Source organism: Dreissena polymorpha, chromosome 9 (assembly GCF_020536995.1).
Source record: "Dreissena polymorpha isolate Duluth1 chromosome 9, UMN_Dpol_1.0, whole genome shotgun sequence".
NCBI classification, from domain to species: domain Eukaryota; kingdom Metazoa; phylum Mollusca; class Bivalvia; order Myida; family Dreissenidae; genus Dreissena; species Dreissena polymorpha.
Window position 1 is genome coordinate 76,493,847 of NC_068363.1, and position 72,089 is coordinate 76,565,935.

General features: G+C 36.7%; 3 protein-coding genes across 3 annotated transcripts; 1 reads left to right on the forward strand and 2 right to left on the reverse strand.

Moving 5' to 3' along the window:
* Positions 1–1,041: 1,041 nt before the first annotated feature.
* Positions 1,042–17,898, forward strand: LOC127845191 (eukaryotic translation initiation factor 2 subunit 2-like). The gene is made up of 9 exons (XM_052375944.1): positions 1,042–1,208; positions 4,149–4,314; positions 4,914–5,002; positions 8,570–8,714; positions 9,621–9,703; positions 14,160–14,308; positions 15,680–15,736; positions 16,383–16,468; positions 17,542–17,898. The coding sequence occupies exons 1-9, from the start codon at positions 1,191–1,193 to the stop codon at positions 17,718–17,720; spliced, it is 972 nt and encodes a 323-aa protein (XP_052231904.1). The 5' UTR covers positions 1,042–1,190; the 3' UTR covers positions 17,721–17,898.
* Positions 17,899–19,610: 1,712 nt separating this feature from the next.
* Positions 19,611–35,510, reverse strand: LOC127845348 (low-density lipoprotein receptor-related protein 1-like). The gene is made up of 14 exons (XM_052376211.1): positions 35,384–35,510; positions 34,731–34,964; positions 33,152–33,323; positions 30,809–30,960; positions 29,829–29,991; positions 28,960–29,075; positions 28,409–28,546; positions 25,449–25,643; positions 24,862–25,029; positions 24,371–24,544; positions 22,755–22,928; positions 22,307–22,448; positions 21,877–22,053; positions 19,611–20,734 (listed from the first exon to the last, which is right to left on the reverse strand). The coding sequence occupies exons 2-14, from the start codon at positions 34,954–34,956 to the stop codon at positions 20,548–20,550; spliced, it is 2,184 nt and encodes a 727-aa protein (XP_052232171.1). The 5' UTR covers positions 34,957–34,964; positions 35,384–35,510; the 3' UTR covers positions 19,611–20,547.
* Positions 35,511–35,946: 436 nt separating this feature from the next.
* On the reverse strand, positions 35,947–53,586 carry LOC127846182 (low-density lipoprotein receptor-related protein 4-like). Its single transcript, XM_052377359.1, has 14 exons — positions 53,395–53,586; positions 52,984–53,182; positions 52,130–52,226; positions 51,209–51,375; positions 50,506–50,743; positions 48,956–49,121; positions 45,785–45,895; positions 42,375–42,496; positions 41,556–41,712; positions 40,717–40,875; positions 39,957–40,104; positions 39,396–39,521; positions 37,493–37,604; positions 35,947–36,117 (listed from the first exon to the last, which is right to left on the reverse strand). Exons 1-14 carry the CDS (start codon positions 53,498–53,500, stop codon positions 35,947–35,949), a joined length of 2,079 nt encoding a protein of 692 aa, XP_052233319.1. The 5' UTR covers positions 53,501–53,586.
* Between the last annotated feature and the right edge of the window lie 18,503 nt (positions 53,587–72,089).

Here is a 72,089-nt window from a genome sequence, read left to right on the forward strand (position 1 = left end):
CAACTGAGACGTTCATGATATGGGCAACGATGTAAATAACCTGAGAGGAAATTAATTTTCAGGAAATTTGTTTTATTTAGAGCAAGCTTTCTAGAGCTTAAAGCACAGCGGTCTAATGCAATTAATTACCCAGGTAAATTAAATTCATGTTCGCTTTTTTCTTGGCTCTAAATGAAATATTATTCAACAGAACATCACAACCTTGATAAGTTTCTGTTAAAAATATAGCGGTCTTGAACTCTTTTTTGCATAAAAAGATTGTGAATATTTTACTTTATCCATTTTTCCCAATTATTTTAGGAAAGGCCATGTGAATTCTGCGTAAGAAAACGTAACGACGAAAGAGGCGAAAACTTATATATAGTAAAATTAGCTAGTTCAATTATTTACGAATCACATCTAAATGTTGGGGGTTTTCACAATCAATACAATGTTAACACTCATGGTTTGTAATACTGCACGAGTAAATTGATTGCTCTGATTGTGTTTCAGAGTTAACATTATTTGCATAATTGTTCCAGATAAGTCTATGATTAACGTGTTTTTAGTTTTAAATAAGGCACATCCACCTTGTAGTCAGCGAACCCAAAGAGCATCTATTATAGTTTAGTGTTGTTTGAGATGTGAATACGCATTAAAGTCCGTGCACACTTTCGTTCTCACTTTATAATATTGTTCGTAATAAAGATCTTGTACAAATAAATACATTAATTTGTAACAAAAAAGTTTCAACAATTTAATATAAATATTCATTGATATCAAAGACCTTTACAATACAAAATGTATTTTATAGGTCTTTGTTGATATTTATTGTAAAGTAGAAGCGAACTAGATTTTAAGGCCTCTTCCAAAATAGACGAATATTGCAGATTATGTTTTTTCATTAATTGATCATACCTTACATATTTTCATGTCACTTGTTACTTCCTGTTTATTTTCGTGGCTCCGACACGAGTCTTCGTCCTCAAAAATGAGTTGACTTGCGCAATACAGACAGACACCAGTCATTCAGCGACATGTTGTCCTGGCCGTTTTTTTTTCAGAACCGTTTCGTATTAAGTGACACGTTATCGTCCTTCACCTTTACAGAAAATACTGATGCAATTCCGTATCAGCTGTTGCGATTATCAATAAATACCATATTTTGACTTGATTTCATTGGGTTTCAAACAACATAATAACTAAACACAATGGCAGACGAAGAAATGGTAAGAGTTTTATAGTATTTAACAGACCGAGCAATGAACAAGCTCGTTTTGTAATTCACCAGCGTGATAATCAATATGGCGGCGCCCATCCGTTTGTACACAACATGCAGCCGGTAATCCGGTATATTCGTATGAACGTTTTTATCCAGGTTTTCCGAAGGAAAAAACTGGTTATTAGATTGGCGAATGCGGGCGGGCTGGCGGGCTGGCTGGCTGGCGGAATAAGCTTGTCCGGGCCATAACTATGTCGTTCATTGTCAGATTTTAAAATCATTTGGCACATTTGTTCACCATCATTGGACCGTGTGTCGCGCGAAATAATTACGTCGATATCTCCAAGGTCAAGGTCCCACTTTGAGTTCAAAGGTCAAAAATGGCCATAAATGAGCTTGTCCGAGCCATAACTATGTCGTTCATCGTCAGATTTTAAAATCATTTGGCACATTTGTTCACCATCATTGGACGGTGTGTCGCGCGAAATAATTACGTCGATATCTCCAAGGTCAAGGTCACACTTTGAGTTCAAAGGTCAAAAATGGCCATAAATGAGCTTGTCCTGGCCATAACTATGTCATTCATTGTGAGATTTTAAAATCATTTGGCACATTTGTTCACCATCATGGGACGGTGTGTCCCACGAAAGAATCACGTCAATATCTCCAATGTCAAGGTCGCCACGACTAAAAATAGATTTTAAAAAAAAGAAAAAACTTACAAAGGGGGTTAATTTTTTTTGGTCATTTCAAAAGTTCAGTTTGAGTTTTCTCCCTTTATCAGATTTTTTTTTCACAATGAAAACCTGGTTTTGTGACAATTTTGTCCCTTGTTAATTATCGCCTGATAATTTCATTAACAATTTGCTCTGATTTTAGACTAAAAGCTATCTCTTTTTTACAAAGCATAGTAATATTTTTTCGCAATTGAATTGGACAATGAAAGTCCGTCCATACTTAAGGCAGAGGTGGTGGAGGCAGTGTGTAGTCGTAAGGCAGAAAAATCTCCAGAAGTGACAAATGTCCCTTCCTTGCTGATGAAGCAAGGAGGAGAGGCAACAACTGCAGCACTGACAGTGATTTTTTTTGCCCTAAATTACCGCCGATATACGGCTGCTTCCCAATTGCAAAAAATGACATTTTCCCCAAAAATCTGACCAAAATTTCCCAAAAAATGACCAAATTTTCCCAGTAAAGCCAATAAGATTACATTGTCATTAAGCGTTAATTTTGTAGAACGAGTGCTGATCGAGCTTGTTGAGTCTTTGCCGAATGACAACTGACTTACGAATGTTCGCGAATGTAGCCGAATACGATTTTACGTTGCTATCCACACATCTCTCTCTATATTGCGGAGGATACAGACGATAGTCGATGTATCCCGATTGTTAACGCCTGTTTTTACACACGTCCAAGATGGCTGCAAGCAGACGAGAAGTTTGCAATGAGTAGCGAAAATGATAAATAACACTAAAATTAACAGCGGATATCACATGGTTATTAGGAGATAATTTAATGTGTGTGTCAATTAACGCAAAATACTACGTTTGAGATGAACAACAACAAATATTTATTAGAAATCTTAACAGTGAATGTGCGTCACGGAAATCTGTGTTGGGAAATTGGAGTTAGTTTACTCACAAAGTTAAAGCATTTAAGATGGGTATCGTTCGAAAATGGAAAGAGACAAACATGATTTGATTTATATGTTAGTGGATCTGTGTATAATCAGATTCATATGCATATTCTGCTTTATTATGTTTGTCACGCTGTATAGTTTGGTGAAATAGCATTGAACTGAGGATCTCAATTGTGCAAGATATTAAAAGGTAAACAAATGAAATGTATTATTTAAGCTCCATTTAATACAACATTAACACAGCAAGAACACTAAAGCGTGTTTGTTAATATTTGTTAATGTTTTCACCATATCATATTTTACTTTAAAAAACATCCTGAATTAAATTCATACTCTTAAAGAGATTATGATTAAATCATAATGGTACATGTATATTGAAGAATCTATAGATTATTGCAAGTTTAATATCCATGTGGAAGGATATTAACTAAACGTTGTAAGAAGACATGAAAGCAACACTTTATAATATAAAAATGCTGTCAAACATGAACTTAGCAATTTTTATTCTGTTTTTATAATCATATTTATAATGTTTCCCAATTTCATGGTTTATCGCGCTCTTTTTCCCAATTTCATGGTTTATCCCGCTAATTTTCCCAATCCAAATGCCACAGGCTGTAACAAAAAAAAGCACTGACTGACGTCACTATGCCAAAAGATCTGGAAGAAGTGGCCAAGTGGCCGAATGAGTGGACACAGTCACTGATCATTTCCCTACAGATAAAGAGCAACCTCAAGTTTTGAAAGAATTTCTGCACCATCACCCTCATCAGTCTTTCCAGAAAAGTCATGCTACTTATTGTCCTTAATCAATTGAAAAGCAAGGCAATTGAACAGCTGGATTTAGAGCTGGACAAGCACAGTGGAACAGATCTTCAACTGCAGAATCATTGAGAAACACCTGCAATACCAACATTAGCTCTTCCAAAACTTTATTGCTTTTAAGAAAGCTTTCCTCAGCGTGTGGCATAATGGCCTATTGTATGTTATGGGAGGATTTAACATTGGAAAAAGGCTGGTGCAAGTCATTCAAGAACTATATGGGAACGCCAGCAGGGCAGTATTTCTTCAGGACATTAGTGGGTGTCCATCAAGGAGAAGTGACCAGACGTTTTTATGACCAATTTTCTAAAACATTTGCATTTAGTGACGAATTTGAATGGCAGCAGGAGCCCTGTATATATTTAAACAGAAGTCAACAATGCCCATTGTCAAATGTTAACTAAAAAAAAACAATGACATTGTAAAAATGTGTTCTCCTGTTTGATAGATAAGTACAGTACTAGAGTTTCATTCTTTTTTTTCCAGGTGCCATTTGATCCCTTAATGAAGAAAAAAAAGAAGAAAAAGAAGACCGGCTTTGACCCGGATGCAGCAGAAGCAGGTGACACACCCACAGAAATGCCAGCAGAGGAACCAGTGAAGGAGGAGGCACAGGAACCGGAACCAGCACAGGAAAAGGCCTTTGATGATGGTAAGAAGTGTTATTATTTATAAATAATTACAGGAATTTCAATACAAACAGAATCTTGCTTTTTGATGCAAGCATTTTGCAATTTTGTCAATTTTGACTCCTCCAAAGTATTTTCCTTGCATCATTTTCATTAAAATTTTATTATGAAACTAACATAAAATGTTCTTATAGTAAAGCAAGTCAAAATATACTAAAAGTTATACAAATTAATATTTGTAGAGCAATCAACAAATATCAAGAAACAAAATAACTAGATTTCAGTATTTTAACCCTTCAAAAATTAATGTGACCCCTGAAAATTTTAAGCACAGGGTAATTTGACTCCTGGTTTTCAAAAACTTTTGAAATCCCTGTTACAAGTCTAACATCATTATGTAAAAGTTTGTGTGGAAGTTGAAATTCAGGTAATAGTTTTCATGCAGCAAGTTCATAGCTCAGTTACTATTACTGATATTCATATGATACTTCAGACCTGTCTTTGGGTCTAGGAATCATATTGTGGGGTCATTGACCATGGCCCACAACTGTGACCTGCAATGGGGGAGAATAATACTTGTTATTGTACTTTTTACAAGTCATACATTTTTATCCATTTTCAGAACTCTCTTTGGAATTTGGTGGTCAGAAGAAGAAAAAAAAGAAAAAGAAAGTAGAAATTGATATGGCAGACGTCAAAGAGGCATTACCGGTAAGGAGTTAGATTCTTACTCAAAACTATCATGGGAGTATTAATATATCAAGTACCGTAAATTTGCAGCCATAAGTCGACCTAAAAACGCTGCCAAAATTGACTTTATAAGTCAACTCGACTTATGGATGAGGTACTAAATAAAAAAAATAAAAAAACATATTTCTGTACCGTTTTTTTTAAAGTAATAAATCTCTGAAGCGGAGGAATGATGACTGTTTACGGAAAGGCCGACTCGTCTTTTACTTATATGTCCGCCGATAACAAAATATTCATGTTTACATTGGTTTTTAATTCATTAATCTTCGTAATAAGTCCAAATAAAAACATGTAAAAATAACTTCGAAAATATTAAACATTTGTGACATACGGTAAAGTGGTGAAAATTATACATGGCAATTTGTCTATTGATACATCGCCCGCTGTCTGCTAAGAACAATAGTAAATCGACTGCTGACACTTGTACCCATTTAAAGTTAATCCGTGTAAATACAAGCTGTCAACAGTTGCAGGTGTCTTCATGCCACCAATTATCGCTTCTCGGCCTTTGACTAAGATCAAAGTGTAAAAAAGTGTTAGCATCCTTTCGATCATTTGTCTTTATTGCGTCACGCCTAAAATAGTTATCCGTTAATGATATGCACAACGGTTCTGCTACAAACTACTTCTGACCAATCAAAATAATTACTTGATCGTTGGATACGCCTTTAACCAATCGCTATTGTTCAACTTCACATGGTATATTTTTTTATTGGATGAAGGTGCGGTTTCGTTGATTTATTCACAACTGTCCAACAATTTATGCATAATCGTTTCGTAAATAAATAGATCTTATCTGATTGAAGATTTCATTCATTGAATGATTATAATAAAACGCACTCACCCTGAATTATTAAAAAGTGTAATTGGACATATCAAATACACAATTACTTTGGATCATCTGCTTAGTATTATCAGATGAGACGTTTTTCCAGAATGCAAAAAATATTCCTCGGGTATCTCGTGATTTACGAATATGTATATACTCAGTAACAGTCGAATAGCGAGCGATGCGAGTGTTGGTAAATTCACGTGTTTCACGCATAATGGCGAAAGCGTTGTTGATTATTTGAGAGCATGTTACAATTATTTTGACCATATAATGAATTTCTGCGTTCAAGATTTTACCGAATTTTCACATCAATAGCACTAACATTTGAATACAAAAATATCTGCTCATAATATAAACACTGAAAGTTATTACGTTAAATGGGATACTAATTTTGATTTGTGAAATATATATTAAGTTCGAAATAATCAATGATATGTTATTATGATTTTGAACAATAAAATATATTTTTCGTGATAATAAATCATTGAAACGTTGAATGTTTCGTTTTAAATATATTCTAATTATTAATATCCCAAAAAATGTCAACTGCCGGTACAAAAGCCCTCAGAACCATGACTAAAACGTCACTTAAACATGTCCGAGATAAAGGAAATTTACCCCCCGACTTATGGCAGAGTCAAGGCAAAAAACCAAGTTTTTCTAGCCACATTATACCCCTCGACTTATGGCCGAGGTAGACTTATGGCCGCAAATGTACGGTAATTGGTAAAAATATGTATTACACTAATAACACATTAAAGTTATTATCTATGATTGAATATATTGAAAATTTTGAAATAATATATTTTTTACTCACAATATCTAAGTGTTTGCACTCTAAGCCTGCATTTAATAATCCCCGCCTAAATTTCTGAGGGGATATAGTAATAGTCTCCGTCTGTCCATCCGTCCTTCCTGTCGAAACTTTGTCCAGAGTATAACTTAAAATCTATTCAATGGATTTACTTTAAACTTAAAATATTAACAGATAGCAACAGGAAGAAGTGCATTGACCAAGAACCATGACTGTATCTACATGTACCTCAGTTTTTAGCGAGGCTGTTTTCGGAGAAAACTCGAGCTATTGTCATAGCCAGCTCGTCCGCCATAGGCGTCGTGCTAAAACCTTAACATTGGCTCTAAAATCAAAGTGCTTCCACCTACAACTTTGAAACTTCATATGTAGTTGCACCTTGATGAGTTCTACATGCCACACCCATTTTTGGGTCACTAGGTCAAAGGTCAAGGTCACTGTGACCTCTAATATAAGACTAACAAAAACCTTAACATTGCCTCTAAAATCAAAGTGCTTCCACCTACAACTTTGAAACTTCATATGTAGATGCACCTTGATGAGTTCTACACGCCACACCCATTTTGGGTCACTAAGTCAAAGGTCAAGGTCACTGTGACCTCTTAAAAAAATAAAAAATTCTGACAAGCTTTTGCAGCCGAGCGTGGCACCCGTTATGCGGTGCTCTTCTTTAATTATCTCCCTTTTTATAAATTCAAAGTAATTTTTTGTCAGGAGCACTCTAAATCTACCGAAGGGATTTACTTGAAACTCCAAATATAAACAGATGGCAAGTAGGAGAAGTGCAGCGACTTAGAACCATATCTCTATTTCTTTAGTTTTTGAATTATCTCCCTTTATTAAATTTCAAAGTAAATTTTTGTCCGGAGCATAACCTACTGAAGGAATTTACTTAAAACTAGAAATATAAACAGATGGCAACTAGGAGAAGTGCAGTGAACATGAACCATAACTCTATCAGCTATAGTTTTTGAATTGTCTTCCTTTATTTAATTTCATAGTAATTTGTATTCGTTTCGTCCAGAGCATAACTCTAAATCTACTGAAAGGATTTTCTTGAAACTAGAAATATAAACAGATGGCAACTAGGAGAAGTGCAATGAACATAAACCATAACTCTATTGGCCGTTTTGTTTTAATAACCTCCCTTTCTTTCATTTTCATATACTTTATTCTCTACAGCATAACTCAAACACTATATTACTAATTGATCATTGAAATATAATAGATGACAGAGGTGCCATGTTTAACAAATATGATTCTACTCTCTTGTTGTAACTAAGCCTTCATTGGTATGTAGTTATGACATGTAGTATAGAGAATGGACAAAAACAGCAAAATCACAACTAAATAGAATGCAACTTTAATCTCTGTGAAGAGTTAAGATGGAAGTTGAGTGCATAACTGCCCTGTACTTGTCCTGTATTGACCAAGCTTCAAATAGAAATCTGAAGGAAAGTTGTTGTAATGGAAAAATATAAGATAACTGTGTTAAAAACACAAATTCTCTTACAAAAGCTTGCACTATTTATTAACCTTTACTTGGGGCATAATGGGACACTTTTTTGACTTTCAATCTTTTTCAATTCCACTACATTTACTTTAAACATCACTTTTTTACATCACTGCATTTGCTCGACACATCAATACATGTACTTGACACATTGCTTCATTGACTAAAAACATTAATACATTGACTCGACACATCATTACATTGATTGCAATACATTTACTCGACACTAATACATTTACTCGACACATCACTAGATTGGCTTGACACATCACAACATTGACTCAACACATCACTACATTGACTTGACACATAACTACATTGACTCCACACATTACTACATTGACTTGGGACACCTTAAAACTTTTTCAGGATAACGAAGATTCCACAGAATTTGTTGTGGATGGTGGATCAGCCCCCGACGCAGACAGCATAGATCTCTCATTTGGAACGAAGAAGAAAAAGAAGTCTAAGGTGGTTGACCTCGAAGAGATCCCAGATGCCGTTGACGATGCATGTAGGTTATTTTAGAGGCCTTGTTAACACTTGACCCCTTGGATACACATTTGTAGTTGCTTAGAAAATCAAATTAATTTAAAGACCTTTCTGGATAGATTCATCTTTTTAGGCTACCTTTTCAACCATAAGATACTGATAGCAGTAAACAGCTTAAAACCTGCTATAACTGTTCTGGTTTTAAGCAAGTTGCATATAGACATTTTCACTTTGATCTGAGCGAGAAATAGTTTTACCTTTTTTATTTGACCCCCTCTATGTGTATGTGTATTGCAAAGTTTATAATGTCCTTCTGGTTTACAAGTGAACCAAAATTATCATTTTTGCTAAAGCATGTTATGCCATTGTTGAAGTTCATCTGCAGTGATTTTTTTTGCTTTAATTTGTTACAGCCTGTGCCATTTGAATTGGAAAAATTAGCGCGATTAACCGTGAAATTGTGAAAAATAGGGTGATAAACCATGACATTGGGAAAAATTAAGCATTATAAATAGGATTACAAGTAACAGAATTGATATTGTGTGTAAGTGCATGTTCAGGAGGTTTTCTAGAAAAGGAGTCTGGTCAAATTGGGAGTTTTTTTATCAATAAAAGTGGCAAATTTAGGAATGATTTATGGACAAAAAGGACTAAATTAAAGTTATATATTTTGTAGGATGTTGAAAAAATAAAGTTGAGATCTAGAGTTACGAAATCATAATTAAGTTATAACAGACTTCTTTCTTAAAAAAAAAAAAAAATTTTTTGGGGGGGGGGGGGGGTAAAATTGGGCTTTTTTGGGGAAATTTCGGTAAGATTTTTAGGAAAAAACGTGGATTTTTGCGATTGGGAAGCAGCCGAAAATCGGCTGTAATTTTGAGCAAAAAAAATCACTGATCTGAGGTTGCCTACTTTATCTGTAATACAGATGATGCAGTTGACAGTGCAAAGAAGCCAGGCATGAAGGGGAAAGCTTGGGTCGGATCTGATCGGGATTATTCATATGATGAGGTAAGGAACTTATTGGAATCATGTGGGGATTGTTGTGCAAGGTTTTTTTCCATTTTAAAGCCCCATAAACACTCTAACCAACGAATATTCGTAAATATTTTGTGAAATAAAGTTAACCCATAACCTCTTGAAAATTCACTTCAAAAACATAGTCACACAAAATATGAAAACGAGCATTTTGTATCTCGTTTAATCTATGTTACCATGCTACATCTAGGTTTGAAATTTTGGCTATTAGGAATACTGATTTTTATGGTCCCGAAGGTGGCATATAGTTTTTAACTGTCCGTCAGTCCGTCCAAATTTTTTTTAATTTGGTCATAACTTTTGCAATATTGAAGATAGCAACTTGATATTTGGCATGCATGTGTATCTCATGGAGCTGCACATTTTGAGTGGTGAAGGTGAAGGTCATTCTTCAAGGTCAAAGGTCAATTATATGGTCCCAATAATATCTTGGACGAGTTTGAAAATGGTTCCGGTTGGTTGAAAAACATGGCCGCCAGGGGGCGTGGCAGTTTACCTTATATGACTAGAGTAAAACCTTGTTAACACTCTAGAAGTCAAATTTTTAACTCATCTGAGCACAACGTGCTCATGGTGAGCTATTGTGATCGCCTTTTGTCCGTCATGCGTCGTCAACATTTACCTTGTTAACACTCTAGAGGCCACATTTATTGTCCAATCTTCATGAAACTTACTCAGAACATGTGTCCCAATAATATCTTGGACGAGATCGAAAATGGTTCCGGTTGATTGGAAAACATGGCCGCCAGGGGGCGTGGCAGTTTGCTATAATAAAACCTTGTTAACTCTCTAGAAGTCACATTTATTGTCCCATCTTCATGAAACTTTTTCAGAACATGTGTCCCAATAATATCTTGGACGAGTTCGAAAATGGTTCCAGTTGGTTGAAAAACATGGCCGCCAGGGGGCGTGGCAGTTTTCCTTATATGGCTTTAGTAAAACCTTGTTAACACTCTAGAAGTCACATTTTTAGTCCAATCTTCATGAAACTTTGTCAGAACATGTGTGCCAATAATATCTTGGACGAGTTCGAAAATGGTTCTGGTTGGTTGAAAACCATGGCCGCCAGGGGGCGTGGCAGTTTTCCTTATATGGCTATAGTAAAACCTTGTTAACACTCTAGAAGTCACATTTTTAGTCCAATCTTCATGAAACTTGGTCAAAACATGTGTCCCAATAATATCTTGGACGAGTTCGAAAATGGTACCAGTTGAATGAAAAACATGGCCGCCATGGGGCGGGGGCAGTTTTCCTTATATGGTTTACTGTATGGTAAAACCTTGTTAACACTCTAGAAGTCACATTTGTGGTCCAATGCTCATGAAACGTGGTCAGAATATTTGAACTAATAATATCTGGGCTAAGTACAAAACTGGTTGAGATCAGTTAAAAAACATGGCTGCAAGAGGGCGTTGCATTTTTCCTTAAATGGCTATTTACTACAACACCTTGTTAACACTCTAGAAGTCACATTTATTATCCAATCTTTATGAAACTTTATCTGAACATTTGTTCTAACACAATAGCTTGAGTGAGTTTGAAAATGGTTATGGTTTGTTGAGAAACATGGCCGCCGGGGGGGGGGGGGCAGTTGTCCTTATATGGCTTTAGTGAAAACTTGTTGACACTATATTAGCCACATTTATTGACCAATCTTCATTAAACTTGGTCAGAACATTTGTCCCAATGAAATTTTGCCAGAGATTGAAGCTGAGTCATATGAGCTCAAAAGCTAGGTCACAAGGTCAAATATAAAAAAACATGTTAAAAGTCACTTTTTTGGTCCAAAATAATCTTCATGAATCAGCTTGCATTTTTTTTCAGAAAAGTCTAGTTCCTTAGGCTTTCAGGTGAGTGCCTTAGGGCCTGATGGCCCTCTTGTTAGTCCAATCTTCAAGGAACTTTGTCAGAACATGTTTGCCAATCATATCTTGGACGAGTTCGAAAATGGTTCCGGTTGGTTGAAAAACATGGCCGCCAGGGGGCGTGGCAGTTTTCCTTATATGGCTATAGTAAAACCTTGTTAACACTCTAGAAGTCACATTTTTAGTCCAATCTTCATGAAACTTGGTCAAAACATGTGTCCCAATAATATCTTGGATGAGTTTGAAAATGGTTCCAGTTGAATGAAAAACATGGCCGCCATGGGGCGGGGCAGTTTTCCTTATATGGTTTACTGTATGGTAAAACCTTGTTAACACTCTAGAAGTCACATTTGTGGTCCAATGCTCATGAAACGTGGTCAGAATATTTGAACTAATAATATCTGGGCTAAGTACAAAACTGGTTGAGATCAGTTAAAAAACATGGCTGCAAGAGGGCGTTGCATTTTTCCTTAAATGGCTATTTACTACAACACCTTGTTAACACTCTAGAAGTCACATTTATTATCCAATCTTTATGAAACTTGATCTGAACATTTGTTCTAACACAATAGCTTGAGTGAGTTTGAAAATGGTTATGGTTTGTTGAGAAACATGGCCGCCGGGGGGGGGGGGGGGCAGTTGTCCTTATATGGCTTTAGTGAAAACTTGTTGACACTATATTAGCCACATTTATTGACCAATCTTCATTAAACTTGGTCAGAACATTTGTCCCAATGAAATTTTGCCAGAGATTGAAGCTGAGTCATATGAGCTCAAAAACTAGGTCACAAGGTCAAATATAAAAAAACATGTTAAAAGTCACTTTTTTGGTCCAAAATAATCTTCATGAATCAGCTTGCATTTTTTTTCAGAAAAGTCTAGTTCCTTAGGCTTTCAGGTGAGTGCCTTAGGGCCTGATGGCCCTCTTGTAAGTCCAATCTTCATGGAACTTTGTCAGAACATGTTTGCCAATAATATCTTGGACGAGTTCGAAAATGGTTCCGGTTGGTTGAAAAACATGGCCGCCAGGGGGCGTGGCAGTTTTCCTTATATGGCTATAGTAAAACCTTGTTAACACTCTAGAAGTCACATTTTTAGTCCAATCTTCATGAAACTTGGTCAAAACATGTGTCCCAATAATATCTTGGATGAGTTTGAAAATGGTTCCAGTTGAATGAAAAACATGGCCGCCATGGAGCGGGGCAGTTTTCCTTATATGGCTTTACTGTATGGTAAAACCTTGTTAACACTCTAGAAGTCACATATGTGGCCCAATGCTCATGAAACTTGGTCAGAATATTTGAACTAATAATATCTGGGCTAAGTTCAAAAATGGTTGAGATCTGTTAAAAAACATGGCCGCAGGGGGGCGTGGCATTTTTCCTAAAATGGCTATTTACTACAAAACCTTGTTAACACTCTAGAAGTCACATTTATTATCCAATCTTTATGAAACTTGATCAGAACATTTGTTCTAACAATAGCTCCAGTGAGTTTGAAAATGGTTATGGTTCGTTGAAAAACATGGCCGCCAGGGGGGGGGGCAGTTGTCCTTATATGGCTTTAGTGAAAACTTGTTAACACTATATTAGCCACATTTATTGGCCAATCTTCATGAAACTTGGTCAGAACATTTTTCCCAATTAAATTTTGCCAGAGATTGAAGCTGGGTCATATGAGCTCAAAAACTAGGTTACAAGGTCAAATATAAAAAAACATGTTAAACTTTGTTGGTCCAAAATAATCTTCATGAATCAGCTTGCATTTTTTTCAGAATAGTCTAGTTCCTTTGGCTTTCAGGTGAGCGCGTTAGGGCCTGATGGCCCTCTTGTTTTATTGCCATAGCAACCAGAATTCTTGACGTAGGATCAAAATGAAATGACGTGCATAATCTCCATATTGCCATCAGTCCATGCTTCAAGTTTCATGAAAAATATGAAGAATGTTTTAAGTTATCGCAGGATCCAGAAAAGTGTGACAGACTCACAGACTGACTGACACACAGAGCCTAAACCATAAGTCCCCTCCGGTTTCATCGGTAGGGTACTAATAACACTTTGAATCTGACTGATTGTACATATGAAGCAATTTAGTCCAGAGGATCTGTTCGGATGTCATTGATCCCAATCCTGTTTTTGAACAGCAATTTCTGCCATTACAAGTGCAATCCTGCTAGCCATTACAAGTGCAATCCTGCTAGCCATTACAAATGCAATCCTGCTAGATCTTATTTACTGAAAATCAAAGCAAACTTCCACATATTTAAAATAAATGAATCAGACTTTTAATCAATTATTTACAGTTTACAATTAAGAAATAATGGAAAAGAAGTGTAGAAAAAAAAATCATTAAAAAAACTTTGATAAGCGTCATGTGGTTCATTAAAATGGCATTCATCTTATAAGAATTGTGGAATTAATCAAAATCTGTTTGGATGTAGACTTATGAAGTGTTTTTTGTGTACAAATATGGATGCTGCAGTTTGTTGAAAAAAAAACATAAAAAGCAATGGTAGCCTAGGGCACTGCTGAAGCTATTTGTAGTATTATATCTTCCTGTTACAGTTGCTCACACGGGTTTTTGACATTATTCGAGAGAAAAATCCAGAAATGGCCACTGGTGAAAAGAAGAAGATTGTGATGAGACCCCCACAAGTGCTCCGGGCTGGTGCTAAAAGAACGTCCTTTGCAAATTTTGCAGAAATTAGTCGAATGTAAGAATTCCCCATAGATTTTCTTTGAAGTAGATTTAGAGCAGTGTTTTCTTGGTCAAATTTTGGGCTGTTATTGGGCCCCAATCCCTATGTCGAAATGTATGTATTTTTCTAAAAAGACTGCCTTAAATTCACAAATGCAGGTTTCACAAAAAAATATTGTAAATGAAATGAAACATTGAGTTATTTTCCCAGTGCAGCTCTATTGGTTTAACCCTTTGCATGCTGGGAAATTTGTCTTCTGCTAAAATGTCGTCTGCTGAATTTCTAAAATTAGCATTTTCTTCGATTTTTTTTCCAAGAATACTATCAGAATAGCAAACAGTTTGGATCCTGATGAGACGCCACGTTCTGTGGCGTCTCATCTGGATCCAAACTGTTTGCAAAGGCCTTCAAAATTCAGTTCCCGCACTGAAAGGATTAACCTAAGTTAATATAATATTTAAAACACTTATTCTTATTTTAAAGTATTTGGAGTCAAAAATTAAGAACAACTATTTCCCAATTTTAGTCAAAACAGCATGATTTTTCTCAATCCAAAGGGCAACGGTCCCTTTCGCCAAATGGTAAACAAAACACTGGATAGATCTAGAGAGAAATACATGTAGCTGGTGCTGCTGCACCCTTCTCATTTTGTGTTACCCGTTGGTGCTTTTTTGAATTGGAAAACAGAAAAAGTGGATAAACCATGTGAATAATAATAATAAATGGGAATCAAATTCAAATTTCGTCATTTAACTGCTTTAAATCCTTAGTTGTTAACAATATATTATTTTGTTTACTGTACTAAGTTCGAAAGTATATAATACCAATTATTTCTGAAAAGATATGTCCAGTATTGTTTTTCTGAGCATGAAACTGTGTTGTTTGTTTTTTAACTCCATGGAAAAGGTGTCTGTGCCCTTCAGATGGGGAATTTATAGACGTAAGGAGAATGATATTTTTGTTGATAAGCTTGATGACATTTTTATAAAACAATTATCAAATACTGACAGCCCATATGGGGGGCATGCATGTTTTACAAACAGCCCTTGTTTCATTTACTATATCAAGTTTGAATGTATACAATACCAATTATATCTGAATAGATATATCCAAAGAATTAAATTTTTGTTGACAAGCATGTTGACATTGTTATAAAACAATTATCAAATGCTGTGCTACAAATGCTTTATTATATTATGTTCATAACTTGGTCTGATGAAAATAGCTGGGAACATATGCAAAAATGCTTTTGGCTTTGTCTGTTTTTGTCCAAGTTAAGTCTTTTTCCAAATAAAGCTTACATTGAAAGGGAAATTTCAAATACATGTGTTTCAGAATAATAAAAAAACACACTCTGTATCTTTGTATTTATTTATTTATTTGCAGGTTACATAGACAGTCAAAACATGTGTTAGCATTTTTATTGGCAGAATTGGGAACAAGGTATGAACCTTTTGTCAAATGGCAATGTTGATTTTTTAAGCCACTTTACAACTTTATTACAGTTTCATATTGGACTTGGTAATTGGCTTACTGGTTTATCCCTTTGCATGCTGGGAAATTTGTCGTCTGCTAAAATGTCTTCTGCTGAATTTCTAAAATTAGAATTTTCTTTGATTTTTTTTTCAAGGAATACTATCAGAATAGCAAACAGTTTGGATCCTGATGGGACACAACGTTCTGTGGTGTCTCATCTGGATCCAAACTGTTTGCAAAGGCCTTCAAAATTCGGTTCCAGCACTGAAAGGGTTAATAATGTTTTAGGAACTTTTTACCATTGCTGTTTCATCTAAATAGTTGTGTGGAATGAATGATTTTGCAGCAAATTGAAACTACCACATTGATTGACCTAGTGTTTATATGGAGTCAGTTTGATACATTTTACAAATTTATGTTAAAACATGATTTTTTTTAGGCTATTTTTTTCAACCTCAATAATCCCTGTATATATCTAATTTATATCAAGTTGTCTCTTTACACGTTAAAAAACATGTTTTTGCTTTAAATGTTCTTAAAGATCAAGTTGTTGCTTTAATTGTTCATAAACATCAAGTTGTCACTTTAAATGTTCATACCATGTTTATTGCAGTGGTTCCGTTGACGGCAATAATCAGCTGATCATCAGAGGCAGATTCAACCAGAAACAGATAGAAAATGTCTTACGTCGATATATCAGTGAGTATTTGTAACCATAATCACCTGATTTGCTAATTTTCAAGATGTTAATCATCAGAATCTCTTCGAGTGCATGCGTATATTAATAGTTACCAATGCAGTTTGTAAATGGTGAGTTAAACTATAAACATAATTATTTCACTGTGGTTTAAATATTAAATAAAAATACACAATAATTTTCCCCAATATAGTATTTGGGTTGTCTGTCCGTCAGTGTGTCACTAACTTTTCAAAACCAGCTCAAAAACTATTTTAGATTTTAACATGAAACTTCATGGGTGTGTAGATATCAATGAAAAGAAGTGTACTGCATAACCCTACACTTACGTAAATATAAGTAATTGCCTTTGATGTTTTATATGATGTAATATAACTTTTCAGGGCTATATCTGAAATACTTCGCAAAATTTCAAAACGTCATGGGTGTTGAGCTATCAATGAGAAGAACTTCAATGCATAACCCTACATTTTGTTATTTTACAGTTTTTGCCCTCTTTGTCCATCTGCACCCATCAATAAACATTTATTTTACGAGGGATATCAATTCAACAAATTTGAATGTGTTCACTGTTATAACTTTGTCTAGATTTCATAATAAATACAGTTCATGAAAAGATCAGTGACGATGTGGAATCCATCATTTCTGAAAAGACATAATTATTTTGTTGGAATGTTATTTTTCATTAGTGATTCTCCTGTTTAATCCCTTTAAAATGTAATCAAATAATGAAAAAAAAAGAAATACAATTTGTGGGCAAAAAGAAACATTTCCATAATATTGACAATATTTAGGCCAAGCTTGAATCTGGACCATGTGTGTTTCCAAAAACTACGTCACTACATCAAATCTTGATGTCACATGGTCAGACTTTTTGTCTCTACAAATAATTGGTGAACCAGAACCTGTAATTTATCTGATATGTCTTGAAATTACTTTAATAGTCTTCAGAAAACAACATCCTTTATAAAGATTCTGGGCATCAAACACATTTAGAATGTCAAAATGTCCAAAGATTGATAAAAAGTCGCAGCATTTAACAACTAAACAACATTTTCCCAACTTCTATTTTCAGAGGAATACGTCACCTGCCATACGTGCAAATCACCTGATACTCTTCTGCAAAAGGAAGAGAGATTGTTTTTCCTCCAATGTGAAACCTGTGGGTCACGGTGTTCTGTAGCTAGTATCAAATCAGGTTTCCAGGCCGTCACTGGCAGACGTGCCGCCATGCGAGCGAACGCCCCACAGTGATGTGTTTCAAACAGTGATGTGTTTCAAACATTGTTTTCAATTCATTTTTTCTGTTGTTGTTTTTTTCGTGGAGATTTTGTGATGTTCAATATTTAAACTTTCATTCATCTCTCTGCGAGATGCAGATACTTATATGTAATTAAATAATTTAGGATCAATAAATACGAGATTGACAGTTTTTGGTGTTCAATATTTGAGCTTTATGCTGTTTGAGATAATTTGTATTTGTTATAAGTACTCCTAGCAAAAACGGCCCTTTGGTGCAGGTAGAGCACAGGGAGTGTGTTGGACAGCAAATCTGAGGATGGCTTGTCCCCGTGTAAACCTAATACTTGTGTCGTAAAATCCTTTGTGCACCCAATCTTCAACTACCTCTTATTCACAGGGAATGTGTGCAGCTATCACAGGGAACGTGTGCAGCTATCCCAGAGAAAGTGTGCAGCTATCCCAGGAAACGTGTGCAGCTATCCCAGGGAAAGTGTGCAGCTATATCAGAGAAAGTGTGCAGCTATCTCAGGGAAAGTGTGCAGCTATCCCAGGGAAAGTGTGCAGCTATATCAGAGAAAGTGTGCAGCTATCTCAGGGAAAGTGTGCAGGTATCCCAGGGAAAGTGTGCAGATATCTCGGGGAAAGTGTGCAGCTATCTCAGAGAAAGTGTACAGCTTTCCCAGGAAAAGTGTGCAGGTATCCCATGGAAAGTGTGCAGCTATCCCATGGAAAGTGTGCAGCTATCCCAGGGAACGTGTGGAGCTATTTCAGGGAAAGGGTGCAGCTATCCCATGGAAAGTGTGCAGCTATCCCAGGGAAAGTGTGCAGCTATCCCAGAGAAGGTGTGCAGCTATCCCAGGGAAATTGTTATTCGGTTAACTGACTGACGTTTTATGACTGAAATACTGTTGAACATGACGAACATTCCAACATTTTTAACTTATAATTCAATTCTATCAAAAACGTATTGTACTCTTGGCAACCAAATTTGCTTGACTTTTATGGCTTTTTTCAAAATTCCCTTATATTACGAAATGATGTGCAGTATGAGTATTTCAAATAAATCAGGGACCTATATGACTAAACTAATTGAGTTCTGAATCATCTTTAATAGCTTGGGCACGAAACTATCAAATTGGCTTGCATTGAAATGTTCCATGATAACTTAAAATCAAAACGACCGAAATGGCTTGGATTTTAAAAGATTCTACAAATAGCTCGGCTTGTAAACGAACAAAATGACTTGCATTTTAAATAAACAATAGCATTGGTTCATCATAACCAAAGGCTTGTATTTTTAAAATATGCAAAAAACTGGGATATTTTTTTTTAACTTGTAGTTCTTTTGACGTTTGCAATATATAACTGAGCCGTGCTTTTTTAAAAGTGGGATTAATACATGTGCGTAAAGTGTCGTCCCAGATTAGATTGTGCAGTCCTAAACTGAATTTTTGCTAAGAGACTCTGTAAACGAAAAATATAATGAGAGCGGAAAGTGTCGACCCTGTTTAGCCTGTGCGGACTGCAGAGGCTAATCTGGGACGACACTATGCACTTGCATTAAACCCTCTTCACAGAGCACGGCCCATATCTAATATGAAGCTGAGAAAGGCTGATACAATTTGGACTTGTGCGTTATACACTTCTAAGCATGTACTCGCTACAAAGTTGCTGATAACTAGCCCATTTCGACATATTCCAATATACACGTATGTCTACATTTTATGTAAAAGTATATATACATGGAACTTGTAAAAACACTATTAAAAGCGCACGCGAATAACAGTTTTTATTAACAGACATGATTTTTATTAACAAATATTTGATGAACACTTAAGTCGCGTCGTGGGGAAATAGGTCTTTTGCCATGTGAATGGCAGTCGTAGGAAAGTTTCGTAGCGGACATAGTAGTTGCTTACCGGACTGCTCGAACGCGCAAACGGCAGAAGACCCATTTTCGCATGACGCGACTCATCTGTGAACCAACAGACTCATAGTCTGGCAAATAGGACACGTTCTTTACAAACAAACAAGGTAACGATACAACTCGTGTGTTTGTCGACTGATTTATTTGTCTCGTTGATTAAGTCTCATGACTAAGCTTTTAAGCACAAATTTCTTCTAAAATCTCAAACTTTGATCTATATTGATGTTTGATATCGAGACTTTTATTCAATAATGCCCATGTATACTAGTATTGGGGTATTGTAAGGACTTGATATGTTATCCTCACCAAAAGAAAAACATCATATAATAAAATATATAATCACTTAATATCATACACATCCGGAATTATGTAAACATAAATTCCAATAAACACATCTACGGCGGCATATTAAAGGGGACATAGGAAATATTTCATTCAGCAATCTCTATTACTTGCGCAGTTTAGAACTATGGCGTGCGAACGTAACAGAGACTGTTAAATAAAATATTTCTTATGTCGCCGTACGGATTTAATCACAGAAACATTTTTATCAGTAATGTATTTATGTTCTGTGTTTATGATTCAATCAATAACATATTTAAACTTAATGTTTCGGCATCAAGCCTTGCATACAACAACCGCATTCATTCTATGACTTCAATGCATCAAGCCTTGCATTCAACAACCGCATTCATTCTATGACTTCAATGCCAATATATGCAATGTTTAACTTGAATACACGTTATTTCCAAGCCTTTTTTTGTTCCGGCGACTTCGAAATAACGAACTTCGACTACGTTATTAGTCGTTGTCCGCTTTATGAAGTGAGCGCAAATCTATTGCATTCGATAGAAAAATATGAAGCGAATACGACAGTTTCACACTCAATTCTAAATATAACGTTTTTTTGATCTACTTTTTCCGGGACTGTTCTTTCAGCCAAGAATCGTTCGTTAGTTTCTTGTCGTCTGCCGTGACCTCGTGCGTTATGTCCACGTGCGCGACCTCGGCGAGGCTTGCCTGGTTCCGGTAGAGCGGGTTGAAGAAACCGTCGTCGTCTGCTCCGAGATTTCCCGGATTGCTTGGAAGCGGATCGAACCTGTTACGTCATCACATTGTGCATATGATTAAAAGGTTCTAGATTGAGAAATGCAAGCAGCCCTATACCGAATAAATTTCAAGGCCTAACACAGAGAATAAATTATTATTGTTAACACATTGATGCATAGAATTATCATGAGAAGATTTTTTACATTTATCAAGCGATATTAACTGCAACTACTTGATCGATGTTTTCGAAAAAAATGTGGGGCTAATGTTATATTTTCAATAAATTTCAGTGCCTTGTTTTTTTCCGCCTACCTCGATTTTTTTGTAGCCTATGAGTCGTGTTCTGGGAAAGCCAGGCTTAATGCATGTGTGTTGGGTGCGTGGACTGAACAGAGAAAGCCGGGCTTAATGCATGTGTGTTAGGTCCGTGGACTGAACAGAGAAAGCCGGGCTTAATGCAAGTGTGTTAGGTGCGTGGACTGCACAGAGAAAGCCGGGCTTAATGCAAGTGTGTTAGGTGCGTGGACTGAACAGAGAAAGCCGGGCTTAATGCATGTGTGTTAGGTCCGTGGACTGAACAGAGAAAGCCGGGCTTAATGCATGTGTGTTAGGTCCGTGGACTGAACAGAGAAAGCCGGGCTTAATGCATGTGTGTTTGGTGCGTGGGCTGCACAGAGAAAGCCGGGCTTAATGCATGTGTGTTAGGTGCGCGGACTGCACAGAGAAAGCCGGGCTTAATGCATGTGTGTTAGGTGCGTGGACTGCACAGAGAAAGCCGGGCTTAATGCATGTGTGTTAGGTGCGCGGACTGCACAGAGAAAGCCGGGCTTAATGCATGTGTGTTAGGTGCGTGGACTGCACAGAGAAAGCCGGGCTTAATGCATGTGTGTAAGGTGCGCGGACTGCACAGAGAAAGCCGGGCTTAATGCATGTGTGTTAGGTGCGTGGACTGCACAGAGAAAGCCAGGCTTAATGCATGTGTGTTAGGTGCGTTGACTGCACAGAGAAAGCCAGGCTTAATGCATGTGTGTTAGGTGCGTGGACTGCACAAAGAAAGCTGGGCTTAATGCATGTGTGTTAGGTGCGTGGACTGCACAGAGAAAGCCAGGCTTAATGCATGTGTGTTAGGTGCACGGACTGCTTTCTAAAAACATTGTGAAGCGTTCAAAGGCTTTACAAATGTCTACTCACGTAACTGGCTGCATCTGCGCAACATCCACGGACGAGTAAGGATTTTCCGCGGTTCTTCGCCCGGTGGTCGGAGTTTCCCCGAGGGTCTGCATGTACCCGGGGTTCTCTATGGCAACACCATCCTTTCCTCGACCGTTGTGGTACGAGGCAGTCGTGTACGGAGAATCGCCGCGACGTCTTCAATGATAGGAATGGATGGTAGTAGTTGTTGTTTTTTTTCGATTTGATACATATAGAATATTATGATAAAATGGTACTCTGTTTATTTCATCAGTTTTCACATGTATCGCCTTTATTTTTTACTAAACAAACAAAAATGACAAAAAATACGAAACGCATCAGTTGATATCATGGACATATAAAATGACGTCACTAAACTGTACTTTATTTCATGCGTGATGACTGGCTGAAATTGGTGGCCACCTCCTACCTTCGAATGACAAGAAAGACCACAAGCAGCACTATCAGTGCAACCACGATGACCGCCAGAACGGCAAAGCCGACGCCAGCGCCGACCTTTGATATGCCGCCGCCACTTCCGGTACTTGCCGACGCAACCGACGCCGTCATTTCTGAAGTATAAAGTTCAGTGATTGTAAAGGCTAAAACCTTTAGATAAACTTAATTATTTAAATAACATGACTAATTTGTTTTAGAAATTAGTTATCAAGTTTCCTAGATCTCACGTTTAAACACATGCATTTGACTAAACAATAATCGTAATTTCCGGAACCCCCCTCGCAACATCAGGCTCTGCCCATGGTTTATTGAAGAATATACAACACTTAATTTCCTTCTTTGACATAGAACAAAAGTCGCGGGTTGTGGTGGAATCCCCTTAAAACCACAGGCAAGTATATCACTACTAATGTTATCACCTTCGCACGGGTTTTCCGGGTACCAATTCTGGTCACTGCGGCAGACGACTTTGTCAACCAGATGCCTCTGACCAGACGGACAGGTGAATGGACAAGCGCCCCCTACCGTCGTAGAGGTACAGGAAGTGTCCAAAACTGCGTCCCCGGCCACGAAACTTAACGGACACCTTGCAACTGACAATGGAAAGTTAATATTTATCGTTTATGTTTGTTGCATTTTTTTCTCGACAAATATTGACGAATGCAAGTATGATGATTCATCAGAGACATACGTACGAAGGCGTTTATTTCGTCTTTACAACACACAATATATGATATTAAAAGAACCCATTCAATATTTGATAATATTCATATTCGTTTATAATATTTACCAAATAAGTTTTTGTCTGATATGCGAAAAAATCTAAACCACACTTTACTTAGGTTAATTAAAAGCATGATGTATAATTATAAAACAACGTCTGCGCTAATGTATTCTTTTAAGTTCAATTTTTTGAAGTATTTAATTCATTAACAACATTATTATTTAAGGGGTGTTGCGGCAGTTTATTTAACCGAGGATATATTTATGGCAACACCGATGCTATTATCACAACCCAATAGTTTTGTTATCAGAATCATCACACACTTATGACCGAGTAGGTTCATAATAGGTACTCAGTGGTTCGATCCCAGGTGCGGTTAACTTTTTTTTATTCTTTTTTTCTTTCTTTTATTTCACTATTGTTTTTTCCTGGAGCTCTTTAGTCCTGTTGTTTACATTAATCAATTTAAAGCATTTAATCACAAACTCCAAAACATGCCGAAATCTGTCAACAAGTCCCTGTTATGGATGATTAAGGTCGAGTTTGATACTGTATGGTCTTATGTTTGTGATTAAATATTGTATTAGTGTTGTGTTTTAGTAAGCCGTTGAGATCCCAATAAAGATTGTAAACAATCTATAATGTTTATGAATAACAGTCTATGTACCGGTACTTGGGTTTTCCCTAATTGCTGTATTTTAGGAAATTTCACATAGACGGTAGGGATAGTTAAACAAAAAAATCTCTGTTAAAAGTGCGGTGACCCCCCTTTTTTATTTTTGTTTTATGATAACAATACGTAGATGAACATATTTGAGCAGTTTCGCAAAAAGTTATTAGATAGAACTTTTTTAACTTCCATTTTTGTGTTAAAATAGTAAAAAAATGACATTATTTTGGGTGACATAAAAATTATAAAAATTAAAATTTCTTAAAATTTAACTTGTGTTCTCCATTTCTTTGGTAGTTTGTGGTTTAATTAAATGGTATATGATATATATTAGCTTATATAACATCAATATGTTGCCAATTTCATAGGTTATTAATCATTTTTATGCAATAAGAGATTTTTCAGTTTTAATGAAAAAGTACATGTTATAAAATGGTGAATAAAATCAAAACAAGGCCGGTGACCCAATGTTTTTATTTCATTTTTCATTTAGTATTTGTATGTAGTACTTGAATATAAATTTTGAGCAAAAGTTATTAGATGGAAAAAAATCAGCAAAACTGCAGCAACACCCCTTAAGACAACATTTCGCATTTCACAAAAATTTCTGCCTAAAAAATAATACGACAAATTTGACCTACGTTCGCAGGCCGGAAGAAATTCCCATTTTCCGTCGGATCCACATTTTAACCTTCCGCGCAACTTATCAACCGGTTGGTATGGGGACGCGCATTGGAACGCGCATTCGCTGCCGGAACTTCTGTTACAATTCGAGTCAATCGTACCAAAGTCTATGGTCGACGAACACGTGCGCCCTAAATAATAATTAAAATGATCGTTTATGAAGGCGCTCTCTATATTTCTTCAAACAAAATGGTCTACGATCATGAACGGAGTAATATTGTATACATGTATTTAAGTTCCACTGTTAAACAAATGCAAAAGAACCGCTCTGAAACACGCCAAAAATCTTCAAATCGTTGTCTAATGGGCGATTAGCAACTCGTCGCGCACATTATTTCTTAATGAAGTTTTTAATCTCCGGAAGTTTTATGTAACTCTCAATGTTACTACGTCTTGTAAAGCAGGATAGAATAGTGAAAGCAAACAAATGAAAAATATTTCATCCTACTTTGACAAAAATATTTCGGATCTACGTTCCATTCGCCATTGTTCATGCAGATGGCAGTTTCGTAAGTTGCTTGAAAACCAGCAACGCATGCGTATTGACATTTGTTTCCCGGCTTCCGGTCACAGTTGTTAAGAATCGCGTTTGGAACTACTGCCGGACATTTCTTCTCTGAAAAAAAATCAAAACATTAAGTATTTTCAAACAGACGACTTATTAATCTTCAATGCTTAAAAGGTTCTAATCTTTGTCACGTCATAATGAGTACATTTTTATTATTAATACCCCAGTCAGCATGGAATTCATAGCCACATATATGTTTGGAATGGATTTATCTCGTATGTCGAACAATCTGCGAATACCAGCATATATTAGTATTATTCAGTTTATTAAAGCGCATAGGAACTGCATTATGTACTTTGTTTTAATTAATAGACTGTGTAAGTATAAAGTCAAACTTGTGTGAAGTAAACAATCTTTTTTCAATTTAATTATTTAGATCCTTTTAAACTTTATTTGCAAAATCATGATATATGACGAGAATCCTTTTTTTATATAAAGATATCGTTGTTTAATGTGCTACAGTTTACCTATACAGAGTATTTCCGTTTCCCCTGACCAGCCATCGCGACCGCACGTCTGATGCTCAAGGTTGGCGTTCACAGGCTCGAAGTTCACCGGGCAGACGATCTTGCACGTTTCTCCAAGGTGACGCAAGCACTTGTCGTACTCAAAAGTCACCGTGACCCCGTTTTCCTGCTTTATGAACTCTGCGCACTGGAATGCTGGAATACAAATGCGCATGGAAGGTAGTGTGACGTCTATTAGTTAAAACCTATTCTTTTTAGCTCGATTGCATCGAAAGCCTCAGGCTTATAGAAATGCTCTCGTGTCCGTTTCCTGGGCCTTTAACCAGTATTTGCTGTTTCGGGGGAAGATCTAGAGAACGCTCCTGGGGTGGGGATCGAACTTAAGACCTTCCGATCGCGGCGAACTTAAGTATGGCGTCATTTCCGGAATGACACAAAGGGCTTTGCTAGTCACAGGTTTTTTCTCAATCGCTGTGTTTGCGTTCTTTAATATTGAAATCATTTTATAATTTGATATAACTTATTAATAACAATTATACATCTATTTCAATTGAAAAAAGGCGAAATGACACAACTATTATTTTTAAACAAACACTACAATGAAAAGAAAAAGATTTAAATACTTTTGAGTGCATTTATTCATTTTTTGTCTTCATTAAGGCCAGATCATTTTGTATGTAATCATTATACATTTTAACAAACCCTACAATTTACAGAAACAAGAGCTGTTTGTAAACATGCATGCCCCCTATATGGGCTGTCAGTTGTAGCCATTGTGTGAATACGTGTATTGTCACTGTGACCTTGACCTTTTACCTAGTGACCTAAAAATCAATAGGGGTCATCTGCCAGTCATGATTAATGTCCTTATGATGTTTCACGATCCTAAGCCTAATTATGTTTGAGTTATCATCAGGAAACCATTTTAATGTTTCGAGTCACTGTGACCTTGACCTTTGACCTAGTGACCTGAAAATTGATAAGGGTCATATGCCAGTCATGATCAATGTACCTATGAAGTTTCATGATCCTAGGCGTAAGCATTCTTGAGTTATCATCCGGAAACTATTTTACTATTTCTAGTCACTGTGACCTTGACCTTTGACCGAGTAACCTGAAAATCAATAGAGGTCATCTGCCGGTCTGATCCTAGGCGAAAGCATTCTTGAGTTATCATCCGGAAACCATTTTACTGTTTCGAGTCACTGTGACCTTGTCCTTTTACCTAGTGACCTGAAAATCAACATGGGTCATCTGTCAGTCATGATCAATGTTCCTTTGAAGTTTCATGATCCTAGGCGTAAGCATTCTTGAGTTATCATCCGGAAACCATTTAACTGTTTCGAGTCACTGTGACCTTCACCTTAAACCTAGTGACCTGAAAATCAATAGGGGTCATCTGCCAGTCATGATCAATGTACCTATGAAGTTTCATGATCATAGGCGTAAGCATTCTTGAGTATCATCCGGAAACCATTTTACTGTTTCGAGTCACCGTGACCTTGACATTTGACATAGGACCTCAAAACCAATAGGGGTCATCTGCCAATCAGGATCAATGTACCTATGAAGTTTCATGATCCTAGGCCTAAGCAATCTTGAGTTATCATCCGGAAACCAGTTTACAATTTCGAGTCACTGTGAATTTGATCTTTGACCTAGTGACATGAATATCAATAGGGGTCATCTGCCAGTCATGATCAATGTACCTATGAAGTTTCATGATCATAGGCCTAAGCGTTCTTTAGTTATCATCAGGAAATCATCTGGTGGTCGGACCGACCGACGGACCGACCGACCGACGGACCGACCGACATGTGCAAAACAATATACCCCCTCTTCTTCGAAGGGGGGGGGGCATAAAAATCTAAATACGGATTTATTTGAGTGCATTTATTTATTTATTTTTTTACTTCATGAAGGCCTGTTTATTTAAACTCAGCCCTTTTTAGGATTTTGACGGCGGGTCCGTATTTAGGGGATTTAAAGTGAAGATGTAAGTATGGGGCATTTTGTATGTAATCATTATACATTATATACAATTTTTATTACACATGATTTACTTTGTAATTAAAGGGGCCTTTTCACAGATTTTGGCATTTGTTTAACTTATTCATTAAATGCTTTATATTGATAAATGTAAACATTGGATCGTAAAAGCTCCAGTAAAAAATCAAGAAAAAAATTAAAAAAAGGAAAAGAACATTGCCCGGAGCAGGTTTCGAACCAGTGACCCCTGGAGTCCTGCCAGAGTCCTGAAGTAAAAACGCTCTAGCCTACTGAGCTATTCCGCCGACTACACATTCTAGACGTATTTTATACCTTATATAAGCAATCTTCGTAGTTTCACAAAATTTAACGACAAAAACAGAACTCTCCAAATTATTCAATCGTTTCGCGTTGCAACGCTTTATAATTTTTAGGTTTTAAAATCGTCAAAAGATGCATATAATGGCTATATTAGAGCATGGTTAATGTTCAGTATTACTGTTTCCTCACAAATATCATAACTAAAACGAAAAATTACGAATCTGAGACAACTTTTTTCAATTTTGTCTATTTACCAAAGCGTGAAAAGATCCCTTTAAAGAAAACACAAATAGTTGTGTTTTATATAACAGTAATCCATACAAAAATGATTTTGAAAATAAAAGATAGAATCTACTTAAACCTTCGAAATTCTTCTTTCCATGCCAATGTCGGTCCGATTTCGGACATTTTAGCTACATGAAATAAAGATTCTCAGAGTGTTTTAATGTAAAAAATATTTGGATAAAGTATATTATTTCAATAGGCGAATGGGACCGAATTTCGCCCCGAAAACGGCATAAGAACGGTCGAGCTGATTTAGTTCATAAAAATTACATATTGTTAAAAAAAATTGATCAGAAGAGAAATCGATACATGCGTATTGAAAATCGTTATTTCTAGAAAGTAAATAGAACTCAGTCAAGAGTTACCGTTAGCACACGTGCGTCCGTCGCCCTTCAAGTTGACACCCCGTTCACACATGCACACGCGCCCTGCGTCCCTGGACACAGGTACACAGATGTCGCTGCAGTCCCCTAGACCCCCGCGGGCAGCGCACTTTGTGGCGACTGTTGGAATAAATATGATAGTGATGATTATGATGAATAGGATGACTATGTTTATTATGATAATTATAATATCTTAATCCGCCTGTCGTAGTATTTTGTCAAACGAAATGTAAATTAATTGATTCGATAACTAGGACATTGCATAACTGATCACACGATTAGAAAACAAAGTTAAGTTCAATTGGTCGTTGTCTGCTCAGGTACTACTTAAAAGTTACACGGGTACTCTTACACGGTATACTACAATTTATCCCGGTACGGAAAATACGCTTAAAGGCAACCGGCGATTCTTTGGGATACTTTTTAGTATATTTCTGTACCACGGGTACTTTGTAGTATACTTAAAAGTACACGGGGTACATTTTAGTATTACCTGAGTCGACCATGAATAAATTAAGCCAGAGTAACTGTACCTGGTTGCGTGTTAGGATTGTCATTCCGATACAGAGAGAGGCTCTCCAGCCGCCCGAGTCCCTCGCCGTACAACGTCCCCTCCGCGAGCGTGTCCAGATTTATAGTGACCACGTGACTGCGGGATTGATACATGAAACCCATCAATTAGCATCATCATCATTATTGCTATCATCATCATCACATCAATATTTGTACCGTTTTCCTCCCCGCCATCGTCATCGTCGCTATTATTATTGTTTTCATAGTCGCCGTCGTCATCATCATGATAATAATAATCATCATCATCATCAACAACAACAAAAACAACATCAACATCATCTCAATCATCATCTTCTTCGTGTTCTTCTTCTTCATCATCTTTATCATCGTCGTCGTAGTAACGTCATCATCATAATACTCAGCATCATTGTCCTTGTCTTTAGCAACATGCTAATCAACAATGTCATTGACCTGAACTCGTTATATGTGGAACTGCTGGGGTATGCTACAAATAAGTCTCGTTCTGGGAAATCAGGGCTAAATGAATGCCTGTAAAGTGTCCTACCATATTAGCCTGTACACACAGGTTACTTGTAATCAGGGACAACACTTTCCGCTTTTATGGACGTTTCTATAAGGAAGTTTTTTTCTAAACAAATATCCAGTCAGTGTGGAAAGCGTCGTTCGTGATTATTAAGTGCATACTTCAAAGGCGTATCTGGGATGATTCTTATGCACATGCATTAAGCCCCTATTTCCAAAGACGAGGCTGAAATGACGCCTGTAATGAAAATCTTTAAATTTTTTAGACAACCATACTTGGCACACGTACATATCGGTGACAGTCGTAAAGCTTTTCTTGACTTGATTTTAAATTACGATGACTCACTCTCGTAAAGAATCCGTGTAATACAGAAGGGTGCCGTCGGTCGCTAGGTCGCGAATCTCGGCGTGTTCGCCGGTCTTGTTGACGATCGTGGTGCACTTGGTGGCCTCCAGATTGCACTCCTGTATGATGTTGGACTGCCGGTCACTCCAGAAGAATCTTTGGTCTGCGAGAATGTACAATAATATACATACTTAGCATCGTCCTGGAAAAAACTGGGGTTAGCGCATGCGTTTAAAGCGTCGTCCAAGCTTAGCAGCCCGCACAGATTGATCAGGCTGACGAAACTTTCCGCCTAAGCTGGATTTATGTTTAGTAGAAGATACTTAAATGATAGGTAAATTCAATACAAGCGGAACGTGTCGTTCACGGTTAGCCTGTGCGGACTGCATAGGGCACAGGCTTAACTGGGGCGACACTTTCCGCTTTTATTGAATTTCATTTAGCCCAGTTTTAACAGAATGCGGCCAATATACTCGTATATGATTTATATAAGCTTACACGGATGTATATATGTGTCTTGTTCTGTGAAAGCTGGTCATAATGCATGTGAGTAGTGTCGTCCCAGATTAGCCTGTGCAGTCCGCACAGGCTAATCAGGGACGACACTTTCCGCCTAAACTTGATTTTCGGTACGGAGGGACTTCCTTGAAACTAAAAATACCATTTAAGCGTAAAGTATCGTCCCTGATTAGCCTGTGCGGACTGCACAGGCTAATCTGGGACGACACTTTACGCACTTGAATTTTGCCCAGTTTTCTTAGAACAAGACACATATACACGTAAGAGCGCCTGCCTCGGAACCGGCAGGTCCAGAGTTTAATCCCCATAGTGATTCAGGAATTGTCTTCCTGGGTTGTATATGCAGCATTATCCCGGTCACTTCTAAATCCCGTTTGCTTGCGCCAAGGTCTTTATATTACAACTTATAACTCACGTCGAATCAGAACTGTTATACAATTGTATAAACTGTGTGCACTTACGGATATAGTCAATGCAAAGACCGTCCGGTGCAATTACGTAGCTTCCGTTTGCTTTCGTTATCAGCTCCCGCTTATTTTTGCCGTCCATATCCGCTCTGGCTACATATGAGTCTCCAAAGAAGCGAGAATCGTCCACGGTGAAATACATCCACCTGTTTAGAAAACAACAAAGCCAATTAGAATACAGTAATCAAGCGTTGACGTAGGGGATATGGAGTCAGACTGGAGGCAATAAGGTCCCTGGGTCGATTTCCTATCTAGAAACGGTCTTGTGATTTGTACGACAACAAGTACTAGTTCTACCCAAACACTTTACAATTCGCAATAAACGCCACCAAGTTAATTAAATATGGTTAAATTGAATAAGCTTATCTTACTATGGAGACTTTTTTTAGATGACATGGCCCAACTATGGAGCGTAAAGAAGACAGGAATTTGTATACTGTATTTTTTTAATTATAATAACACTTAAAGATTCATAAAACTACCATATTGGAGCAAAGTTAAAGAATAAAACGGACATTTCACTGATAACAGCCAAGAACACTAACGCACTTTGCACATGAAAAGAAATTGTGAAATGACTCCACATTTACAAAAGATAAAAGCTAACATGTTTGAAGCGATAAAACATATAGATAACTAAAATACCACATTTCACAGATATAAGAAAAAAAGGTAAAACATGTTTACAAAAAACATACAATAATCTAAACAAACGAGTAAATACGGATACAGTCACTGCTCATTTACTGGAATGACGGACAAACCGAGTCCGGACGGGGAATGGACAAGTGCAAACCTTCTGATGGCGAGGACATAGAAAGAGTTCCAAAATATTAAAATCTTACCACAAGGGAAACAAAATACTAAACCACGCCAAAAATCGAAACAATCTCATGTATACGGATTTAGCTACCTGTATACGGATTTAGCTACCTGTATAAGGATTTAGCTACCTGTATACGGATTTAGCTACCTGTATACGGATTTAGCTTCCTGTGTACGGATTTAGCTACCTGTATAAGGCTTTAGCTACCTGTATAAGGATTTAGCTACCTGTATACGGATTTAGCTACCTGTATACGGATTTAGCTACCTGTGTACGGATTTAGCTACCTGTATACGAATTCAGCTACCTGTATAATGATTTAGCTACCTGTATAAAGATTTAGCTACCTGTATACAGAGTTAGCTACCTGTGTAAGAATTTAGCTACCTGTATACGGATTTAGGTACCTGTATAAGGATTTAGCTACCTGTATACGGATTTAGCTACCTGTATACAGATTTAGCTACCTGTATAAGGATTCAGCTACCTGTATACGGATTTAGCTAACTGTATACGGATTTAGCTACCTGTATAAGGATTCAGCAACCTGTATAAGGATTGAGCTACCTGTATACGGATTTATCTACTTGTATACGGATTTAGCTACCTGTATACGGATTAAGCTACCTGTATAAGGATTTAGCTACCTGTACACGGATTTAGCTACCTGTATACGGATTTAGCTACCTGTATACGGATTTAGCTACCTGTATACGGATTTAGCTACCTGTATATGAATTTAGCTACCTGTATAAGGATTTAGCTACCTGTATACGGATTTAGCTACCTGTATGAGGATTTAGCTACCTGTATACGGATTTAGCTACCTGTATATGATTTTAGCTACATGTATAAGGATTTAGCTACCTGTATAAGGATTTAGCTACCTGTATAAGGATTCAGCTACCTGTATAAGGATTTAGCTACCTGTATAAGGATTTAGCTACCTGTTTAAGGAATCAGCTTCCTGTATAAGGATTTAGCTACCTGTATAAGGATTTAGCTACCTGTATACGGATTCAGCTACCTGTATAAGGATTTAGCTACCTGTATACAGATTTAGCTACCTGTATATATGAATTTAGCTACCTGTATAAGGATTTAGCTACCTGTATAAGGATTTAGCTACCTAAATACGGATTTAGCTACCTGTATAAGGATTTAGCTACCTGTATAAGGATTTAGCTACCTGTATACGGATTCAGCTACCTGTATAAGGATTTAGCTACCTGTATAAGGATTTAGCTACCTGAATACGGATTCAGCTACCTGTATAAGGATTTAGCTACATGTATACGGATTTAGCTACCTGTATATGAATTTAGCTACCTGTATAATGATTTATCTACCTGTATAAGGATTTAGCTACCTGTATACGGATTTAGCTACCTGTATAAGGATTTAGCTACCTGTATAAGGATTAAGCTACCTGTATACGGATTCAGCTACCATTATACGGATTTAGCTACCTGTATATGGATTAAGCTAACGTTAACGTTTAACGATCTTACCCTTTCTGAGGATGAACCGCGATGGATTCCATAGCTTCGAAAAAGAAGGCCTCGTCGAGCTCGAACACCTCGCCACTCTTTGTTATCATACCGATATGGGCCCAGTCGCTAGCCGTGTAGTACATAATTCCCGTCGTCTCGTCCCTTGCGAACCGCGCTGGTGTGCCAAATCCTGTACAAAGAAGATTTCATAATTATAGGCATGTAGCTAAGAAGAAAGACCGGGTGGGGGTCTATTTTTTAGCCCATACATTTAAGAATAGTTGGACCTTTTCCTTAACAAAACAACATATCAGCGATAAATCACTATTGTTGCGCAGGTAGTTGTTTTTCACTTTAATGACACATGCGCATTACTATTATGAGCCGCGTCCTGTGAAAATGAGTGTTTTGTCATTTGCGGCGAGTCAAGTCTACACGGGGTTCCATGTTCTTATTAGCAGGAAGGAAGGTTAGCTCCTTACTTACAGGGACGACCGACACACAATTGAATCCGGTTAATATCACATTAAGTTCGCCTGTGGCCCCTCTGAAGTTACGTGACAATAACCAAAGACCTTCAATATTCGAAGCAAATTTTTTCTTTAAAAACCTCAAGCGACACTACGTCATGCGTATCTTCAATGATCGCGTGTCTTCGATGATTAGCGCATGCCTATGGAATGCCAATGCTGCCTTTTGATGGACCTCCAACGTGGTTACATTTTCCGCATTTTTTCGCACCGGTGTTATCTCTTTTATTGCCCATTGTAATGTATTCGAACATGAGAACGACGTTGGCACATAATGAAATGATGTTTGCACAAAACATAATGTCGTTTGTACAGAAAGAATTAGTAAATGCACATAACACAATGACAAATTCACAGAACGAATTGTCGTTAGTACAGAACAAGTTACTAAATGCACATAACATAATGACAAATGCTCACAACATAATGACAAATGCACACAATATAATGACAAATGCACACAACATAATGACAAATGCACACAACATAATGACAAAAGCGCACAACATAATGACAAATGCACACAACATAATGACTGACAAATTCACACAACATAATGACAAATGCACACAACGAAATAATGTATGCACCTAATGAAATGACAAATGCACACAGCGAAATGATGTATGCGCTAAATGAAAAGTCGTTAATACAGACGAGTTAGTAAATGCACACAACATAATGACAAATGCACAGAAAGAAATGATGTATGCACCTAACAAAATGTCGTTAGTACTTAACGGGTTGGTAAATGCACACAACATAATGACGAATGCACAGAACGAAATGATGTATGCACCTAACAAAATGTCGTTAGTACAAAACGATATTGCAAATGCACATAACATAATGAAAAATGTACAGAACAAAATGATGTTTCTACAGGACAAAATGTAGTTTACACAAAACAACTTAGTAAATGCACAGAACATAAAGACCAGTGCCATCAGAAGGCAGCATTGGCGTTCCATACATGCCCTTTCGTGTGTTTTGATGATTGTTTTGTGTCGGTCGTAAAGATTGATATACAACACTCAGTGTGGCACTAACCAAATGACATAACATACCGATGTCTGCAAAGGCTCGCTGTTCAGTTCCGTTCAAGTTTGACTCGAATACAATCGAATTATCGTCTTCCGACCAATACACCTTCGAGGTTTTCGCATCAAAGAAGATGCCGCGTGGATCAAAGGAATCTTCGCGCGGTAAGGTGTGAATCTTCTGAGTATTCAGTTCGATCTGCTGAATTTCAAATAACGTTCTGTCACTGACGAGAAGGAAGTTGTCTTTCATTGCTATATCTGCAATAAAAGTTTCGTTTCGTGTCAGATCTTTTGATGTTTTTCGATGTTAATTTCTTGCGAGATGGGTTTGCTAAAGCACAAATTTATATCATCGAATTGATAATTCTTTTTAAATTATGCTTATGGAATAATATTGTATAGTACACTTAAACTAAAGAACTGTATACATGCATGTGAAATTGTGAATTCTTATAAAATGTCATTGCAACCATCGTTCTATGTATTGCATTAAAGACGTTATGTTGTGAGTGTTTTCTATATCAACACGTGTTCTTGAATATCAATTATGTATTTATTAGAGGTTTATAATTGCTTTTTCCTGATTAAAGCTTGCTCCACCATATTAAATGTTAAGCCTTTTTTGTTAAATGCACTTATTCATCATGATGTTCGAATATAGTTTACATATTGCTAACCGGAAGTGCATGATGATTGGTCCGCAGCTAAAGTGTAGCCATGGGTACATTCGCACCTCTTTGTGAACGTGTCGCTGTCTGTATGATGTGTCACACATATTTGTTCACATCCACCATTCAAATGCGCGCATGGACCTAAACGTTTACGATTTAAAAAATATAATATATACGTTCATTGTTACACGATGGATCTATTCGAAAAGAAAACCAATAAGAAGCGAATATTTTAATTTTAAAAATGCTTAACGGCATATGGTCGTTCTTAGCTTAACATGTTTAATGATCAGTGATACTGATAGCAGTGTGTGTTAAATATATATATATATTTAATCTGTAATTGTGTAAGATTAATGAAAATTTAATTTGTGTTATTGATTGAACATGTTACATCAAATGCAAATTCAACCTTTATGTAACACATTTTCCGACCCATAAATTGTTGAAACACATGCGGGGAAAAACGATATACTTTTGGCTTCATCCAGTTACGGCCGTGAAATGCTAGGATGTGACTAAACCAGTATGAGACAATAAAAAACAAACATATTTTATACTACGTTGCTTTAGAATAACCACCCACTTGTTTCCTTTTTCTGCAGCGTGGCGTCAAGAACTTTCATGTCAATGGCGTCAATCTCAAATTGACCGCGCATCGGTGTGCGCACCTGCGCGTTGTATGACCCGTAGTTTACCGAGTTAACATCCGGGTTATCGTACAGCCATTTTATGTAGTCCTGAAACATACCGAGTAAACATCCGGATTATCGTACAGCCATTTAACATAGACCTGAAACAAATCGAGTTAACATCCGGATTATCGCAAATCTATTTATTGTTGTCCTGAAACAAATCAAGTTTTAACCCGGGTTATCATACATCCATTTAATGCAGTCCTGAAAGATATGTGTAACAGGCAGCGTATCCCTGGTTTATTGGTAACGCACTTTCATGGGTCACGCGTTCGATCCCTAGCTAAACCTTTACCCCCTGAGACGTTTTAAACATGAGATGTTAGATGAGAATGTCTCATGAGCCACTAAAAGTCTCTGGAGCGGGACTACAATTGTATCTCGCATTATTCCCCGTAACCAAACAAAAAAGTCTTTCGGGGCGATTGTCACATTCGCAATATACTCAGTACAAAAATACTGTAATCTCCTCTCAGTGGTTACGTCGAAATGTAAATACATGTATGCAGTATAAATTGCGGGTCAGAGTCATGGGCCTTGGAGGTTGACCTCGTATAATTATGATGAAGACACGTGGTACGGTATAATATCTGAAGAAGTCATTAAACAGTTATTATAATAACAGTCATTATTATTACTGGCTGACTTCAGACAACTTACTGATGGCGGTCCTGTTATATATTATTCAGTTATTAAAGTCAAACGACGAAAGTTGGCTTGGTTTGGACACGTCACCAGGTACGACTCTCTATCCAGGGCACGCTAGAGGGAGGTCGACGTCGAGGCCGTCAAAAGAAAAGTTTGATGGACAATGTAAAGAGTTAACATTCCTTCTCAAGGATGAATTACTCTCGGCAGCACACAACAGACCTGACTGGATGAGAAATTCTGTATCGTCGTTCCTCATTTCTCCCCTACGGCCACACCGGTCAAGGGATTGAGGATGATGATGATGATGATGATGATGATGATGATGATGATGATGATGATGATAATGATGATAATGATGATGATGATGATGATGATGATGATGATGATGATGATGATGATGATAATGATGATGACGATGACGACGATCATGATGATTATAATGATGATGATGATTTTTTGTAAGATACGACTCTCTTGAAACGAAACATATCATAAAAGCGGAAAGTGTCGTCCCTGATGAGCAAGTTCGGCTTGTCTGTCTGTCTGTCTGTCTGTCTGTCTGTCCGTCCGTCCGCCAGTCCGTCCGTCCGTCCGTCAGACCGCCCGCCCGCTGCCCGCCCGTCCGTCCGTCAGTCTGTCTGTCTGTCTGTATAGTTAGTTGTTTAACACAGACTTCCCAAACTTGTATTTTATTGACGAATTTTTTGACTTAAAATTATATTAGTTTTGTTTGTACTAAATGATAATCGTAAGGAAATATTCAGGGTACCTTATATGCTGATATGACGTATGTTCCGTTGTTCAACGTCAAAAGTGTTTGCGGCGTTCCGCCACCTACCGGGACCGCCATCAGTAAGTTGTCGGAAGTCAGCCAGTAAACACTACAAAAATAGGTACATTCATGATAAAATGTTGTTAATGTACATGAACGTCGCTGTGGCAAAACGGGAATTAATACGTGTGCTTAAAGTGTTGTCTATGATTAGCCCGCACAGGCCAACTAGGGACGACACTTTCCAACTACACTGGATTTTCACTAAGAGGAGACTGCCTTTAAACAAACCGTACCATAAGTTGACAGTGTCGTCCCTCATTAGATTGTGAGGATTGCACATGCTAATCTAGAGAGAAACTAACCCTTTCAGTGCGGGAACCGAATTTTGAAGGCCTTTGCAAACAGTTTGGATCCAGATGAGACGCCACAGAACGTGGCGTCTCATCAGGATCCAAACTGTTTGCTATTCTGATAATATTCTTTGAAAAAAATCGAAGAAAATGCTAATTTTAGAAATTCAGCAGACGACATTTTAGCAGACGAAAATTTTCCCAGCATGCAAAGGGTTAACGCACACGCGCGGCTCATTCGAACTATATGTACACATACAAAACATTTACAGAAAAGAGCAAAGTGTTGCGTTCAATTAACGCATATACCCTTAGTGGAAGTTTTGGCAATAGTGATTGAAGGGCCCAATTAAAGAAGTCCGCGTCCAAAAGTAGGTCAAAGTCAAAATAAGGTCAGGTAATGTGGATGTGCTCATTGTATACAAGAGATCAACCATGTAGGTATCAAAACTTTGTAGAAAGGATTATTCATTTAGACAACACGGTTCATTTTGGGTTAACAACACATTTACAACTGCTGAATTAGTCTTAGTCCAAAAGTAGATTCAATTCAAGGTTACAACGATGTAAGGTGATGTTGGTGTGTTGAAAAGTTCAAAGATAACTTAGATTCAAGTAACAAACATCTGTAGCATGCGGTATTGATGTTGGACGAAGCGCGTCATTTGAGGTTTAGTCTCATTCCAAAAGTTGGGGAATGTCTTTTATATACATTTTGTATATTGTATTGAAGCGTTTAGTTAGAGGTGTTGCAAAATAAGATAATGTTTTTAGCCTTGCTCCGACGTTATGAATCACGCATGGGCAAGATATCAATTTACAAACATATATCATTATGCAGTGAAATCTCGCTATTGAGATTTTTGACTTTTGATAAGTAGTCAGAATAGCGAGGTGGTCTTAATTCTGAGTTTTCATAAAATTGATGGACAGATAATACAAAAATGTAAATATTCAATGAACTTTAAACTTTGTTCATGCAATAAAACAATAGGCAATGTATACATTGTACAAAGATAGTATGTCAGTTATAGTATGGAGTATATAGTCAGATTTTATTAGACAGCTAAACATGCGTAATAACGTAATTGGTTAAGTACACGACACGCCCGCTACTGCGACCAGTTGCAGATGAAGTTCATGTAAAAAGTGGCCACTTTATGGCGGATAGGTCTAAATTCAAGTTTCGTATTATCTATTAGCTCATGTGAGCATTCGAATAATGTTAAAATATGTTGAAAAAGACACCGTATTTTTACTTATGGTTGCGTGGAAACGCAAAACCTTAATGTGTCCTACCGGATCACACAAAGAAAACCACAAATGTCAAAAATATACGACAATGCCTTTTACAATTTATGTTGAGAAGAGGTTTACTTGAAACATACAGTATCACAAAACAGAACGCATTGTCCCGGATCATTCCTTTACGCACTGCGCATGCGTATTCGCTAAGACACTTCACGCAAGTGCACCAATCTATGTTTCCATACTATATGTCAGAATTATACATTTGGTGAAATTACAAAATAAACAATTTTGCGTACACTTTGGAGTCGGTGTCAACGGATATATATTTCGGCGATTTAGCGTTTGGAACCAGCACTTTCGGTGTAGAACTTCCGTCCATCGGCATTGACTTGATGGCGTCACTTGTCGACCAGACGAGAGACCTACAAGTTTTTTTAAAGTCATTGGCAAGCACAACGAATACAACCAAACCGTTTAACTGGGACGTAAAACATCTTTTGTTTCCACTGACCCGACCGCCAATACATTTTTGGTGAACATTTTTAAATAGTTCATGTTGACTTTCCGATCTTTTTTGCTACATGCAAGTATATCTTCTAAATTAAATTTTACAAATTAACAAAGAATATTGCATTTAAATTTAAAGATTCCACACAGTAGAGATATAATTTACATATATTTTTAAAAGTTTACACAAACGCCTACGTTTTTGCGATTTTAGTTCATTGGGAAATTAATTAAAGCACATGGTTGCATAATCAAATGAATTTACTTCGAACCCTTGGACAGACAACCTCGGACAAACTAAAAGGAGGGACTGTTTTTCCAATCGGTCAATTACAATCTAGGCCACTGACCTATCGTGTGGGAATATGACCAGATTGGCGGGACTGTCGCCCGTGTTGCCCACGAGTCTGACCCCGCGTTCCCGGACGCTGACAAGGTGGACGTCACCGCCCCGCTCACACCAATACAGGTTTCGGTCCAGCCAATCAAACGCCAGACCTGTACAATTATAGGAGCCGCGGTCTGGGGAAACTGGTAATGTACGTTCATAAAGTGCCGTCCCGCATAAGCATATGCAGTCCACACAGGCTAATCAGAGACGACATTGTCCGCGTGTATGGTGTTTTTCGTTTGAAGGATGTCTCTTCTAAACGAAAACCCGGTTTCGGCGAACAGAGTCGTCCCTGATTAGCGGACTATGCAGGCTAATCTGGGATAACACTTTACGCACGTGCAGTAGAACAGTTTTCCCGGCTTAAATGAAAGTTTTTATTTGATTTTCATGCGCAAAATTGTGCATATATTATTTTTGCATTCATTGAATACAACCCAGTAATAATTATAGATGTTTCATTACAATTCAAAATAAGTCAGACAATGATTCAGTTGGGATTGCTTTTGAGTTAAAGCATTTGCGTAATAAGGTGTGTAGGAAAGTAGACGTTATATAGCATTGTCATTAATTATTTAAATCCGGAACCATTCACATAACACTGTTGTTGCTGTCGTTGTTCATGAAGATTGTGCTTGTTGAGGGTGCTGCTTATGATGATATGGGATTGTTGTTGGCGGTGTTGGTGGTAGTGGTAGTGGTGGTATAACTGCACATACCTGTTATTGGTCCTCTGGCTGCAACGAGCAGGTCTCTACTTTTGTCGGTTATGGGAAGGTCAACAGGGCGCGCCCATATCCGGTTGCTGACGTCAGCGAAGTAGATGACGCGCTCGATTGCGTTAACTTCAATGAAACTAATGAGGTCGCCTGGCGCCGCTTTTGGATATAACGAAAGAAAACGTAAGTGATTGTAACGTGTTTTAATAGTTTTCATATTCTATGATCACGAGTAGATACAAACACTGATCGCCGAAATCAATTTTGTTTTCACCATTTGCAGTTTAAGAAGGTTAAATGTCATCACGAATATCAATATAACTTGTGTTTTGCAACAGTTAAACAGACAAATCAATTTGTTGGTTTTGACGGATTTTAGCCCGAAACTGAAACACCGTCGCTTACCTAGTTGATATACACCATCGTATTTAGCTAGCCCGAAATCGTGACACCTTCATCTTAATGGTGACGCTTTAATGGTTCTAAACAAAATCATGATTGTCTTGCTCAAAACAATTTATCGTCGCTTGAATGGAACTAGACGCAATTGTTCAATATCGTGTTATGCTTGCCCCAAACTGTTACCCAGTTGCTTTACTGGTTCTGAACGCAATCAAGTTTTGCTGGCCTAAAACTCTTACACTGTCGCTGCAATGTATCCAAGCGAAATCATGTTTTTGCGGGCAAAATCTCTAATATTGTCGCTTTAATGGCCCAAAAATACAATCATGTTTCGCTATCTCCCACTTTAGACACATTCGCTATACTGGTTCTATACGCAATCATGTTTTAATAGTACTCTCACAAATGGACGATACCGCATCATCTAAAAATCCTACCAGTTGGAGCCGGAGTTGTCGGACTCGGAACCAGTGTCAAGCGGGTCGGTACGAAGGTCGAGGAGCTGGTCGAGCTCTTAGTGGTTGTAGTTACGGTAGTGGGCGCAGTTGTTCCGGTAGCTTGACGTCGGCGTCGGCGAACGGACTGAGGCGGGGACTGCAGAAAGTGAGTGTGAGCGAGGTTTCTGTTGGTGAGTTATATACTAGTTTTCATATAAAACATGACGTGAGTTGTATTTGGTGCACGGATACGTATTAAAAGTAAGTGATGGATAAACAGAAGTTTGTTAATAGTTGCTAATTTACAAACTTGTGTGAGCAAACTATGCTCTGTGAAAATGTTTTGTTGTAGTTTTTGTTTGTGATGGTGTTTTTTTTTGGTGGGGGGGGGATTTTCTTTCAAAAGCGCTATTGTGAACTACAGGAGTTTGGTAACATAGTATTTGTGACTAAAAGCATAAGTAAAAATATGAGTAGGAAATAGTGAAATATGATTTTTTGAGTGTTGTATATATTATACAAAGAAAAGTAAGAAAATGGTTTGTGAAACAATGATTAGTGGTAAATAGGATTTGTGAATTAATGTTTTGAGGTCAATATGATTTGTGAAACGATGATGTGTGGTAAATATGATTTGTGAAACGATGATTTGTGGTAAATATCATTTGTGAATCAATTGTTTGTTGTAAATATGATTTGTAAAAAATGATTTTTGGTAGGTATGATTTGGGAAACAATGATGTGTAGCAAAGTTTACTACCGAAACGATGATTTTAAGTAAATATGATTTGTGCAAAATATGATTGTATATAACCGTACTTCGATGACAGTGTAGACACAGTCGACTTGATAGACGGGGTAGGCGGTGATACGCAGGTCCGTCAGACAGATGTGAGTCGTACTGGCCATCACAACGGCCTTGTGGTACATACCGGCCACCTCTGAAACCGAACCATCATCATCATAATCAGCAGCTGCAGTATTAACATCATTACCATAATCATAATCATCATCATCATCATCATCATCATCATCATCATCATCATCATCATCATCATCATCATCATCAACAACAACAACAACAACATTAGAACCGACATTATCTTCATCACCACCATAAAAACTGAAATTTGATTTTATATCATTAAAAAAGTTCAATTTCATAATGGGATATTTTGTATATTGTTAAGTAAAACCTTTTATAAATTATAATAATACAACTAAAATATACCATAACTTGACTTGAAGAGCCTCATGGTTCCAAATTTCAAATAGGCTATGCCAAGCAACGAGTCCAATTTCTACGCAAAGGTTGAGTTCTTTCTTCCAAAAAAAAAGCATTTATAGAGCAGTCCGCACAGGCTTATCAGGGACGACCCTTCCCAAATAACTGGATTTTCGCTAAGAAGTGACCTCCGTTTGAAAAAAATTCATATAACGGAAAGTATTGTCTATGATTAGCTTGTGCGGAATGCATAGGATAATATTAGGGATGGGAACGAATACTGGAAACGATATTCGAATATTCGATTGTCATTATTCGAATATATTCGAATATTCAATTTTTAAACCTTATATTAAAATGTCCGAATTTATGATCGTCCGGAGCAAATTACTATTCCTGATTGCCACAAATGCCACTATAAATCGTATCTTATGTGCGGCTTTGAAAAGCAGGACAGAGTAATATTTTCTTCAAAGATCATTGATTATTATGCTCTTTTTTAAATAAATACTGTTTAGTTTCATTAGATGTAAGATATTTCAGGAAAAAACTTTACCGTAATTCTATTTATTTCAATACTTATAATTGATCTGGATTAATTTCCATCGATAATATTTATGCTTTTGGTTTTGCTTTTTTCTGGAATAAAGAACCATTTAAGAACGATTTAATTGGTTTAGATTTGAGAAACTAAATTCTGATTAGATAATCATTGATTTGATATATGGATAACGGAATTAAAACATACATGCTAGATTTCGACGGGACAATTTTTCAGATATTCGTTAATACGTTCTGTAAATTCACAATAACATTCGCTATTCAAGCTCTGTCTGGCTAAAAGTTACCATCGCTAATCCTTTTATTGCCCCCTATTGACAACCAACTTCTATTTCTCGAGTGCAACATTACCGGTATGTTAGACGCAGACAGCTCTGTTAGACTGCATTAAAAAAGATTTAAGGTTAACCAATCGCGAGAAAAAATCAGCTCTTTCAAAGCTTAAACAATGTTCTGTTTTCTGTACTCTTCAATATGTATAAGGTAAAGTAAGCTAAGTGAACAAAGCAATAAGTAGACTTATTAACTATGTAAGAATTAAATTAAATAAAGCTTAATTGAAACATAATTTTAGTGATGTTACGTATATTAATTCAGTAATTTGAAACGAATGAAGTTATCATTTTAAGTCCCCACTATTTAATGCTTAATGGCATGAACATTAAATATATATTAGCTATTTAAATACAAACTTTAATTAATTTGATACTCAATGCAAGTGATTTCGTTCCAAAGAATTATTTTATGTCTCTTTTACTCATTTCATATTTGAAATAAAAATTCTGTCTTTCAAAACGCAGTGTTGCAAAACGCACACTTTTATTGCTTCAAACTTTATACAGCCGGGATTCGATCATAAATTTCGTGAAATTATGTACAAAAGCATGAAACTGTATTCACCGGAGATTCGATAATAAATCTTGTGACATCATATTTTAAAAATTATGTGTTCGTTTCGTTGAATTGCTTCGTTGCACCCTACTTCGGTCCATGTGAATTACCGTGTCGCTAATGCAGATCAATCACAATAGTTATATCATCCCGATAAATTAATGAGTTTTGCGATTCAATGCGTAGACATCATAACGAGACAGATCCTTGTAAAGCCCCATTAACACTCAAAATCAATGAATATTTCGTTAATTATTTCGTAAAATAAAGTTAACCCATACACAATCAGTGTTCCGTATATAATAGTCATAATTTCAACGCTAGATGTGGTCTGGTAACAATGTATCTTGTTAAATCTATTTTACCAGACCCCATCTAGCGTTCACATTATGGCTATTGATTTAAGGAACAATGATTTTGTATAGCTTAACTTAATTTTATGAATTATATTACAAAATATTCGTTGATTTTGAGTGTAAATGGGGCTTTAAATAATGTCTTGTACTAAGTTTCTGACTACAACGAGCATGGTGTCCATTAATTATTAGGTAACGAGTGGCCGCTTTGGTTTGCCTTGAGTTTATGAAGTTTTTCTTTTATTAAGTTCTTAAAAACGTCCACCTCTCGGAAACTAAAGGGTTAAGCCCGTTTTTCGCTTATTTCTTTTGTGACAGAGTCAGAGGCCATATTGGACAATGTTCGTCTGACAAATTGCGCGAAAACGACGTCATTTTCAGGATTGCATAGTTGGTAATTTTACTGTGATAAGTTAACAAATTTCAAAGGTTAGGTTACAACGAAGTAACCATCATTTATACAAATAGAATTATCTTGCGGTAACATAACCATGTAAATAACTGCGTTAATCAAGTTACTAAAGTTAATATTAACCACTGTTTATACAATTGACCGCTGAGGTAAAAAACCCTGTCAAAACACACTTGTTTAATGTGTATCAATAAATGTACTTTCATTTTTGAGTGATTTTCGGAAAATAGTCTGTACATATTGCATAACTATGAATTGATAGTACATCGACGATTGGTCTCTCTCCTTATACCATCCCGTCTGCCAATTATCATGTCGTTCATTGATGTAAGCTGTTATCAAAGCAATGAAATATAATGGAAACCAAAATTGCGACTTTGTACATGTACTATTAACTTTTTTGGAAGTATCTTTGCATAAAAACAGAATAGTCGAATATGAATTTTGGATTTGAATACTCGGCCGATTTTCGAATATTCGGATATTCGGTCCCATCCCTATATAATAATATGGAAAGACACTGAATATGCATAAAGCCAGTTTTCCAAGAACGATGCTTTATTCTTAAGCAACCAATACGCGTAGAGTTTACCTCAGTTAAAACCTACTTATTTTAGCACGATTGCATCGAGCGCCTAAGGCTTATGATACCCCCTCTAGTTCGTTTCCATGGTAGAACCAGTAATTGATGTCTTTCTAAAGAACGCTACCACACTGGAGAACGAACCAGTGACCTTCTGGTCACTAGGCGGACACCACAGCCCCAACGTAACGGCGATCCTACCTTCGCACTTGTTGTTGACGTTGTTGAGTTGGAACCCCTCGGAGCACACGCATACCGCTGATACTCGGTTCGTAAGACACAAGTGGTCACAGTCCAGAATAGCGCAGTGGTCTATAATAAATTAATAAAGATACGTTTTCTTTGTTTCCTTTTACTTATTACAAAATAATAAACAGACTGTAAGCATGCTGCAGAACTTGCCAAAAACGCGCCCTGGTACTTAAGTGTAAACCGCATTTTTGGTGTAAACTACATATTCCGAGGAAACCACATTTTCCGTGCAAACCACATTTTCAGTGTTAACCACATTTTTTGTGTAAACCACATTTTCAGTGTTAACCACATTTTTAGTGTAAACCACATTTTCAGTGTTAACCACATTTTCAGTGTTAACCAGATTTTCAGTGTAAACCACAATTTCAGTGTTAACCATAGGCGCTCGATGTCAATGACAATGTTTTTTTATTTTTTTTTTAGTTACCCGTTGTTTATTATAATCCATACACATACTAAATTAATAAAAATCTTCCGACAAAACGTCTTCTTAATAAAAGATAGTTCGACTATGTACAAAGATATTGACATGGTAAATCACCTGCCATTTTCTAAAGCAACGGAAGTGCGTCATTATGCATAATTAAATCGCTGTCACCCCGCTCGCTTATTGAAATGCGCGCGCAGGCCGGGAACCTCGCTCTTTCTCTATCTACTTTTAGTTTCAACAGAAAAACCACAGACGATGTGATAAATCCTTGTAACTATTGTTTTACTCAATTAATGGGGCAATCAACAAAATATATTGTAAATTGCATACACATGAATTCCTTACCAATTGTTTAACTTGATTTCGTCTGCCATGGTGATTTCCAGAAAAAAAATCAGCACGTAAAAAATCATAGTGTTTAGTGGCTGTTATTGTGTATAGAGAGCGAGGTTCCCGGCCTGCGCGCATTTCAATAAGCAAGCGGGGTGACAGCGATTTAACAACTAACAAATAAATTAATTATAAAAAACGCATTGTCATTGACATCGAGCGCCTATGGTGTTAACCACATTTTCAGTGTAAACCACATTATCAGACGACGACAAAATGGGATACATGCTTCCATTGACAAACCAAAGTATACCAGTCGACTAGGTGTAACATAATTTCTCGTTGAATAAGAAAGATTCGTCAAAAGACTAACTTGGCACTAGCAAACAATTTGTCACATTGTTAAATGGTTAAACTTTTTTGCCAAAAGATGTTTGTTTCAACTCACTTCTCCACCAAATATATGATAAAATGGTTAGGTAATAATTAAAGGCTCTGTTTCCGAATTGAGGAACTTGTCTAAATATTCGACCTATTGACAGGGTTAATATTGCTTTACATTAACAGCCACTTACGTTTTAAGATCAGTGCATATACAAGTAACCTGGCGCCAATAGCGCTGTTACATAAATGTTTCAGCAATTCCTCAACAATTTGAGAATCCCCTGCCCCATGATGTGCGTTTTTAATCTCCTTTTAAAAAAGTAGGGGTCCCATTTGCACAAGATGGTAAAATTTGTTACTTGTTTTTTTTTTGAAGGTGTGTGGGGGGGGGGTAACGTTTTCGCACGCTCATTGATTTTTTTAAGAATTGGAATATAAGCGCGCTCTGGGAAAACGGGGCTTACAGAATGAGTGCATAAATGCGTAAAATGTCGTCCCATACCTAGGTTGGCGCTAAGGAAAAAAACTTAGTCGCCAAATCTAGGGGGGTCCGGCAGCATGCCCCCCCCCCCTCCCCGGATTTTTTTTTGATCCTAGATTGTCTGTGGTGCGTTTTGGGGCTATTTTCTGAGCAAAATTAAGACTATTTGTTTCTGAAATTAGCCCTTTTTGCTTGAAAAGTTTTCTTTGCTGGTGAGCCACTTGCTGACATTTTGCAGCCAATTTATTTGTTTACATAGACACCAGTGGCGTAGTGATAATGATACACTAACACCGTTAAACAGTTTTCGGTACATGTGGTATTTAGGTTTTAAACCACTAAAGCAGCCCGCCCGTCTCGGAAGTAATTATACGACATTTTATAAAATCCAAGCATTTTTTTTTTGTTTTTGAAGAAATGCGTTAGAAATTACTAAGTCAGCATGAGACCGCCATTGCACGTCAAAAACCGTGAGACTCACGACGAAACCGTGAACCTTGACAGGTATAGACGTTTCTGATTCTGCATTCACGTCTGCACTATTTTAGACGTCCTCCGATCGCGAACCTAACATTTGGTCATTTCCTGAGTTTACATTATTCTGTCCGCTTTCTTTTCTAAAGAATTGTGTTAATTTCTGTTGCTTCGACTTTCCATTTTCGCTCGCAGCATCCATTTTTCCCAGAATCTGCAACTCACTTTCTAAATCGGTCTTTCAAGTCGCATAGCGACCGTAAAGGGAAGTAACTCTTATCTACTTTTTTAGCCAATCAAAATCGTTGTGTCTTGGGAAATTAGTTTATAGTGGCTATGTCAATGCCATAACTCCGCCCATCTGATTAAACGACAATTCCGTACTGGTCGATTCGATAACGTTGAATCATAACATCTATAGCATAGGTCATACACGGCACGCTTCAGTGATTCAGTCATCGCGTAAATAGCCAAGTAACCCAAATGTTAAAAAAGTCTGGTCGCAGTGTAAAGCTTGACCAATTAAGACATTAGCCATGTGGATTATCGACCTAGGCGGTCGTCATTATCCCCTGGGGCCTTTCCGGTAAGGATGTTATCTGTGTAATCTTAGCGATGTTTCTGGCGATTGATACGGCCTGAAAACAGGCATTTAGAGTGTGCATTTGTAAAGCATAGGGTCTATTTTTTCTCAATCGCCAATTTCATGAAAATCTTATTTTTAATCGCCAGCTAGGAATTGTAATCGCCAATGGCGATTTCGGCGATCGGTAACGCTAACGTAGCCCATACTAACATGTATGGTCTGCACATACTTATCAGGGGCGATACAATAAGCTTTAATGGAATTTTTCGTTTTAAGGAATTCTCTTGTAACCGAAAATCCAGTTTAGGCTGGACGAGTCGTCCCTGATTAGCATGTAAGGACTGCATAGGCTAATCAGGGACGACACTTGACGCACATGTATTAAGCCCCTTTACCCCAAAAGCGCTGCGCAATTAGTATATTGCAACCTACCACGATTAGCAAGCGGTTGCTCTTCCTCAAAGTAGGCGGCCACTGCGTAAATGTCCTCGGGGAAAATACTGAGCGCCATGGACTCCTTCTTGCCGTGGGCAGAACCAATCGTCGCATTGAAGAACATCGTCTCGGAGTTGCGGATGTCCGTCACAACTACGATGTCCTGGAAATACGCCCGGGTGGTGTATACAAGTCTTCTGAGGCCACCCCCACTAGTTACCGTGCCCATCTCCCCACGCCCCGATCCCTCTGGTCACTTGAATGGTTGGTTGTGTTTTGTGTTGATACATGTTTAAGCCAATGTTTTTGATAATATTGACAAGCAACCACTATTGATTATCAGTATGATCATGGATTTTTCAAATCTAAAATTTTAGTTTTTAGTCATTATTCGCATTCAAAATTGTATCACATAGTACACAAGAGAGATTATTAAGGATGTTATTAATTCATGTTTGTTTTACATCAAGTTCAATATCGTGTCTACCTCAATGGCTGCACAGATGGGCATCATATTTGAACGTCAAACTAGACGAGGAGAATGCACGAAGTTAGCGTCCATAGCTGGTTTCACTAATTAGTTATGTCTAGGGTAAGCGCATACAGCCAGTCAATTGGTGTGTATTTTCATATTAACTTAGTTTTCAGATGTTGTATGTTTAATACCGAAACTCATTGACTATGGACAATAAAGAGAATCTGACATACCACCGCACAGACCATTTTGTTGTTTATTTCTTATAGGGCCCGCAAGTGGTTTCTGTTCTAGAAGTGTCTATAGTAAATCTGAATTTTGTGTGGACTTGGAAGTCTTGTGTTGATAACTAAATAAAGAAAAAAGAACTACGAGTTTTGTGTTTGCATTATCATGAGACATTGGTTCAACACATTCCAACCATCCAATGGACTTGGGGTGGCAGGGCGTGGTGGAGAGGGAAAGGGTCCCGAGAGGGAGAGGGCAGCCCTGGGGGGAATAAGGTAAAGTCGATTATTGTTTATGATACTGCTGCTGTCTGTGTAAATACGTGTATTTGTTTGATTCCTTGTTGTTTAATATATTCGGCGCGTACGAATACACTTTCATGTGGATACACATGGACACTTTCTGTCGGTTCGAAAATGCGGTCGCCCATTTATTTATCGGGTACTGTGGCATATAGAAAACTATAACAACAGGTATAGTGTTATGAAAACATCTATGAGCATTGGTTGTGGTAAGGTGTATCTCATAAAGAGCACAACTCGATGGGCAAACATGTTGGGTCAATTTAAAATTCTATAATTTGTCAAAATAACAAATTTAAATAACCTACTACAAATCTAATAACAGAGAATCCCTTCAGTTTACGAAAGATTTTGAACAAAAACATACAAACTGTTCCCAGTTTTTTTATTTGTTGACAGGTTGATATGTGTAAAAAAATTAATTAAAGGGCATTTTACGTTCAATTGATTAAAATCCGTTTCGAATGAAAAAAAAAACACGCCCTTAAATTTTCAAGAGCTATTGGTCATTAAGAAAGATAATCGCTGAAGGAGACGTATACCCTAAAGATGGCGAGATCCCACAGCAGAGCGTTTGGTATTCTTTTCAGGATCTGTTTATCGTCACCGTCGTATGTTACCGAAAGGATTTCTTCTCGGAATGCGTCGATCCAAAACAAACGTTTCTGACGTCGGTCCGTCTCCAGTGTCATCGGCGACACGAGACCGGAAGTGACGATCGTTCGGCGGCCATTTCCGGTAAGGTCGGACCTCTCGATCTTGGGACCGCGACCGACATCACTCCAAAACAAAAGCCTAGACAAATAAGATTTAATGAAGCAATTGTTTTCAAATGAAGACATAATTAGCATGAGCACGTTTTGTTGTAAAGCTAGAAGAGTTATTTATCCGCCGTTAAACAATGATAACACAAAAAATAGTCCGATTTAAGAATCTTTTGCAACTGAAAATGAGAACGTTACTTTGCTGCACTCCGGATCGGGACTACTTTATGAGTTTTGTTGTCATACAACGATAAATATGTTGTTGTTGTTTTTTAATTGAATATTCAGGAATTAAAATGCCACATCATGATGGTATTTATGTTGGTGATATTGATGATGACGATGCGGAAAATAATAATGTAAAATGATAATAGTTTGCTGCTGTTGTTGCTTAGAATGATGATGCTGCTATTGTTGACGAAAACGATAGTGAAGGTTTTTGACACTACCGTAATCAATCATGAATGATAAATGTACCGACCCTTCAACCGGATCCACCGCTATACCGTCGGGAGCATCCAGATTTGTGTCCACGATGATTTTGTAGAGATCGTTGTTAATCTTGTCCGGCAGCCCCGCGGCGGCTACAATCCACTTGAATACGGAGTCCGTCCAATACACAGTATGCGACCTCCAGTCAACCGCGATCTGAAAATCAGTACATGGGAAAACGGGTCTTAATGCAATGTTATTAAGTCGCGCTTATCTGGGTGTTCTGCATGTTCGTAAAGTGTCGTACCAGATTAGCATGTGCGGTCCGCACAGGCTAATCAGAAAGTTAACTTTCAGCCTGAATATGAGTTTCGATAAAAAGAGACTTGGTTCCTTTTACACGAAAACCCATACAAGCGGAAAGTATTGTCCCCGATAAGCTTTTGCGGACTTAACATACAAATCTGGGACAACACTTTGCACACATCCATTAAGCCGCGTCTTCCCAGAGCGAGGCTAAAATAAAATCATTTAAAACTGGGTAAAGTCATGTGCGTTTTTCAAATGAAAGTTATGATTGTGATCCTTACGGATTCTTGTTTAACTATAATTAATTTCGCCTTACGTAGCACCCTACCGCGACGATTCGACAACGCCGCATTGAATCTTCAGCCTCGCTCTGTGGAAAGGGGTTTAATACATGTGCATAAAGTGTCTCTCAAGACTTGACTTATACTCATTTATTAATCAGTGTGCATTTATTTTATAACTGTGTTTTTTGCAGGCTTTTAAATAGAAACACAAATAAATATAAAGGCATTTTTTTGTAAATGGTTAGGGACATTTCTATTTGTCGCCATTTTTCGATTTTGTCATCGCTTTTATATCTCCATTGTTTTGTGCATAGTTCCTTTCTCGCAAATAGTCTGTTATGCTATCAGTGCTTCGATTTCTGTACTTCATTGCTTACCTGAACTTGACCACGTGACACCCCGATGTGCAAATAGTCAAAAGTCATCTTTGTAAGGTCAAGGGCAGCGTTGTAGTTGACCCCGTACAGCAGTGACCTTTATAGCAGAAAGGCGAATCAACAATCAAATGAAAAATACGTACGGCAAACAAACTAAAAGCAAGAACACGCGACTTTGCGTTTTCCGACAAAATTGAAATCAAAATTGTTTTATTATGAACATTTTTAGAAAATATCATATTTCAACTCAAACATAATAAAGAATAAGCCTAAAACATTTTAAAATACTGGTTTTATTGGCTAATTTATGTACGTTTCCCCCACCATTAAAGTTGAAATATATTTTTCTTTTAAATATAGCGTTCCGATATTGTGACTTGACAATATTTTAATCGAACAAAACGCATCATTACAAAACATCGTTACAACATCAACGAATGTCCTGAACACAAACAACTATAATACGATACGGTGTTCAGTTAGGGCCATCGTTGACAACTATAATACGATACGGTGTTCAGTTAGGGCCATCGTTGGATCGTTCTTAAGGCCTAAGAAAATAGAAGCGAGATCACGATACGAAAGATGCAAGGTTTCGATGCTAAATACGATTTCTCGTATCGCATTATCGCACACCGTCCCATCGTTTTCTATCGCTCGCAAAAAAATATCGTTTAATTATTTCAGCGAAATGTGTATAATGTGTCTATAAACGTAGTCAATTGTATGCAAAAACAGTTACTTTCGTTCTCCCGCTTTTCTATCTATATGTCGAACAAATAATTACTAACAAGGAACACAGTTTTATGTTTGGCAATTTTTCACAACCGCCGAATGAATGTCTAGGTACCTACCGATAATGTTCGTCATAGATGTAAATTAGTTTCTTTCTGTAATCCACATCAACGCTGAACAGTTTAACGTACGGATTCTCGAAGGCAATTCCCGGGATAATCCCGGACCAGTTCTGGTACCCAGGTATCATAGGAAGGTGCCGCAAATGGGCGAAATCTGTGCCGAGGTCTTCGTACGATGTTAAAATTAATCCCAATTCTGAATAAAAAAGAAGGTCCACATGTAAAGCATAAAACACTTTGTAAAGAATAACATGCAGTTTAACCCATTTATGCCTTGTGGACTCTCCCATCCTTCTAAATTGGATCAAATTATTTCCAAAATAAGGGATGTAAAGAATAACACGCAGTTCAAAGCAGAAGCTTCATTTCATTATGATGACGTAATATTAAGATTTCCTGTACATTCACCTGGAACATCCGGTTTTTTAGTTGTAGTTGAAGGACTCTGTGTCTGACCTTGACCTTGGCTCATGCAGGTCAAAATCAATACAAAACGTATTGCAAGGTCCCTCATGTTAAATGCCTGTGGTTGGTGCTATTTGATCGCTAGTAACGAAGCTGATGTTATGCAAAGTCGTGACTGCGTGTTACATCCTTCAATATGCTTCTTTTGGCTAAATCTGAAACGGAATCATTATCAATAGATACAAATAAAATCCATTGTGTTGAATAATATGTTCGATGTAATGTCGCGAGATATGATCACTGGAAAGGGAGACAATTCTAAAACCGCGATTATTACGAACCGAAGGACCACAACAACGCAAAGACAAAAACACATCGTAGCTCCCAGCGAGATTCGAACCACCAGACTTATGGAACAACATCCGAAGCAGTTCAAATTGAGTCTTGTTCTGAGAAATCAGGGCATAATGCATGTGCGTAAAGCGTCGTCCCAGATTAGCATGTGCACTTTCCGCTTTTATGACATTTTTCGTTTAAATGAAGTCTCTTCTTAGCAAAATTCCAAATTAGACGGAAAGTGTCGTCCCTGATTGGCCTGTGCGGACTGCACAGGCTAATCTGGGACGACACTTTACGCACTTGCATTATGCCCCGTTTTCTCAGAACAAGACACAATTATTCAATCGTTTAACGTTACAAACACAATTTTATTTATTTAATCTATTTTATCTGATAATAAATCATTCACGAAACGGCAGTTAACCCATTAATACCTAGTGGACTCTCCCATCCTTCTAATTAGGATCAATTTATTTCCAAAATTAGGGATGTCTAGTATATTAATTTCTATATATAGAATATTTCTTACAGAAATTCCTTTAAGCAAACAGCGCAGACCCTGATGAGACGCCACATCATCTGGGTCTATGCTGTTTGCTTATGCCTTTTTTCCAGACGCTAGGCATAAATGGGTTAAAGACTGTTTTTGTTTATGCGGTGCGTTTCGTCTGCTCATTAACATCAGTCGGTTTTTTTACGTCATTCAGTGGGTTATTGGGGATCTGTGACACAATATTAGAAAATTGAACATTCGCCAATCTATGGATGAAATCGAGCCTGCTGTAGGGTAAAAAGCATTCAACGTTTTCATGCGTAGCTTGATGTCAACAAACCATGATCTTTTATGAAAACATACTAAGGTTAACCGTCTGATATCAGTAATGCAAATGTAATGTTATTAAATACTGTAAAATTGTTGTCACTAAAGAAAATCAGACAATCATGAACTTAAAGTGATATGTTGGGCATTTTTCACTGTTGAATTGAGCTGAAAAGAATTAACAGGTCAAAAGAGTTAGTTAAAATGTGGTAACTAATCAATTATCTGCAGCTCATCTTGCTACCAGTTGTTTATTAAAAATATATTTTACATTCGATATTTTACGTGACTCACCCAGTCCTCTAAGCCGAAATGATCCGTAAAACAAAATTGCGTCTTTGTGTCGTATGAACAAAAATGCACTAAAACTAAATTTAGTATCACATCGTACATGCATGATCAGTTGTCAAACGAAAGTACGGTTGGTATTTAAATGCATTATTTTTCTCTTTCTGTGTTGTATTGTTTTAGTATATTGATGCTGCATTAACAAATATAAGTGTATATGAAGTGAAAACACCAAAAATAAACACCGGTTGCGATAGACACCTATAAACTGTTGAATGCCCATAATATCACTTTAAGTGTCCACGAAAAGGTCATTTGTTGAATAAAACGTAATTTAACACCGTCAAATATAAATGATTGTACAGTATATCATGAATACAAACACAGACGGAGTACAATTTCAAGCACAGCGAAGACCGTTTATATGTGCAAGAATAAATAAGGATCGCGTTCTTTGCATTTGTGAAAATCTACATCTTATATTTCACTTAGCACAGTCTTAATTTGCATCTTCAGTGAACAAGCGTACGTGTCACCTACGAGAACTGCGAAACGCATGTAGGATAACATTTGATTCCGAGGAATGTCTGCGAATATTATCTAGTAATTAACGTAAAGCTATAATATCCTAGAATAATGTAAATGCATTTGATTATCACTATTTACACCATGATACCATTTTCCGCACGAGCGAAGCGTTGTTGATCCATTTCCCAGCATAATTAAGCATCGATGTATATTCCACATTTCGTGACGAGAATTTGAAATAAACATCACTGTAGTAAAACGAGAAACACAAATATTTACAATTATGAAAATCACGGTCGGGCGTCATTGCGGTATGATACAATAATGCTCTTTTTTCTTTAAAAAACTAAGAACAAAACTAAAGAAGTTATATTATATATTCTAAAACATGAGCTACTTAAATTTAACACAATTAGTATAGTATATATATATATGCACACATGTAACATTCATTAAATAAGAACACGTTATAAGATTACGATTTATCGAATGTCTACATGCAGTTCATTTTCTTAAACATGAATGCACATCCGTGTGTTTTCATTTGCTATAATACTGTTTTACATTTTGTGTGTTTAGTAAGACAAGTTTCAAGTTTCAATGTTAATTGCTATATGGCCTCCGGCCCTTGCAAGTACAAATAACATCCAATAACCACAACATTAAAAAAAAAACACCAACAAAGTATAAGCAAACATACATATGTAATGGTACAGCTATTTATAATTAACTGCTATTCAGTAACTCATTTCTTCTTTCAAAAGCATAATACAAGAACATAGAAGTACCCCTGATCACCTTTTCACCACGGGAGCTCATGAATATATTAAATTTATTTATAGTAGCGGGTGTATAATTCTTATTTGGTATATACCTTTCTCGGAGGTCTAAGTATGTCGTGCATATTAATAGAACATGAAATTCATTTTCAGTAACATTTTTGCAAAAAGGACAGAACCTTTGGTTTCTGTCGATATTCAAATAGCGGCCCTTTTCAATCATGAGCTTATGGGAAGAAATTCGAAAGCATACATATGCATTTCGAAATATACGAATTGTTACATTTTTTAAATATACCTCAAAATCAAAGTTACTTTTAAATCCATTGTATGTTTTAAGTTTGGGGGAACTATTACACTTTTCTATCCACTGCTGTACAAAAATATCTTTCAATCGTTGAGAATAATAATACAAGAACAATGGTTTATTAACAACCGATTGTTGTTCCCACACATATCCAAAACCTATGGATTGCAAGTGATTGCGTAATGAGGTGACCCAGTTTGTATGTCCTATGCCATCAAAGCATTTCAACATTTCACAGCACTTTTTTATATGACGGGAGTGAGGTGTATCCAGTATTCGTAACCAATATTTTATAACTCTCATAGATGAATAAATATGTACTGAATATCTGCCACAATCACCTAAAATAGCATTATTAACAGAGTACATTGGTGCTGACATAAATCTTATACATGCATATGTGTGAACTCTTTCTACAACTTAAAAATATTTGAGCCCCCATATTTCCGATCCATATAATAAATAGGCATATCTTTAGCATCAACAATCTTAAAGTAACAATCATATGGCATAGGTATATAGTCGTATAGGGACGAAAGCATAGATACAATGAAGCGTTTTGCTTTACAAGACATTTTTTTTCTGTCATTTTAAACATAGACAGGCTAGACGAAAAATGAACACCTACATAATTAAATCCTTGCACACATTCCAATAATGTATTTTTGTAATACCATTTTTCATTTAAAGCAGGTCGACCACCATTTTTTAAATACAACAATTTTTGTTTTATCAACATTTACATATAATTTTGAGACAACACAAAATTCATGTAGATAATTTAGCTGCTGTTGTAGACCTAAAACAGTATCCGAAGCAAGTGTTACATCGTCAGCAAATAATAACATAAATATTTCTTCAAAATCTGGTGTAAGTAGTATACCTCTTATATTTTTGCTTTTTAAATATTCATATAAATCATTGATATACATACATAACAGGATAGGGCTTAAATTACATCCTTGTCCCAGTCCCAAATTGCATTCAATAACATCACTTAATGTATTATTTGACCTAACTTGTGTTTTAACGTTCTTGTAAAGAGCCTTTATAGCCAGAAAAAAAAATGCCTCCAACATTATTTTTCATTAAAGTTAAGAGTAGCCGTCTCCTATTAACGTAATCAAAAGTTTTTTTTTAAATCTACAAAAGCGACATATATTTTTCGTTTTTTACGACATAAATATTTACTTATTATTGAATATAAAACAAACGCATTGTCAATAGTCGAATATCCTTTTCGGAAACCTGCTTGCAACTCTGTTATTTTATCATATGCTTCGAGATAAAACGTAAGTCTTTTGTTCAATATGTATATATAAATTTTGCTTAAAACATCTATAAGTGATATCCTCCTATAGTTATCTGGATTATTTGTAGGTCTTTTTTTATGTAAGGGTATTAAAATTGAACAAGCCCAACTTTCTGGGAAGGCGCCTTCTGTAAATAGCCTGTTAAATATGACTTTTAAATATGGAAGAATAATTTCTATGATTTGTATAATATGATTCGCTAATAATTCACCTGCACTTGATTTTACGGGATTTAATGATTTCACTGCTTGCAAAATTTCTGCTTCTGTGATAACAGAATTAAAAAGTTCATTTTGCGATTCATCAAAATCGCCAGTATTTGCATTAATATCGAAAATTTGTAACTCTTCATTTTCATAATTTTCTAAATCAAAGAGTGTTTTAAAATGTCCATACCATTTTCACAGGATACCTTAGGCTCTATTGTTGAATTTTTGTGAAGATTTTTTACATTTTCCCAAAACAGTTTCTGTTTTTTTACTGTGTTTGACATTGTGGTTACCACGTTATCCTTAAATCCTAAATGTTTTTTTTCTACACAATATGTGATAGTTCTGTTTAGCCGATAAATAGTCCTCAAGATTATTCACATTATTATCGACCCTAAAAACCGAAGAGTCTTTAACTTGCTTTTTATAATATTTGCATTCTTTATCAAACCATGTTGATTTTCGCTTTTTAATTTTTGTTTTTATTTTAGAAAGTAGATGCCGACTGCAATCTATAATGATATCTTGAAACTTATTAATAATGATGTCAATAGGTTTGTTAGTGTTAAAACACCAGGTAAACGAATCATTAGTTTCAATTGCCTTCGATAGGTTAAGCTTATATAATTCTAGGTTCTGCCCACTGAAGTTTCCCTTAAAGCGTTCTTCCAATTTGTTACTCTTTAAGGTTACCATTTCATTATGTTCAATTAACAATGTTTCCAATTTAAGAACAATTGGTAAATGGCCAGAAGAAATTTCCTCGTCAACATACATATCTTTGATTATATAAAATAATTCTGGATTACCAATAAAATAATCGATAACACAACAGCCAATCGAGCTTATGTAGGTGAAATTACCCTTATCTTTATCAGATCCACATCTACCATTCAGAATATATAATACATACATTTTACACAAATTAAACAAGTTTCTACCACAGCTATTTACATGTATATATATTGACTTTCTATCACATATTCGAGGGTCAACGTTAAAAATAGACTCATATTCGTTAAACATTGGCAGATTTGAAATCGATTCAATGCAGTCGTCTTCGACACCTACTCTTGCATTAAGATCGCCTGCCAAAAGTATACAATACTCGTCTATGTTTAAATTACTTAAAAAAAATTCAATTATATCTATACCTTTAACATCTATATTTTCGTAAACAGGAGAATTTATGGGCGGTATATATACAGCTATTAATAGTATATCTCTGGATAACTTTAATACCTGTTTATTAAATTTTAAAACAATGCCATCATTAAACGCATTAGGAACTTGTGTAACAGAATGATTCAGTTCTTGTCTTAAACCTACCAAAATACCACCAATATGCCTTCCACCTTTCAAAGACCTCTTTGCTGGCGATATATACCACACAAATCCATGAGTTGAACTACATTGGTAAATTAAGTCAATATTCACTTCCCAGGTTTCTAATAATATTACAATGTCAAATTTAGATATATAATATAGGAAAAATGCATCATTCAGTTTCGATTTTAAGCCTGAAATATTATATGACAATATTGATACTATTGAATGCGATGTAGGGTAGATTTTCGGACCTTGACCACAATCCTAGTCCACATGCTGTTCGGCATTGCCACCGAAAGGTGTAGAAGCGTTTGCAGCATCCATCGCTTTGTCTTGGCCAAGCCTACGATGTGCACGCGCGAAAGTTCTGTTTTCCGTTGATGTCTGACGTTGGTATAGTACACCATTCTTGTAGTATGCCTGTATACCACGCTGGGACAGGTCCCTGATTTTGTGTTACGTTGGGACATTGTCAGCTCATTTGACACACGAATACCAGAGTCCCTGAGACGGTCGCGTGCTTTAAATATTTCCCCCCTTTAAATCATATTGTTTAAACTTTACAAGGACCATCCAGTTTTTGTTAAATCGGCCTACACGTTTTATATCTTACACTTGACTTTCTTGGAGTGGGGAGTTCGGGACAGCGACATTGTACACATCTGATACAAATTTCTGTTATGTTTTATCGGCTGCTTCATTTTCTTCATCAGTGAGACCAAATATTCTAAGACAATTTTTAATTTCAGCATATTCAATTTTCTCTAGGCGTTTACCAATTTCGTTCAGTTCGGCACTATCTTTATCAGACATATGCGCAACTTCTTCAAACTCAGATCTGATGTTATATTGTTCATTTTCAATTTCACCAACTTTATTTTCAAGTGATTTCATATTTTCGGACAACGTATGCTGCTTTAACTCTATATTACCAATCTTTTCATTAATGTCGCACAAGTCTTTTTTCACGCTTAACATTTCATGTCGAACAGCCTGCACTTCCATACGAACATCGGCTATACAATCGTTCGTCTGCTTATTATAAGCCGCCATAGTATTTTCAATGTATTGGGTGTCCGGATTCATAAATTGGCCAACGTATACATCATGCGGTTGGGATGGAGCCGAACCAGTAGTATCGCGATGAATAAGGTCAGAATTAAGCTCGACATCCATCGCTAATAGCAATATTCTCTGGTGATAGCCCCTGTACAAACATGCATAACTTTTTGTTTCGCCAAACATATGTATGACGTGGGTACAATCCATATGAATTTGTGTAATGCTACGCTGCGCGTACCGCTCAATAAACGTAGATAGTAAGTCTACCGATGCATAGATGCCTTTAATATTGATACACAGGCCCAATATAACCAACATGCATGCGAACAGTCCGAAATGCACATCGGTTCCCGGCGTATAAGGATTATACTGTTTATTTACTTTCCGCTGTGAAGGTCGCGACTTCCTTTTTGCACAAAACACCCAACGCGTATACGGTATTGATTGAGCTCGATACCGATTGTTCCGTCTTACAATAAATATAAGATTTCACACGACCAAAAACACGCCTTGAATCGAACGTGTAAATTGTAAATTTTACTGTCCATTGACCACTACTGACCAACTCTACAAAGTCACGGTCAATGCACACAGTCCTCGCAAATCACAATAGGTAACTATATAATTGTATGAGCGCCGCATAAATGAGACAATATTTCTTCTTATACTCACTTTTTCAATTATAATTCCCCAAAACACTAGATCCAATAACCAGCAGCTTTCAAAACTGAACAGTCATATCTTTTTCTTACTTTGTTTCCATAAGATTTACTTACTTTAAACGCATTTTTACGCCGCACTTAAAAACACGTCTAGCTGTATCAATAGCCTACATAATCAGTGTGATTTCATTTGATATTAAACTGTTTTACTTTTTGTGTTTTTAGTAAGACAACATACATGCTTTATAGTAACTATTGTTTTGTAGAAATTGTATAAAATATGGAATTAATAATTGAAAAAAAAATGAAAATTAGTTTTTGCACGAGGAAAGCTTTCGTTGACCCGGTTCACAGCATAATGAGTCAAATATTGCTATTTAACTATGGACCATGTCACAGACCGGTATCACTATGGACAATGTCACAGACCGGTATAACTATGGACCATGTCACAGACCGGTATAACTATGGACAATGTCACAGACCGGTATCACTATGGACCATGTCACAGACCGGTATCACTATGGACCATGTCACAGACCGGTATAACTATGGACCATGTCACAGACCGGTATCACTATGGACCATGTCACAGACCGGTATCACTATGGACCATGTCACAGACCGGTATCACTATGGACAATGTCACAGACCGGTATAACTATGGACCATGTCACAGACCGGTATCACTATGGATCATGTCACAGACCGGTATCACTATGGACCATGTCACAGACCGGTATCACTATGGACCATGTCACAGACCGGTATCACTATGGACCATGTCACAGACCGGTATCACTATGGACAATATCACAGACCGGTATAACTATGGACCATGTCACAGACCGGTATAACTATGGACCATGTCTGAGACCGGTATCACTATGGACCATATCACAGACCGGTATCACTATGGACCATGTCACAGACCGGTATCACTATGGACAATGTCACAGACCGGTATCACTATGGACCATGTCACAGACCGGTATCACTATGGACCATGCCACAGACCGGTATCACTATGGACCATGTCACAGACCGGTATAACTATGGACCATGTCACAGACCGGTATAACTATGGACCATTTCACAGACCGGTATAACTATGGACCATTTCACAGACCGGTATAACTATGGACCATGTCACAGACCGGTATAACTATGGACCATTTCACAGACCGGTATAACTATGGACCATTTCACAGACCGGTATAACTATGGACCATGTCACAGACCGGTATAACTATGGACCATTTCACAGACCGGTATAACTATGGACCATTTCACAGACCGGTATAATTATGGACCATGTCACAGACCGGTATAACTATGGACCATTTCACAGACCGGTATTCAACTATGGACCATGTCTGAGACCGGTATCACTATGGACCATGTCACAGACCGGTATCACTATGGACTATGTCGCAGACCGGTATAACTATGGACCATGTCACAGACCGGTATTCAACTATGGACCATGTCACAGACCGGTATCACTATGGACCATGTCACAGACCGGTATTCAACTATGGACCATGTCACAGACCAGTATTAACTATGGACCATGTCACAGACCAGTATCATAACGGAAGATCTGATTCATACAGCACGTGGCTTTTATTATTTCAATACATTTTGTGATGGGGCTTTCATATCAAAAGATGCCAAATACCGTCGATATTTTGCGCAAGTCAATATGAATGGGAATCAGAAATCATACACTGCATATGACATCCAATCAAAAAGTATATACGGTATATGACATCCAATCCGAAAGCATATACTGTATAAATTATGACATCCAATCAGTAAGTCTAGTTATTTTCTGTAAGAAAATCTTGGACAACAATGGTTAACAAAAAATTGTTGCTGCGAAAACTGCGTATAGTTTTGTCAACCAACAGTCCAGACAAGAATCTCGCGAAAACATGGAGAATGTTTCACTTTACATAATACAGAAGAATACATTGCAGTTTGTAACATGCACATAGGATCATACTTTATGACACATATTTTATCGTTTATAATTAATTCAATAACCGTGTAAATAATAATCAATAGTAAGAACTCTGGCAAAACGATTCTTAAAATTCCTGGATAACACGTATTCGTCTTCATTTAAATAACCCAATGCGACTTACGCGGTTTTCGAAGATACTGTTAAATCATTATAATGCGTGGGACATTAATTTTCGTTGAGTTTGTTAGTTGACCAATCCACGAATGAAACACAAGCACATCGGAACACATCGGAACACACATCGGAACACACATCGGAACACACATTAGAACACACATCGGAACACAAATAGGAACACACATCGGAACACACATCGAGACACACATAGGAACACACATCGGAACACACATCGGAACACACATCAGAACACATCGGAACAAACATCGGAACACACATCGGAACACACATCGGAACACATCGGAACACATATCGGAACACACATCGGAACACACATCGGAACACATCGGAACACACATCGGAACACATCGGAATCAATGATTTCGTTGGTTGACCGATCCACGAATGAAACACAAACACATCGAAAAACGACCGATGCAAATTCCTCATTTTGGTCCTGAATAGGAAATCTACGAATTTAAGTGTCCACAAAAATGTAATTAAAAAAACGCGAAATTTCATGGCCGACGAATATAAATGATTTTACATTAATGGACGATACGTTAATTGAAGAATAAGATAACTAACAATACCGAATGCAGGGCTTTTTTCATGCCTTTGTGAGCCGGCGTTAGATGAGTTGCAAACTTTTGAAAATGATTAAACAAAAACGTTCAAAATTTTGTAAAAAAGAGCTGTCATAGGACAGCGCGCTCGACTATTCGAGTGCTTGACTGTATAATGTAAGCCATCATGGAAAGGGGGTATAATTTGGGTGTGTGGTCATTTAATAGATGATCTTTCAAAAAAAGAAAGAATATTTTTTGGGGGAACGCGGAATTCTCGGGTGGGGCGTGGGATGGTTTGGTCGGAGTCCATTGTGGTATGTCAGGTAAGTGTTGTTTTGTCAAAGTATGAATCAAATCTGATCTTTAATAAAGAAGTTATGGCAATTTAAGCAAAATTTATTAATTTGACCTTGAGAGTCAATGTCATTCAAAGGTCAAGGTCAAATTCAACTTGCCATGTACAGTAACATCATGATAGTAAGAAAGTATTTGAGGTTTGAAAGCAATAGCCTTGATACTTTAGAAGTAAAGTGGATCTTATCACAAAATTTAACAAAATATTCAAAGTTACTAAGACAAAAAGGGCCATAATTCCGTTAAAAAGCCAACCAGAGTTAAGCAAATTGCCCTGTACAGTCCCCGTACGATAGTTAGCGAGTTTTCCAAGTCTATAAAGCAATAGCTATGATAATTAAGGAGTAAAATGGACCAAAACACAAAACTTAACCGAAAGTTCAATTATCTTAGTATAAAAGGGGCCATAATTCTGTCAAAATGCTTGATACAGTTGTCTGCTCCTGTTTATAGATTGGGGTCATGTTGGTAAAGAAGTATGCAAAATATGAAATCAGTATGTCAAAGGAAGTAAACATTTGAGGTGGTACGCAAACTTTAACATTGATTTATCAATAATATGCATATTCTAAGTGAAAAAAGTGCCATAATTCTTACAAAATGCTCCATACAGTTGTCTGCTCTTGTTTATAGATTGTGGTCATGTTGGTAAAGAAGTATGAAAAATATAAAAGCAATATGTCAAGAGATAAAGAAAATAATTGAGGTGGCACGCAAACTTAACATTCCAACGCTCACGGGAACAGGAACGCCGACGCCGTGGTGAGTAGGATAGCTCCACTATATATATTTCATATATAATTGTCGAGCTAAAAATGAATCGCAAACTTTTTAATATTGTAAAAATTTGAGTCGCGAAATTTCCTAAAATTATTTATTTGGATATTTATCAATAGTATGCATATTGTAAGTGAAAAGGGGCCATAATTCCTACAAAATGCTTGATACAGTTGTCTGCTCTTGTTTATAGGTTTGGGTCATGTTGGTTAAGAAGTATGCAAAATATAAAAGCAAAATGTCAAGGGACATAGAAAATATTTGAGGTGGTACGCAAACTCTAACATATAAAATCTTTGTGAAAAAAGGGCCATAATTGTTACAAAATGCTTGATACAGTTGTCTGCTCTTGTTTGTAGGTTGGGGTCCTGTTGGTAAAGAAGTATGCAAAATATAAAAGCAATATGTCGAAGGACATAGGAAATATTTGGGGTGGTACGCAAACTTTAACATTCCAACGCTCACGGGAACGGGAACGCCGACGCCGGGGTGAGTAAGATAGCTCCACTATATATATTTCATATATAATTGTCGAGCTAAAAATGAGTCGCAAACTTTCAAAACAAAGAAAAAAGCCGTGGAATGTCAGGACATACTTCTTAATATTCTGCAAACCAGCCTTTACCTGACCCCATATATAACATTTAAAAATAACAAGCACAATTTGTATTGCTCATTTGAAGATATTTACAAATGTTTTGAAAACGTATCTCAAAATAAAAATAATTAACTGCATACCTTATAAGATGAAGTTGCTTTCAATAAAATTCACTTCCTTAACTTTCATTAGAACATGTGTCGTTGAAACATGGAAAGGGTCTTTTTACCAGATTTTTGATCAAACATATAACTGTATCGTTTGTATTTTATGATAAAAAACAACAACAATATCATTCAACAAAAAAAGTGCATCCTGAAACTTCATCGTTATGAAATCCTGTAGAAAACGAACTTACAACGCGATATGTACATGCGAAATTTACTTTTGAAAGACCACGGTTTACATCGTGTTTCATATCGAACGAGCTCGTATTTTAATATCTATGCATTTGCAGACTTTACTCATTTTTCTTCATCTTGGTTTAACTGCACTATTATTGAACGCGCATATAAACAATAAAGTCTAAAGCGTCGATCTTTCAAATTACCTTTACTGACTGCATGCACGTTCACAATCATTATCAATGATACATAACAGAGATATGAAATAAGTCCTAAAAGTTGTTTGTTTCACCTAGCCCGAAAAATCCCTTTTTTAGCCAATCTGCAATTGTATATTGATATTAAAGGTTTAGTTTCGATCATTGTTCCTCATTTCACTAAAACTATTATTAGACTTGTGATTATGTTGCTGAATCCGATTATGTCCGATGTATTAACTTATAAAGGGGCAGTCCAAGATACTGATACTGTCTTACTTATTTTGACCTTGAAGTGGTGACATTGGCTTTGAGTGCGCATGATTGACTCATGAATTCTGTACACCTTCTGCAAGACTGAAACTTTTCGCGAAAATCTGTCAATTGATATAGGCGATATAAATCTTATACAAAAAGAATGAAGAATACATGATTGACCTTCAAGTTTGACCTTGACATTTCGCTGGCGTGACTGACACACCCCTTCTACACATCGTCTTTATGACAATACTTTTGTAACCAAGTGTCATGAAAATTTTTCACTATAGCATTGCTATAGGGTATATTAAGCGGACCTGACCATCCAGTTTCCAACTTTCGACCTCGAAGTACGACATTGACCTTTGGCCGGCATGACTGACCCATTCATTCTTCACGTTTTCTCCTCGACCTTGAGCGGCGTGATTGACTCGTGCCTTCATCACGTCGTCTCAATGCCCTTAACATTTGATTTAGATCTAAGAACATCCGTCAAAGAGTATAGGAGGTATGGAGCGGACATGAAAATCGCGGCTCAAAACGTTGACCTTAATGTACGACCTTGACATTGAACCGGCATGACTGACTCAAAATCGTGTTCAAATTATCATAGTACCCCTCAGACTTGAGGCAAGTTTCATAAAAATCAGGAAATAGTTTGTAGCTGATTTCTGTAGCGGACACGACCGTGTTAACCCATTTATGCCTAGCGTCTAGAAAAAAGGCATTGGCAAACAGCGTAGACCCAGATGAGACGCCGCATCAGTTTGCGTAGACCCAGATGAGACGCCGCATCAGGGTCTGCGCTGTTTGCTTATAGGAATTTCTGTAAGAAATATTCTTAATATAGAAATAAATATACGAGACATTCCTAATTTTGGAAATAAATTGATCCAATTTAGAAGGATGGGAGAGTCTTCTAGGCATAAATGGGTCAGACTGACTACACAACAGATGAACGGAAGAAGTTAATTCCAATAATATCCCCTTCGGCGGTGGATTGATTATCTAAAGTTTACTAAAGAAAACATACAAACTAGGGATTTCGACGATTTTTGCACGTTTTTGCATATATATTTTTTATTAAATAATGAATTATTATAAATGAGAGAATAACTTAACGAAAAAATATTTTGACGAACTATCTACTGATTATCGATGTTAGTTAAAAGAAACGACTTATTTTGACTTATGCCAATCAAAAGACTCCAGCCGGATACTTTTTTTATACATTAAAATAAAATAAAACATCTTTCAAGTGCTTTCCTGATTTTGCACAGACCTTACAGCAAGTTTCTGAGTTAAGACGGAATTTGATTAATTGATAAAGACTTTACGGAAGCACCGGTAAAAAACACACAACATGTGAGCATTTTTGTCTATAAATAAATAAAATTTACTTATTTTATGGGTCCATAAAACCTAGTGTATTGCAACTGTGCGCATTCAAAATTTGAACGTTAATCGATCTATAATCTTTACAACGAAGACTCCCTGTATGGTATGAACGAAAATATGTATACATTTAAAAGCCATAATTGACAATTTGCAAAATTCGCAAAATTGCTATTAGCGATTTTCTTCCATTATCGAAATATGACCCATTACAAACAGCTGAGATATTCAGATAGTTTTACTTTTATAACCAGCGTCAGCCATAAAATTAATTAAACAGATCAATGGGTCTGATATTACCTAAAAGTAACATCCCCGTGTTGTTCTAGTTGCATTACCCAGATATGGTAGTGTCGTATGTTGAAACCAAGGATTATTTAATGATTCACACACAGCTGATCGCCTCAGTGATAATATTCTCAACATATTTCAACGACCTATTACTCGATGTAAAGAGATCCTGTTTTTTCATGTCCATTAACTTTCGTCTGCGCAATATAACTTAAACATGCGTTATGTTCAAATTTTCTTACGATGAAATACCGACGATCTTTTATCTTTCATCGGTCATATCTCATTGAATACTTAAAAAATATCAGTATTTGAAGCACAATAAATACTCTACATGCTGAAATAGCAAACACTTGCTTGCAATATGTCTAAGTATTTTTATTTTGTTGAAATGTGTACTGATCATCCATTTCATGTTGTTTTGCGATGAAGCTTTCTCAATTTTTGGCAAAAATATAAATGTAACTTAAACTGACAAGTTTTTCTCTCAAAATGGACCTTTTTCTTTGTTATCAAAGTGTCATCCATTTATCGAATATCCGGATGGCCAGACTGTATCTGTATTCCGGGCGTTCTGGTGGCTTCATTCAATCGAATTTTCATCCGTGTATTTATAAAAAAGGTTAGACGACATTTTGCTCACAATATCTTTATTGTGAGTGCAATGTAAAGCGTATATGCGCATTTCTCCAACTTATTTGAGAGCAAACTCCTCGTTATGTCTTAATATTAGATACGAGCTATGCACCGGTCAAACCTTTGCGCAGGTATTGAGCTATGCTCTGAACCATTCATAATACTAGTACTAAAATTATACTAATACTACTAATACTACTATTAAATGATTTTATATGATACTGATCCTGCTACCACTAACACATACCACAACCACTTATCACATACTACTACTACTACTACTACTACTACTACTACTACTACTACTACTACTACTACTACTACTACTACTACTACTACTACTACTACTACTACTACTACTACTACTACTACTACTACTACAACAACTACAACAACTACTACTACTACTACTACTACTACTACTACTACTACTACTACTACTACTACTACTACTACTACTACTACTACTACTACTACTTCTTCTACTACTACTACTTCTACTACTACTACTACTACTACTACTTCTACTACTACTACTACTACAACTACAACTACTACTACTACTAGTAGTTCACCAACAACAACATTATCAACGCCGCCGCCGCCACCACCACCACCATCACCACCCCCACCGCCACCACCGCCACCACCACCACCACCAATACTACTACCACCACCACCATTACATAATACTATTACTACCACCACCACCACTACAACTATTACTACCACCACTACCACCACCACTACTTCTACTACTACTACCACTACAACAACTTCTACTATATTTACTTATGGTTGGCCATGATGCCCGGATATTATATTTTATACGTAAATCGTTATATAATGGACAACATAATAAAACGTGATAGTCGCATTCACAAACATTCTGGTTACAGAGTATACACATGCGTTTTATTCGAGACAACCTCCCAGTGGGCACCCAAACGTTGCTGCAACGTTGTATTTAGGTTGCATTCAAACGTTGCAGTTTGGTTGTACCAATGGTGTATATGAAAGTTTTCCTGACGTTTTTTCCAAACATTGTTATCATTTGGTAACTTAGACCTGATTCAATCAATTTTATCCATAATGCTTCATGGATTACTATATCAAAATGACTATTGATCAGGGTTTAAAACGCAAATTCTTACTTTTATATACTTGAAATTCCATAAGAAACCATGAAAGTAATAACTTAAATATTAGGAATGAGAATTACATGGTATAAAAGTTTGTTTACAATGACTGACCGGTACTTCAAAAACGGTATTCCATAGAGTATGTGTGTTTATGGGGTCCGAATAAAGATGAACTTTTATGTATGTATTTGGAAGTTCATTGGGTCATTATGCGCCTGTGGCTGCATTATTTGTGGACACAGGGTGCTTCTTGCATGCAACCCTACATAATTAACTTAATAGAATCACACACAATGTGACGAATTTTCAATTAAGGTGGCAATTTACAGATTTTGGGTTTTATACTGAATATACATTCAAGTACGTTTGTGGGTGGGTGGGTGGTGGAGAGGGAAAAAGTACCCGGAGGAAACTCCACATGTTCAGCATGGTGAAAACCAACCAAACGCAGAGGCGGCAGAGGTGGGTATAAACATTATGGCAAACATGTCGTATAAACTACAAGACGGGATATGCATACAAAAAATCAAGTTTGGACAAAGAGAAAATGTTGACTTTTGAGAGAAAATGCTTTACGTGAATTTGCCTTGAAGCAAAAAAAGCAAAAAGCTTTTACACATCCATAGTGATATTTATGTTTATCTTTATCGCAACACCTGTATATCTTGAAGTGAAACATTTGCGGCGCATATTGATAACGATAAAAAGCTTTATACTTAAAACAATATTTGTTGAATACGACACAGCTTAATACGATGACTAATCTTGAGGCTATAGTCATTACAAAACCTTGAGGCTATAGTCATTACAAAACCTTGAGGCTATAGTCATTACAAAACCTTAAGTAAATTTTACTGACTTAAAAGTTATGATACAAAATCACGTCGGATGGTCTTAGACCTGTTATAAACTTTGTGCAATATCGTAATATTCGTAAATTATCGTCATTTTGAAATGTTTCACGACTAACTGCGTTATGCTACGAAAATTCGATCAAAATCAAAATAAGATCCCGGTCTAAAGGAATCTTTTCGCAGATTTTGGCAAGTATTTGAGATTGTCATTAAATGTTTTGAAATTGATGTATATAAACTTTGGAACTAAATAGCTCCAAGAGTAAAACTAAAGAAAGAACAAAGTTATCCTGGACTGGGCTCGAACCACTGACAGTTTGAGTCAACGTCTAGTGCTGAAAGTCATCGGCCATCCGTGGTCACACAGTTTTTATGTTTTATAAAAGCAATCATCCTTAAGTCACAAAATATAACGATAACAACAGAAATATCAAAATCATTAAAATTATTAAATCGTTTAGCGTTTGTAACACTGTATATTTTTCAGGTTTTTAAATCGTCAAAAGATGCATATAATGGATATGGATATTTAAGGACATGTTATCTGTTAAGCATTACTGTTTTCTCGCAAATATCAAAACTACAACGAAAATATGCAAATCTGAAACAATTTTGTTTTCAATTTTTTCAATTTACCAAAACTTGAACATGTCTCTTAAAGGGGCCTTTTCACAGATTTTGGCATGTTGTAAAGTTTGTCATTAAATGCAGTATACTGATAAATGTTAACATTGGATCTGAAAAGCTCCAGTTAAAAATTTATAATAAAATTAAAGAAAGAAAAAAGTAACCCTCAACTGGGCTCGAACCACTGACTCCTGGAGTAAAAGTCTATCGCTTAGACCACTCGGTAATCCGTGCTCGTAAAATGAGTGATGTATGTTTTACTTTATATAAGCAATCGTCGTAGTTTTACAAAATGTAACGACAACAACATAACTCTCCAAATTATTCATTCGTTTCGCGTTGCAACGCTTTATAATGTTCAGGTTGTTAAATCGTCAAAAGATGCATATAAAAGCTATTTTAGATCATGGTAAATGTTCAGTTGTACTGTTTCCTCACAAATATCATAACTTCAACGAAAAATGCGAATTTGAAACAACTTTTTTAAATTTTGTCAATTTACAACAACGTGAAAAGGCCCCTTTAAAGGGACCTTTTCACAGGTTTTGGAAAGTATTAAAGTTTGTCATTAAATGCATAAAATTGATAAATGTAAACATTTGAACTTAATAGCTCCAGATCAATAATAAAATTCAGAAGAAAAGCAGCAGTCCTCAACTGGGCTCGATCCATTGACCCTTAAAATCTAGCATGTAAACCCTTTGGCAATCCGTTCCAATGCAGTGGTGTATTTTATGCTTTATATAAGCAATCATCCTAGTGTCACAAAATATAACGATAACAACAGAACTCCAAATAATTGTATCGTTTTGTGTTTGTAACGTTTTATAATGTTCAGGTTTTTAATGTCAAAAGATGCATATTGTGGATATTT

What these genes read in the sequence shown, in the direction of transcription:
- LOC127845348 (XM_052376211.1), bottom strand. Translation starts at nt 34,956, where the DNA reads ATGAAAGACAACTTCCTTCTCGTCAGTGACAGAACGTTATTTGAAATT. An exon ending in CAATCCTAACACGCAACCAG is followed by an intron (nt 28,547 to 28,959) that starts GTACAGTTACTC and finishes TTATTCCAACAG; the next exon opens with TCGCCACAAAGTGCGCTGCC. An exon ending in CCCGGAAAACCCGTGCGAAG is followed by an intron (nt 22,449 to 22,754) that starts GTGATAACATTA and finishes TTTATACTTCAG; the next exon opens with AAATGACGGCGTCGGTTGCG.
- LOC127845191 (XM_052375944.1), top strand. An exon ending in GGAAAAGGCCTTTGATGATG is followed by an intron (nt 4,315 to 4,913) that starts GTAAGAAGTGTT and finishes ATCCATTTTCAG; the next exon opens with AACTCTCTTTGGAATTTGGT. An exon ending in ACGTCAAAGAGGCATTACCG is followed by an intron (nt 5,003 to 8,569) that starts GTAAGGAGTTAG and finishes AAACTTTTTCAG; the next exon opens with GATAACGAAGATTCCACAGA.
- LOC127846182 (XM_052377359.1), bottom strand. Translation starts at nt 53,500, where the DNA reads ATGAGGGACCTTGCAATACGTTTTGTATTGATTTTGACCTGCATGAGC. An exon ending in GCAACCGCTTGCTAATCGTG is followed by an intron (nt 45,896 to 48,955) that starts GTAGGTTGCAAT and finishes AATTTATTATAG; the next exon opens with ACCACTGCGCTATTCTGGAC. An exon ending in GTCATATTCCCACACGATAG is followed by an intron (nt 39,522 to 39,956) that starts GTCAGTGGCCTA and finishes AAAAACTTGTAG; the next exon opens with GTCTCTCGTCTGGTCGACAA.